Source organism: Haliotis rufescens, unplaced genomic scaffold, assembly GCF_023055435.1.
Source record: "Haliotis rufescens isolate VD_foot unplaced genomic scaffold, xgHalRufe1.0.p SCAF_64, whole genome shotgun sequence".
Lineage (NCBI taxonomy): Eukaryota > Metazoa > Mollusca > Gastropoda > Lepetellida > Haliotidae > Haliotis > Haliotis rufescens.
The window spans coordinates 1,736,579-1,808,667 of NW_025964355.1; the positions used below are offsets into that span (position 1 = coordinate 1,736,579).

At 39.8% G+C, this 72,089-nt stretch overlaps 1 protein-coding gene across 1 annotated transcript; it reads left to right on the forward strand.

The window, feature by feature from the left end:
- Positions 1 to 671: 671 nt before the first annotated feature.
- Positions 672 to 29,479, forward strand: LOC124129180. Its single transcript, XM_048387090.1, has 6 exons — positions 672 to 806; positions 16,443 to 16,539; positions 19,879 to 20,047; positions 23,685 to 23,806; positions 24,321 to 24,452; positions 27,404 to 29,479. Exons 2-6 carry the CDS (start codon positions 16,476 to 16,478, stop codon positions 28,234 to 28,236), a joined length of 1,320 nt encoding a protein of 439 aa, XP_048243047.1. The 5' UTR covers positions 672 to 806; positions 16,443 to 16,475; the 3' UTR covers positions 28,237 to 29,479.
- Positions 29,480 to 72,089: the final 42,610 nt, after the last annotated feature.

Below are 72,089 nucleotides of genomic sequence, written 5' to 3' on the forward strand. Positions count from 1 at the left end.
TTAGAGGTAATGCGTCAAATGTCACCGCCAGGGGAGACATGGGTTGGAAATCATGTGTCACTAAGCAACGCACTGCACACCCGTTGCACAGTCGTGTACAACGGGTACTCAACCCGTGTGCAACCCGTTGAGCACCCGTGTCACATGCGTGTTACGCGCGTTCTCAACGCGTGTTAGGGGAATGAACTTTTAGGCAGTACTGTATCCAGAAAGTCTAGAGTGAATGTGGACACGCCGGAAAATATTACACGAGACTATTCACCATGGTTTCTAAGCTCTTAACACCATTGGCTTGAGTGTTAACAGGGGTCGCAGCGAAACAATTTTTCAGTGTATTCCAGTGTGCATATACCTCAAAGATATCATGTGATATCAACAACAAAAGATGTTAAGCAATTCCGCCTACGTGAGGCTTAGAATTTATCAATCAACCGTCGTAAGAGCAGGCATTCTCTCTAACATGGTATTGGTGATGTTGCTGTATTGGCGATGTTGCTGATACACAAGTATCTTGTAAAGCTTTAGATATTACACATTCAGTGTCAGCATCATTCATCTTTGTATCGACTTGTCAGCATAGACGGATACATAATCATCCTTATATAGCCAGAAAGTTTCGATCGATGTGACATGTTCATCGTCAGAATTTAACATCAACATTGGACTCCCTGCAGACACAGGAGTAAGCAAACGATTGTATGGAGTAGTTTGGACTCCAGTTTACAGGGACAGCACGATAGTTTTAGCTGGACGAGTCAGAGACTAGAAGAGGTGACTACGAGCAAACGTTAAGGTAAAACGCTAAGGTAAGGCCATCATTATTTTCTGTAAAGCACATTGATTGACTTTTGTTCGAAGATATTTAAGAATTGACGTTCACTTTGTGTGAGTTTATTGGAGTATGAACTTTCATAGAGGGAGGGCCACCTGTATGAACGTCGGAGCATGCATAGTGAAAGTCAGTTCTTACAGTTTTTATATCACTATTTTTACCTCAAAGAACTTAGATCTATACACAATTCTACTTACACGTACTGACAGTCATACACCACCCAGCTCTGACGCGGGATATAATAGTTCATCAAAACGTGCTCAGAGAGAACAACTTTTGTAGTTCAGGGGCCCGAAGTTAGCAGCGGGTTCGTTATTCGTTATTCGTTTCTCGAATAGCGAAAAACAAGCCAGCACCGGGTTAGTTATTCAAAGGCTGTATATTAAACAACTACAGTAATGGTGGTCAAACACACTGAAACTCATTTAATATATATATGACAGCAGATTCGTCTTACATCGTCCAAAAGCTTTTTAGTTATTCAGTACTTTTGAATAACGAAAAACAAACCAGCACCAGAAGTTTAACCTATGGCTGTTACAAGTGTGAGTCATCACTGATCAATTGACCGATCACTGAAAGGTGATTGTAGAGATATGTCAAACAGATGCTAAGGAAATTCATATATTGCTGTAGACTGTCACTATAGTCTAGACACGGTTCTAGTCGATACTACGGTAGTTTAAATGTGCTTTTCTTTGTTTTTTGTTCTCTAAGATGAGTTGTAGCGAGGATATCCTTGAACGGACATGCAATCAAACCCTCTAACTTATCCCAATGTATGCCAAAAAGCTAAGTTCAAGATTAAAGGGTATAAATGATGAGAAACACTTCCCATGCCAGGGAATTTCCAGGGGTTCCCCCAAGAATGTGGAAGTAGTCCATCAGTGTTTACGTCATTTCATGGACACGGTCTCGTGAAAAACGTTTGAACGTCAAATTGTGTCGGTTCATACACTTATGAACGTCTATATCGCGGTCATGTGAGCGACCTTTCGTCCAAATTAAACTTCAAATTAATAAAATATTGAGATTTACTTGTTCATTCCTATATTATGTTTCGGAAGTAGATAAATCGACAAAACACTTTCTACATCCAATAGAAATATCTGCATAAAGCAGAGTCGATTTACGATTCCGGCTATATCATGAACATGTGTTTGTGAAACACTTTCAAATAGTAATGATACCAGGTGTTCGCGTAAAGGTGAGCGTAAATAAACATACAAAAAAGGAGTTTCAGGTCAGGAAAGTCTTCACTGATAGAGTTTATAATGAGAACACTTTTTAAATCTCCTCCAAACAGGCAGAAACTCATGAACTGTCTCCCTACATTTACTTCTCCACCATCCCCTCTCGCAAGATTTATTTAAGTACATTTGTTTTTCTTCTCTGTTTCAGGACATATTTGTATGTTGTTTTTTATTTTCCTTTCTTCACTCTGGTTGATTCTAAATATCAATGATATTTTACACGGCCTAGATGTATGCGTCAGTTTCCCCCACAATTCAGATCTTTTTGTATAGAAATATCCAATTTGTAGGTTAACCAACAGATACGTGTTCAGTTGATGACATTGGGTGGATATATTATTAAAACATATGAATAAGTTAAAAAAACCATTCGTGTCCACGAAGACCGCTCTTTGGCCTTGTGTTTAGGTTCATACAAAACGTATATATTGATCGGTACTTGATACATTAATCAATATGTACAGTGTGCCCTAGACAATAAGCAGTGCCTGATGTTGTTTACTGTCAATGATGAATACTAAATAAATATTATCTTTGTTTCTTAAATGCCGTCCGTTTACCTAAGCACTCCCTGACGTTAATATTATCATACTACTTCAGTTATATACATGTATATCCTGCGCGGTGTGTCCAGAATACGGAACATCAACCTCGTTCAACGATCGCAAAACTTGTCGACAGCTAATCACAAAGGATTAAGAAGTTAAACATAATTTTCAAAAACAAAATAACATATATTGCAGGTTTGAAAATTGTCACGCGTTGTCAAAATGTGTTTCAACATTATTACTTCCAGAAAAAGCAGGTATTAAAAATATATTCTGTTGAGAATATTCAACATGCAATACAAAAACATAAACAAACCTAACCAATGCATGTATTGAACTGAGGTACATAATATTTAAGGGGGAAGTCGGAAGTTCAGTGTAGAATTATGATGTAGAAAGCGTAATTCTGTAAGTTGTGACGAAGTTGATGACACAGTTAGAAAACTATATTGAACGTTTAAGCTGCTCACTAAATACTTAGACCTGGTCCATATATGTATGGGAAACTAGTGCCACGTTTAAGCTGCTCACTAAATACTTAGACCTGGTCCATATATGTATGGGAAACTAGTGCCACGTTTAAGCTGCTCACTAAATACTTAGACCTGGTCCATATATGTATGGGAAACTAGTCCCACGTTTAAGCTGCCCACTAAATACTTAGACCTGTTCCATATATGTATGGGAAACTAGTCCCACGTTTAAGCTGCCCACTAAATACTTAGACCTGGTCCATATATGTATGGGAAACTAGTGCCACGTTTAAGCTGCTCACTAAATACTTAGACCTGGTCCATATATGTATGGGAAACTAGTCCCACGTTTAAGCTGCTCACGAAATACTTAGACCTGGTCCATATATGTATGGGAAACTAGTCCCACGTTTAAGCTGCCCACTAAATACTTAGACCTGTTCCATATATGTATGGGAAACTAGTGCCACGTTTAAGCTGCTCATTAAATACTTAGACCTGGTCCATATATGTATGGGAAACTAGTCCCACGTTTAAGCTGCTCACGAAATACTTAGACCTGGTCCATATATGTATGGGAAACTAGTGTCACGTTTAAGCTGCTCACTAAATACTTAGACCTGGTCCATATATGCATGGGAAACTAGTCCCACGTTTAAGCTGCTCACTAAATACCTAGACCTGGTCCATATATGTATGGGAAACTAGTGACACGTTTAAGCTGCCCACTAAATACTTAGAACTGGTCCATATATGTATGGGAAACCAGTGCCACGTTTAAACTGCTCACTAAATACTTAGACCCGGTCCATATATGTATGGGAAACTAGTGCCACGTTTAAGCTGCTCACTAAATACTTAGACCTGGTCCATATATGTATGGGAAACTAGTCCCACGTTTAAGCTGCTCACTAAATACTTAGACCTGGTCCATATATGTATGGGAAACTAGTCCCACGTTTAAGCTGCTCACTAAATACCTAGACCTGGTCCATATATGTATGGGAAACTAGTGACACGTTTAAGCTGCCCACTAAATACTTAGACCTGGTCCATATATGTATGGGAAACTAGTCCCACGTTTAAGCTGCTCACTAAATACTTAGACCTGGTCCATATATGTATGGGAAACTAGTGCCACGTTTAAGCTGCCCACTAAATACTTAGACCTGGTCCATATATGTATGGGAAACTAGTGCCACGTTAAAGCTGCCCACTAAATACTTAGACCTGGTCCATATATGTATGGGAAACTAGTCCACGTTTAAGCTGCTCACTAAATACTTAGACCTGGTATATATATGTATGGGAAACTAGTGCCACGTTTAAGCTGCTCACTAAATACTTAGAACTGGTCCATATATGCATTGGAAACTAGTGCCACGTTAAAGCTGCCCACTGAATACTTAGACCTGGTCCATATATGCACTAGTGCCACAGCACTGTAGCCCATCAGGTTATGTAGCAAACAGTTTTACATGCCAGCAAAGACAGACACTAACACAAGTTGCTGTCAACATTGCTGTTCCTATACCATCTGTATAAATATTGAAGATCCAACCATTAACAAACATGAAACAAAGAACTAAGTTTCTATATCTGCAATAATGACGGTACTATAATTGTTTTAAATCACAACTACTATATTTACATTACACAAAACATTGAGGCTGATATACTTTCAAAAGAGAAAAATCAATAATGTTTTTATTAAAAATGTTTAATTTTTAAACATTACATGCCAACACCCTCAGTCTGGTAATGTCAGAGGAGCAGATGTTTACTGAGCAAGTGACTCAGTAATGTTCATACATAATCAATCTGTTTTCAGTGTGGCTAACGTGGCAACTGTATTGAAAAAAGACCCGTGAAGATCCGGTGTAGAATAGGTCTTCAGCAACCCATACTTACTGTAAAAAGCGACTGTGCTTGTCGTAAGAGGGACTCACGGGATCGGGTGGTCAGACTCGCTGACTTGGTTGATGCATGTCATCGTATCCCAATTGCGTGGATCGATGCGCTTGATGTCAATCACTGGATTGTCTAGTCCAGACTCGATTATTTACAGACCGCCGTCATATAGCTGGAATATTGCTGAGTGCGGCATTTAACAACAACAAACAAAACTAAAACTAGTATGTGGCCATAAAAAAATATAACTAAACAGAACAATACATTGTAAATACAGGCTATAGATCACCAGCAATTGAAGGTAGATCGCCATACTAGTGATTATGGGGACTTACAGTAACTTTGCTACCTGCATGGACCCCAGCAGGATTTACATCATCCATCAAGCCGCTGGCGATAGAATGCAAGTTTAGCCATCAATTAAAACTAACAAATATACCACGATTAAAATCGTGGTAGGACTAAATTTACTTTGAATGATCTTAAACCTACGTACCCTCTAAGGGGGGGACAATAATTTTACAGTAACTTAACCACCTTCATGGATACTGCCACTAATAATCTCAGTTGCAATTGCTAATTTTAAAACATTCATATTTTATAACACGTATCAATCAAAATTTCTCAAACAGCTCTGTTTCCGTTAAAATACCAATGATTAAATGAGAACTAAAAGATCCTTTATAGGTGATGATTTGAAATATGTATCCCTTGTGATGGAAAAATCAATACAGCCAAGCAGGACATGCTTGATTGTGATTCATTCATCACAAGGGACACAAAATAGAGGATCCTCTTCTTTCAATAAATATTTTTGTGTATACCTGCTATGGCCAATACGACATCGTCGTATTAAGACCTCTTCAAATCTGGACTGACAACCAAAGTAGGTGTTGCCAATAGTTGGTTATATTTCTTGTAATTTATTGATACCTACTTGGATGTCCCATTTCTTTTGCATCAGATCTCGGATGTAACATCTAATTGCAGGTTTGATGTCGCTGTATTTGATAAGAAGTGGCGTCACTGATTTGTTGAGTGCTGCTTTTGCAGCAACAGCGGCCATTGTGTTCCCAGTGATTCCGACATGACTGGGTATCCCAAAAAAAGGATGTCGTATTGGCCAATAGCAAGATCATTAAACAATTCAATAATTTCTATTAAAAGTGGATGTGTGGAAGTCATGTTTAAATAGCCTGAAGGCAAGAAAGAGAATCTGAAAAATTATGAACTGTTTATGTTTAGTTTGGCTGTTGATATACTGTAAATCTTAATTTAACGCGAGCGTGAATTAAATGCGAAAAATGCGAGTGGTCTTTGCTCGCATTATTAAACAACGCATTTATATCAACAATAAGACATTTTGGATAGCAGAAATACCAACTCAGACATACGCTGAAAACAAACAACTATGTATTCCAGATCACTGTTTATTGAGCAGTACTTGTAACAAGTATATAAACAATGCCATTCAAACACTGGTTACATCCTGTGAATTGTCACTGCTGGGGTCAAGACAAGAGTTGTACACACTTAGGTCATCACTGATCACACTTGCAAGTCCAGACAGACGCCACCCACGCAATACGGCGTCTTTGTTCTTTGCGACTGCGCCGACACGAGCCAGCGCGCATGTATAGTTTTAGCGGAAGTATTCTAATCAGTGTTAATGAGCGGTGCTACTTGGCGTGTGATTGGATTAATGTAAGGTTGGATGAGGGTGAGGACATTTTCTTTAGATATAAATCCACTGATGCTTGAGAGGAGAGGGGAGTGGTGTTTTGGGGAGGCGAGTTGGTTTGTTGTTTTTACTGGGTGAGTTGTGTTTAGGAGGCGGAGGAGGTTGCGGTGGTTATTTGTTGTTGGTTTTAGTAGTAGGGTTTGGGAAATGGATTAATTATTAAAGATTTATTTTGTTGCTGGAAGGCTGGGATTAGGTGAGACAAGTGGAAAGCGGGGATTAGGAGATATTTAGTCGAAGGAGTGGAGGTATGTGAGTGGTGGGCGTGGGTGTAGGAAAGTAGGAGTAGGAGTAGGAAAGAGCGTGAGTTGTGTTAAGGAGAAGGGGGGGATTAGGTGTTTTTTGTTTTTAGGAGTTGGGTCAAAGGGTGTGTTTGAGTGGTGGGCGTGGGTAGTGAGTAGAAATGAGTGCGAGCAGTGTTAGGGAGATGGGGGAGGATAAGGTGTTGGTTATTTATAAGAGTTGAGTATTGTTGTTTTTAAGGATTTAGGGGTTTTGTGATTAATTCGGTGAGAGTGATGTATGTGAATAAGGATGAAAGGATAACGTGATAATTACCGATGATGGAGTTTCCTTGGCTGGCTATCAGGCAATGCTCTGTGCTGGCTTGGGAAGTGTTGCTCGCTTAGAGTACAAACTGCAACTGTGTGGAAGTAAGCTTACTTACTTACTTACTTTGGAGATTTAACGTGCGCTTTCCGACTGATCCGTATTTCGGAAGTAAGCTGATAGATCAGGTACATATATACCAATGCAATAATAACAACAATAACAGTTCAACAATTGAGCAGACATCTAATTTCCTTTAATTAAACCAATACTAAGAACTCACCAATTTGTAACAATTACAAACAATGTGAGAAGCGATGATAGGTTTCTTTACACCTTAATTATTAAATATGATTTATTTACTAAACAAGATTTACTTGCACATTCAAAACAACTAAGGATTAACATAATGACCAAGTCAAACAAGAGTTGTGAGAAGTTGTCATAGGTTGTAAAAACTTACTTTGAACCTCTATGCCGCTTGGATTAGATTAGAGCTTGGATTAGTTAGCAGCCTGAGATGGACAATACCCATTCATATAATAGGGGTGAGGCAATTAAGCATTTGAATTATTGTAGGCGAAATGAGGGCAAGCCAATATCGGTGTCCTCCCAATAGTTAGACAGCTTATAACAACACTTTAAACGGTTGAGTGCACACTCATCATTTTTTGGTAATGTACACCTTACATTTAATAACTTTAACAGTTTTATCCCAGACGGAGCAAGTGTCCACAAGCATCTAAATACTCAATAGCAGACTTGTCACCATGCTGCAGCTGATCTTTGAGGCGTTCCAGGCGGTTCTCTGTCTCTCTGTAGATTCTCTTGCGGCAGCATGGTGCATCACCTTAGTCCTTTCACTGAACTCGACCTTCTGGATGACTTCAATGAATCGGTAGATGTTAGGGTGAACATGTGGCAGTAGGTATATAGTCCAGTCGGCTGTGGAATCCCTCAAGGTTGTTGTTGGTTCTGGGTCCATCAGTTTCGATGTTTAGTACTTTAATCTAATTAGGACTGATCCATTACACCTGTAGGTATAATCCCTCTTTGCCTAAGTAAAATTGTCTAACAATTGGGACGTCTAACTAATGGGATATAACCCCAATATCCCAAAGAATAACAAACTACCTAAATGAACACCAAATTAAAAATCTTAAACAAAACTGCAAACAATTAAATATCTTCACCCCTAAACTTAAAATACCCAAAATAGACACAACACTAGCTAGCCAAATAAATGAACAAACCGACCTAAACATAGCTAAAACCACCACACTAGAATACATACACGAAAATTGGCCAAATTGGTGTCACATTTACACGGACGGATCTTCAGATCCGACCTCCAAACACACAGGTTTCGGAGTCCATACCACACAACCAGTTATATCCACACAATCTTACCGACTCCCAAACAACCAATCAATATTCACGGCAGAACTAATGGGCATGGCCTCAGCCCTCCATAATCAAGAATCCAAAAACCACAAGAAATCCTAATACTTACCGACTCCCTAAGTGGACTGCAAGCCCTCCAAAACAAAAATACCCAAAACCGACCTAAATTAATAAATCAAATACTTAAAGCTCCAACGACCTAACCAAGGCAGGCAAACAAATAACATTCTTATGGATCCCCGCCTACGTAGGAATATACGGAAATGAAAACGCCGATAAAGCAGCTAAACTATCCCTCAAAATCCCAGAAATAAGCTTAAACTTACCCATCTCAAAATCAGAAATAAAAAGTGTAAACAAGCAAAAAATCACCAAAAAATGGCATAACCTACATCTAAACTCAAATAGCCAAATCAAAAACGTACTCAGGAAACCACTAAACAAACCAAAAATTCTCCATCCATCAAAAAAAATCGACAGAGTAATCTCTAAACTCCAAACAGGATACACCAACCTAACTAACCACCTAAAAAAACAAAACACACACTACAGGTAACTGCCCACACTGCAAACAACTAGAAACCCCAGAACACGCACTCTTCCACTGCACACACTACCTAACACATCGAACCGCATTACAAACCACCCTCAATCTAAAGAAGGCTCTCACTCTAGAAGCAATACTAAACCCACAAAATAAACTAGAAAACTTCAAGGCCCTAGGCGTATTCTTAATCAAAACGGAACTAATAAAACGCATCTAAAAACAAAATAATCTACCAAATCAAAATCACATAAACAAACAAACATCCACCATACCCAGCTCCCTTAGTTCTCCTCCCCAAACCCATCGGCATCTGTTCCAAATCTCAAAATTCCCAAATTCTATATAAGCAACCCCTAAAGCCCCCTCTTTGGTTGCACACACCACTTTTGCCCCTTTCGGAAACATATTAAATGGCCTGGCCGGGGCCGTGTGCGAAATACGCATCAGTCGGAAAGCCCACGTTAAATCTCCAAAGTAAGTATGTAAGTGAGAAGGGGGGTGTCGCATTCATATTGAGTCGCATTATTGACTAGGGGCCAGCGGTCGCATTCTTTTGGAGACGCATTAATTTCACGATTTACAGTATTTAGTGCTGTTAATATAGCAATTGCTTCTGCTGTGAAAATAGCACACGTATCTGGCAATCTGGTTGAGATAGTTCTGGATCCAATGACGGTGGCGCTGGCAACAGCGTCACCATCCTTGGATACATCTGTAAATATAAATTTGTAAGTATCATACGTGCTTTTGCATTCATTATATTGCTGTTGATGAATTAGTTGATTTGTGTCAAATTTCCTGGGTTTAGTTAATGTCAGGTCCACCTCTGGTTCCACTAACTGCCATGGTGGAGAAGAGTAACACCGAGTGGGGGCTTTATTTTCTAGATTGAATTGAGGAGAAGAAACATCAGATTGTATTCTTGTTCCAAGTGGTGGAATAAGAGATGACTTTTCATTGGACAGTTTTTTGTAAAGCGGATTAAAACACAGTCGTGTGCTGAATTGGATTTAGTAGAACGTAATTTACAGATATACTGCAAGGATAATTTGATGCGACGTTGTTGAAGGGATGGCTCATCAGCCTCCACATATAAACTGTGAATAGGTGAAGTTCGGAAAGCTCCAAGACAAAGCCTAAGGCTTGGTGATGAATGATATCTAAAAAAATTAAATTGCTTCTACAAGCCCCACCATAGATGATGGAGCCATAATCAAGTTTAGATTGGATAAGAGCTCTGTATAGTTGGAGGAGTTGTTTTTTTATCTCCTCCCAACTTAGAATTAGTGACAACCTTTAACAAATCTAGGGTCTTCAGACATTTATTCTTTAAATATTTAATGTGGGGCAGAAAGGACAAATAGTTATCAAATATTATGCCTAAAATTTTGCATTGAGGTGGTGGTGATGATGATGATGATGATGATGATGATGATGATTGTGTACTGGTGGTAATGAGGGTGATGGTGATGATGGTGGTGATGATGATGATTGTGTACTGGTGGTAATGAGGGTGATGGTGATGATGATGATGATGATGATGATGATTGTGTACTGGTGGTAATGAGGGTGATGGTGATGATGGTGGTTGTGGTGATGATGATGGTGGTTGTGGTGATGATGGTTGTGGTGATGATGATGATGATGATGATGGTGATGATGATGATGATGATGATGATGATGATGATGATTTTGTACTGGTGGTAATGAGGGTGATGGTGATGATGGTGGTTGTGGTGATGATGGTGGTTGTGGTGATGATGATGGTTGTGGTGATGATGATGGTGTTGTGATGATGATAATGGTGTTGTGATGGTGATGATGGTGGTTGTGGTGGTTGTGGTGATGATGGTTGTTGTGGTGATGATGATGGTTGTGGTGATGAAATTGCTTTTTGTACAACTTTAATAGGAGTTTTATCTAATATTAGTTCTTGGTCTTTGTGAGGTTTATATTCTCTACAAAAAATCAATACAGTTTGTTTTCAATCAATCAATCAGTTTATTCGGTAATAAGGCCTCAGGCCCACGTACATATATATACAAATTAGTTTCACATCAAGTGCTGCATGAAATAATATTTACAGGTAAGAAGAACGAAGACAGATAGCATTTTTAACATAATTGGCTAAGTTCTCAAGACAGTTTACATCAGAAGAGTTTAACATTCTAACCAGTGTGTCTTTACGATTATTACCAGTAATGAAGTCTAAATATGGGAAATATTTTGAGCGAATATCTTCATAAATGGGGCAAACAAGAATGAAATGAATTTCATTTTCAACTGCCCTTAACTTGCACAATGGACAAAACCGGAGTGTCTTATCGATGCCATCCCTCCTTCCTGTGTTATGCATAATTCCCAGTTCTCCAATACGTTAAAGGGTTAGCATACGTCGCTTTTCTTTTGATAATACATTTAATAGATACGGTTCAAGTGATAATGATGTCTTAAATAATGAATACAGTTCTAATTTCGAGCATCCAGACAATTCAGAATACCATGTTTGTGCATGACAGTCCTTAACCCTCAGTCTAAACTCACTTATAAAATATTCAGGATCACCAGCACCTTGAAATTCCCACACATGTCCGAAGCCATGAGAATATAACATATTCTTAATAGCCGAAACCCATGTATTCCTACCAACGGCATCAAACCTAACTAACATATCGTAAATTGTTTTAGAATTTGAGTACATAAATCCATACTCTAAAGACCATTTATTAATTTATTTATACATAGCTGCAGTTGCCTTTCAATAGTATTCATGCTTTTGCCACGATAAGAAATGTTTAAATCATCCACAAACATCGATCCATTAATCGAATCATTTAAAACTTAATATAGACTGTTTATCTTAATACTAAACAAAATGACAGACAATATACTGCCTTGTGGGACACCCTGGTCCTGATTATTATGAGGAGACAGGGTAGAACCCCCGCGGACTTGAAATTGCCTGTCAGTTAAAAACTAGGATATGAATTGAGGCAAACGGCCTCGCAATCCCAAAGCATGTAAATCTTTTTTAAATACCATGTTTCCATGTAGTGTCATAAGCTTTTTCTAGATCGAAAAAGATAGACACCTCATGTTGTTTATTTATTATTGCAATTTTAACAAATGATTCTAAGCGAGCCAAATGATCGATGATTCTTCTGGGTTTTTTTCCGAAAACCACATTATATGTTAGTAATTAGATTGTTCGTTTCTAAGTACCAAACTGGTCGATTAAATATCATGCGTTCCAAGGTTTTGCAAACGCAGCTTGTCAATGATATTGGTCGATAATGTGAAGGGTCTGTATGATCTTGTCCAGGTTTGGGTTTTGGGATAACTACAGCATCACGCCATGAAGGAGGATATTTCCCAGACGTCCAAATTTGATCAAAATAGTCAATAATGTTACTTACGATGATTCTGGTAAGTGTTTCAGGATAATGATTGTTATCAGCTCCTGTAGCAGTATCGTCAACTTGTTAAGGGGCTGTATTGAATACATGAATAGACGTATGTCGTGCTTCAGCATTTATAATTTTAAATTTATTCAAATTATGTACCATAGGATGACGACGGAAATATACTGAACAATAAAAGTTCCTGTGACATTGAATAAGATTTAATGCAGTTATGTGTTTGACCAAATCTGAAACAATTTCGGTTTGCAACAGATAAAAGACTCCTGTAAGTGTTCAAATGGTTCAATTTGCCATATTGATTCAGAAAATGCGTGATTTCATAAAAAAAAACCATGAACATGCCAAAATGTCAATTTACAAGTCAATAGCGTGCGTTTCCATCTCCGGTTGCGATGCAAGCAACACATCTTCGTCTCATGGAATGGACCAGGCGTCGCACAAAGTCCTGTGGGATGTCTGTCCATATATGCTGGAGCATGTTTGGAAGTTGCTGGAGTGTCTGTGGAACACGTGGTTGACGTCGAAGGCGTTGTCGAAGGCGTTGTCATGTTGAATGGTAATGCCTTGGTCATGACGACGCAAAAACGGAAGAACAACAGGGCCGATGACCTCGTCGCGGTAGCGCTGTCCATTGAGATTTCCCTCTATCACTATCAAACGGGTCCTCTGTCTTGCTGTAATCGCTTTATTTAAAAAAATGTATTCCGCGAGAGAAGTTTCAGCGCTTGTGATCAACTGCGAGAGTTGGCTTCTTTCCCGGGAATACCTCTGCCTTCTGGCTTCAAACGACTGAAGTATGTATTTGTATTTAATCTAGGTTGACTTAAGAATTGAACGTCAGTTTGGATGGGTTCATTGAGCGCTGGTTAAACTTTCATGTGAACCTCCTCGCAAGTTCGGAGGTTCACATGAAAGTTTAAACAGCGCTTTTAAATCCTACACACTTCACAGAGGTTCATCATCAATTATAGGTTTTATGTCGACTTTATATTCCTATGTATGTATGTATGTATGTATGTATGTATGTATGTATGTATGTATGTATGTATGTATGTATGTATGTATGTATAGGTATAGGTATATATATGAGATGTACATGTAGCAGGACGTGGAGTCATCCCACAGATGACATCCTTATCTTGTCAGCTTGCTGACGGGGTTAACCTCTTTGGTCATGTGGACAAGGCGTCCGACCTCGGATCAGAAGGTCCGTGGTTCGAATCTCATCACGGGACTCGGAAATTTTATGGCCGCTACATTGGCGCCCAACGTGGGGCTGAGCACGTTCATATTAAATTTGAGCAAAATAAGCCTCAGTACCCTACTATGCGGCCCGGGACGTGCCTTCTGTTGACGGGGGAGTATGTAGCAGGGCGTGGAGTCATCCCACAGATGACATCCTTATCTTGTCAGCTTGCTGACGGGGTTAACCTCTTTGGTCAAGTGGACAAGGCGTCCGACCTCGGATCAGAAGGTCCGTGGTTCGAATCCCATCACGGGACTCGGAAATTTTATGGCCGCTACATACAGTAAAGATTTATAGGAATGTATGTTGACTATAAATTATGTATATATGGTGGCTCGCTCGTTTCTGCCCGCGTTTGAAATCTACTTCCGCTTGGGGTTGGTAACATTTTCCCAGTTCGCGAAATAAACTGTCGATATTTCGGTAAGTAAGGGACATTCATCGAATGTAGATGACTTGTACACGTGTAGAAATGTGTTATCGATCAATCTACGTCCAGAAATGCGCTTGTCAATAAGCGTATAATAGATTAAATCGCCATGGATATCGAATGTAAACAAACCGGCAAGATGGCGAGTGACGCTCCTTTTCTCTACTTACATATGGGGGATATATATTTTTATTTACTGACCAATAACGAGTTCCTGTGATTTGAAAGTCCAGGAAAAGAGTGTCCCAACTGAAGTGACAGCTTTTCAAACTTGATGAAATTCATTTCAGAACACGCACAATTAAGGAAATCATACACGATCCACTATTTCTGGGACACAAATGTCTAAGTTCTGTCACTATTTGGCTTTAGATCCGTGAAATCGTGAAATTAATAGGTCACACCATGCAGATTCCTCGTTTCAAAATATCCCGCTTGTCTGCAGCCTAAAAAGCGGCTGTAAAGTCATACTCAGTCACATTGGTAATCATAAGGATGTACCAGCAGGCCCTACCAATCCCAGAATGTCTACCTGTTAATGTTGAACCACATCATACGTCGGGGTTGTCATCTTGCTTCATTCTATAACTACGGAGAATGTAAGCACAGATTGTCAGCCATTGACAACTGTGAGGTGTGAGTAACCGTGATGTAGGTCAAGTTCTGCCACATCCAAGTTCGGGATGGAGAGGCATTTATTTTGATTTTATGATTGTTTACTGGGGGTAATTGCTAACTAACTAATAACACTTACACATGTTAAATGTATACTGGAATGTTAATTTATAAAGTTTGATGTAGAAATATATTCGTTTAGCATTTTAAAACCTTTTTCTATTACCTGTCACCCCTACAATAGAAATGATGGCATGTTCGATTTCAAAGAAATGACCTCTCTCTCAAAATTACGAGAAATGACAGTCAGTCCACAGTGTACAACAGTTTGGAAAAAATTAAAACATCTCTTATTGTCATGTGTTATTTGTCAACGTCTTTTGAAACACTATGTGTTTTGAACACTTATTATGAACTACTCACGACTATGGTGTTTTTAATCTTGAACTTTAGTAATAATTGTTACATATATAACTACTTGTGACCACTTTTCTGAAAGTTTTAAGACCTGTGCACCTGTGTTATTACGCGTTGCGCGAGGTTCAAAATTATAATAAAGAGGTATCTATTCTACAGTGGGACATTAAATTTAAAAACACAGTAGGTTTATCTCCTAAATCAAAAATGTCTTATTTTCCTTATACTGGTTATCTCATAACGAATTACCACGTAGACACGAAAAACATGTATCTGTATATCTATTTGTGTACACGAAAAACATGTATTTGTATATCTGTTTATGTGCAGTCGTACGGTCGGTTCTACTGGCTTAACTTTTTACGTGTCAGATTAGAAATAATACCTAGAAATAAATTATACATATTAAATAAGTCTTTTTACTGGGACTGACAATGTGACCTTATGACACCACAGACCTGTGAAGATTACGGGGTAGAATAGGTCTTCAGCAACCCATGCTTGCCGTAAAAGGCGACTATGCTTGTCGTAAAAGGCGACTTGGTTGATGCATGTCATCGGTCCCAATTGCGTGGATCGATGCTCATGATGTCAATCACTGGATTGTCTGGTCCAGACTCGATTATTTACAGACCGCCGTCATATAGCTGGAATATTGCTTAGTGCGGCGTTAAACAACAAACCATCCATCCTTATGACACCAGACAGTATTTTTTATTTAAAAGGCAAAATTATGTTTCCCCGTATTTTTTAAATGAAGTACTTTTCTCAAAACCATCCCAAGAATGATCCGTCCTTTAGGGCTACCAAATGCTTTGCTTCCTCTGAGGAATACATGCTGTAGGTGACAGTTTTACAAATAGCATACATACGCAAAAACAAACAGCATTCAAACCTTGTGTAAAATAAGGGTGGAGGCAATATTCCTGCAAAGCTCAGCTTAAGGTAAACACGTCTGTTAAAAATCCAAATATGGTAATATCTACCATATGATCAGATTAACATTTATAATATATGACAGTTGCATTAGTAAATTGTGTTAATTATATTTCAGTAGAGTATTGACATCAGTTTTCATTCGCGGAATATGGAACTGTACTTGTACGTGATGCTGGTCCTACTTTGGCCTCTCTGCACACATCAAGAAGGAGGTAAGATACCGAGTTCATAAACCCCAGTCATAAATCTGCAGTCAGGGTCTCCAAGGCAGTATGCTGTTGTCTCAAAAACACCCTTCAGGCAGCTCTGAAACCAAATAACATTGGATTTTGCCTTTCCCTTGTATCTAGCATTGAGACGTGGAGAGGGGGTTGGGAGGCATGTTGCATGTGCATCAACCTGTCCAGGCCTGCACACTGGAGAAATAACCTCAGCATCCCCTGAGAGTGAGTGAGTGAGTAAGTGAGTAAAATGTAACGTCACATCGGCAGTATCTCAGCCATATCGTGGCGAAACATTTATAATAATTATATCGAGATTGTATAAAAATCTGTCAACGATTGATAGTATAATAACTAGTTTCGATTTTAAAACTTGTTTAGAATGTTTATAAGAATACATTATCATTCAACAATACAGTATAAAAATGGGCTATAGATCACCAGCAACCAAAGTTAGGCCACCTTACTAGGGACCGTGGGGACTTACGAATCTTCTGCTACCTGCACGATTCCCCAGGATTTACACCATCCCTTTAGCTGCTGACGATGATACGGATCCCCTCAGAGTGACTAGACAATCCAGGAAGCAGGAGTCTGCCAGTGAATGGTGGTCACCCGATGGTGGAAGGGGGTAACGTATTGGTCTCTGAGAAGCCTGACCCACGGACTGTTAACTTTGTACCAGCTAAGACCGGAAGAAAGAAACCAAAGAAGCCAGCTCTCAGGTTGGGATGCTGGAATGTCAGCACCATGACAAACGGATTGTCAGTGGACCTCCTGGAGATGAGTGATGTACACAAGACCACTGTCATCAAAACCGAACTCTGAAGACTGCAAGTGGAAATCATCTCACCTACATGTACCTACATGAGCTGATCAAACCAAACCATGCCATCGGCTTTGCTGTCAAGGACTCTTTGTTTAGAATGAGAGAGATTCTGACAAGAATAGAATGGAGTCTTCTGACTCTTCCGACTCGTCACATTCAATGGGCCTCATTAGGGTGTACGTTTTTACCCTTTTCCGTTTCTACCGTTTCCACACGATGGACGAGTTCCAATTTAACAGCCAGCTCCAGAACAATCATGAAAAGCTGCTACAGCTGAGTAACTTCAGGAAAGAGTGGGTACTGACCACGAATCCTGGCGCTTCTGTCAAGATGAATGAAGATAGATGGCTTCTCAAGCTGTGCACACACCACTACCTGTGCAGCACCTGTCTTCTGAAGACACCTTTGGCAAGAAGCATGATTGCCTCAACGCCCAGTCCTGCAAGCTCATCCCTGTCACTCAGGAAAGGGCGTAGCACGAATAGAAATCCAACGCTGAGTTCTGCAATTGGCAAAATGAGCGGTGACAAAGGCAAGCAGATGGCGATATGGGTTGCGCACTTCTCAGCGCTACTCAAGCGAAAACAACGGAGGAGGAGGAGGAGAAAAAGGCTGTTTTTCAGGTAAGTGCTCAGAATAGATAGGATCCTTCCCGGGACTGTCAACTGAGGAAAAGGGTTCTTGCTAAGCCACCTGTATGAACTTCTGAGTCAGTGTTGGGAAGAGGGTGTGGTACCCCAGAAATTGAGCTCTTTGCTCATGTGGTTCTACAGAAAGTTGCTGATATGGTGTGCCGAGAATAGCTCCTCAATATGATCCAGTCACTCCACACTGACATGAAAGTCGCCATGCAGTTTGACAGTTGTTTCTGGGGCTTTTGGCATCAGTAGTGGAGTAAACCAAGGCGGTGTACTACCTTGTTTCACATACTCTTCCATACAGTCATGCTGAAGCAAGCTTTGAACCTTCAACTTTCAGAGTCTAACTTCACACAGTATCGGATGGATATTGTAAAATTTGGCTCACCTGAAGGCAGTCTTTTTATGCAGATAACTCAGCTCAACAAAGACAAGGAAAACATAATGAATCACAGCAAGCCACATGCAGTGGTTTCCATCAAAGTGAACCAGTTTACCTACCGCGGCCCCACCATAACAGACAACCCGTCTTTGGATACTGAGATCAACAGGTGGAACATCATAGCGTCCACCCTAACCCCACACCAGACTGATCAAGAGAGTGAGGGAGAACAGCAAGCTGACAACCCACGCCTGCGTCGTAAGCACATTGCTGGAGCACCCAGTTCTCGAGACAAGGACTGAAAGCTATTTCTGGTTACTTCTCCGTTACTTTAGTTCAAACTATAATGACGTTTAGTACATGTGAATTTATCAGTAGGATTGAACGCAAGTTCCGTTTTTAGGGATGCTTTAAATGGTGAGTTCTGCATTGAAAGCCTGAACATCTTATGGGCATTCGGGGCATGGGTTGCCCAGTCGTCTAAGGCTGTGCAGAATTGCGTTCCTTGGACACATCAGAAACCTATGATTGTGGGTTCGAACCCCGGTTCGCCCCGATTATGTTTCTAGGTTGGTAAGCACCATACCCGTGCTCGTGGGTTTCACCGAAGTGGTAAACGTCTAAGACCTGCATCACTTCGCGCTTTCCTCCCACACGTAGCTGACACGCCGTGATATAACTGGAATACTGTTAAAAGCGGCGTTAAACCCAACTCACTCACTCACTCTTATGGCCATTACTCGGCTCTTGTTTTTCAAAATGTAATGACATTTTGTATGTGGGTGGTAAGTAGAGGGGCTGAATATATGTGTTCCGTTGTGTGAAATGTTTTAAATGTCCTACCTTGATTTGACTATGACCTCAAAATGCATATCTGGTTCTGTAAACTTCTCACCTGGACACGCTGAAATAAACAGACCTTTGTGGTGTGTGTTTCTCCATGGTGACATCATATGGTATTTTAATCTGCTGATCCAAGTATGCTGTTGAAACCCATCCAATAGCCTTGTGATGATGCTGGGCGCTATATTGAAAACCCTGGCTACAGCTGATCGGGATTCCCCTGCCTCCAAGCGGCCTATGACGTTGTTTCTTTGCTCTTTTGTTAATCTTGGCATGTTGTGGAACTGTCACAGTTTCATTGACGCAGATGCCCTGCACTATCGTTCATAGTGCTGCTGCACGTGAAATACGTGCAGCTCCATGGCCCTCTTGTTAATGCACTGGGTGATTTTTTTCCTGAATCGTACGTGTTTCCCGACTTATGGTTTGCATGTCCTTCTTGTGATCATTTTGATCCCGGAAATTTGCCAATGACAATATAACACATTTAACCTCTTCATTTTGCAGCTCTTGGTCTGCTAATGTTGCTTGGCCAAAAATATCCGTATTGCGTTTTATTTTTAAGAGTAAATTATGACACAAAGATTACAATTGTGCACTAGAATGTCACAAATATAACACGTTTCTGTTTTACGCAGGCTGTCCGCCAGAATTTCTACCGTTGCTTGGCCACTGTTACAAGATGTTGGCAGGTGCCTACACTGGAGTTGATGCCGTAAGCCAGTGCCAGAGTCTTGGTGCACAGATCACTTCATCCAAAACTGAGGCTGAAAACGCCCTCTTGCTTGACCTTAGATCCAACGCATCGTAAGGCTTTTCTTTTTTCTAGATTATTCAATAATTGTGTTCAATAATCTGTTCATTTATATGTATTTGTTTATATTTCTTTTTGCAAAACACTATAAACAAGTATATATATATATGTGTCATGATACATGATCTTGTTATTTTAGAAAAATAAATATGAACACGTGTTAATACCGATATAATTAATGAGGCACTGAGTAATATTTTTCAGAATAAAATATAAACACGTACTTGTACATGTATCAATTATCCAATTTGTCGGATAAAAAGGTGTCTTTTCAATAGGCCTACAATCTGTTTGCCTTGAGTACAAACGGTTGCAGATGGACCCACTTAATGATACAACAGTCCAATATGGAAACAATGAAGTCGGTGCTGTGTATATTATTACATTTGGCAAAAGTGATATATTTACGAATAATGTGGCAAAGTATGTATGGGTAAAATAAAATAGTTTTCTATATATATAGTCAAATTGAAAACTTCACATTTTTAAAAGTAATCCCATATATGATATACAACGGACAAATGTATCAGAGAAGGTAATTTTTAATCATTAATGTCCAAAGAAGGATTTTAATTAACGGTGGTAACCATAATTTGTTCCAAGCACCTATGTTATTCGGTAATAACATCAACAGTTTAAATCATAAGTCCCAAGCACGAGAATCTGATGGCACACAAGTTCAGTGGCGTGCATGGCCACCATGTGCGTTAACAACTGCCACACAACGCATCCGCATGGACCTTGTGATGCTTGCGAACTCATGATTGGGAAGACGACGCCATTGTTGCTGCAAAATGGTGCCAAGATCTTGCAAATTCTGTGGTTGGTTCTGGAGAGTGCGCAGACGTCTGCCAAGAGCATCCATGACGTGTTTGATGGGATTGAGGTCGGGAGACCTTGACGGCCAGTCCATGACGTTGACTCCCGCATTCTGAAGGAAATTCCTTGTCAAAATTGCTGTGTTGGGTCTGGCATTGACGTGTTGGAAGATCAAACCGGGTCCATGTGCTGCCATAAAAGGCAGAAGTTCTTGTGCCAGTACCTGGTCGCGGTAAGCAGCAGCGTTGAGGTTGCCACGGATGACAAGAAGCCTGGAACGTGCATTGCCACAGAAAGCACCCCACACCATGACACTTCCGCCTCGAAATCTGTCAACTTCCTGTACACAACACAGGGCGTAACGTTCATGACATCGCCTCCACACCCTCGCCCTACCATCAGCAAATCGAAGATTAAATCGGGATTCATCACTGAAGACAACTTGATTTCAATTCCTCTGAGTCCATCGTAAGTGTCGCTGTGCCCACAATTGAAGTTGACGTCTGTGTAATTGAGTCAGAATCGGCCGCTAGTATGGCCGCCGTGCTTGAAGGTGAGCAGTTCTCAGACGGTTTCCAACAGTTTGCGCACTCCTACCCCTAAACAGTTAATTTCTGGTTGATGTAGCCGTCAAAAATCGGTTACGGAGGTGACGTAAGACAATCTGACGATCCTCTGCATGTGACGTCACACGTGGTCGACCTGGCCGAGGACGAACAGCGGTGGTACCCGTTTGCTGTAGACGCGTCTGTAAATAATAAACAGTCCGTCGACTACAACCCATCGTCCTTGCGACTTCAGCTACGGACGTTCCCGTCTGCAACATGCCGATGGCACGTTCACGTTGCACATTTGAAAGGCGTGGCATGACAAATGGCCGTAAAAACTTTTGTTTTCTTGTGTTTTTCTTTTTTTGTTAATGACTGCCAACAAGTATGGCTGAAAACACGTGCGGTATTATGGCCACGTGACCAGTTGCACGTGAAAAAACACTTATGCCACTATAATGCTGTGCACATGATTTTGATTGATTCACCTGCACAAAAACAGGTGTTATCTGAAGACAATACGTGGCCATTACTGTTTAAAAACACAATAAGGGCCCACAATGATAACTGGTCAAAATGTTAAAATTTTAGGATTGTGAAGTTTTAAATTTGGTTCAGTATATATTTTAGACATTCGACGGTAAAGCGAATTAAAGGAATAAATGAGTTACTATGTTTAGGGGACGATTTGACTTTGACTCCAAAAGACCGTTGTCAACTATCTGACTCATTGGTTATATTTCTTCTATGCACAATATAATATAGTAGTGAAACACTGGGAGCTGTTTAATGAAATGTGTACATTGTGTAAGTATGCTCGTCAAAATACGAATGGTAACATGCTGTTTTTAATGGAGAGAATTTCTTAGGTTGACAGATTTGAAAGGGACAGGTTAGAAATGTCACAAATCACAAAAATGCGTCTACGGATATAATACATTTTATGCCATGACATCTTGGACTGATGGTGTGATTAGGATAATTAAAAGCGGTCCGGTTTGCCAGGCACAAAAATAAATTCACTGAAGAGTGAAACGTGCCCACAAACGCACCCACCCTATGTCAACTCAATTAAATGCAACAGTGTACGAGGAAGTAGTGTTTGTTGGTTACCTCACTTCAATATTGGCCATAAAATGTGGGGCCAATATTGTGACAGTAGTCCCGGTGAAGCACCAATGCCAGAAACACGACACGTCAGTGCCTTAGATGAGGGAATGGCAGTAGGATGGCTCTAGGGTGGTATATCCATTATAGAAGGCCTCTGCAGAAGTACCCCCAGCAGGGTGTAAGATTGACCTCGTGCAGGTAGGCTTCTTGTAACATCTAGAGCAGTGCGATCGTTATGTTGTCCTAAAGGCCTTGCGAGAGTGTCAATGTGGCAAGTAATCTTCAGTGATGAGTCATGCTGCTGTCTGTTGTTTAATGATGGTCGGGAGACGCCCTGGTGAATGGTATCAAAATGCTACTGTAAGTGAGAGAGAGGTTTGGTGGTGGATCCCTTATGATCAAGAGATGATTTAGTCATCAGACTCCCCTCTGCCATTTTAAAGGCAATCTAACAGTGTAAGTAAGCTACAGGGATTAAAGTATCTGCTTCTTGCGTTACCAGCTCTGAACGTCATTGCACCAGTAGGCAATGCATGACGTCCCAAAGCTAAAGTATTTGCTGCCTTTCTGCTGTATATAGGCATCCAACGCCCGATCTTGTACCTACTGAACGTATATTGAACTATCCTAATCAAGCAATGCTGTTCCACTTTCTCTGCAGAAAATCTACAGGCATTAATGCGAACTCAGTGCAGGCAATGCATTCAGCAAAGAGGTGTTCATAGAGATTATTAACACTAGTCGATGACCCTTATGTGTTCATTGCCTACACCCATGCTCTTGTCACATTCATTCCCTAATTTTCCTTGTATGCAAATTTGTATTCTAAATAAATAGCTGTTTCGTTTTCAGTTTTATCTCCTGTAAACCCATAGATCTACTATTTTTGCGCAGTATATATCCAACTGGATCCTCGTCTGTACTTTACCTGTATTTCCCCCTCCATAATTGTTATCTCCTTGTAATAATTCATGCTAAGCCATAATGATGCTAAGCCAAGTAAGCAGGAAAAGACCTATCTCTGTAACAACTCGGTACAAAATCAAACACAAAGCCTCCCTTGGGTCTTCACGTAGGATTCTATTAACAATGGCTTATATTAAACTGTTTTATGACGTTTGTCTAATTATTGAATTTTCGTTTACAATGCAAGGAGAGGTGGAGAAAGGTTGTGGCTCGGCCTGAATGACTCCGCTGTGGGTAATGAATGGCGCTGGATGGATGACAACTCCTTGGTGGATACCTATCCCACTTCGCATCACTGGAGAAGCACAAGTAAATATACATCAACGTCAGGGAATGATCTCGATCTGCCTCAAGTGATATGAACTGGTTCTTTCCAGAGTTCCTAAGCTTCCTACATACTATTCATTTTATCGCCAGTTCTTTAAAATAGGCTTATTTTATTTAGATATGCACAATATGTATGTATAGAAAGGTCAACTCAGTCTTTTTGATCATGACACCATGAACAATTTTTTATGGAAACAGTAGGAGAACAAGGATAAACAATACAGGAACCGGTAAACACTGATTAAAGTTGTCACAAACGACCCTAAATATGTAACACATTTACTGACAACAATTGCTTAGTTTTCTTTAAAACCAAAATAATAGAGACTATTCGCGTCAATTAATATCTTGAATATAAATTTCCCAAAATTTCTATTTACAGCTACACAAACCAGTCCAATTCAAATTCGTCCTCCAGCTCCTAGTGTCATCTTAAGCTGAAGTTCCCCTGGTTAACAACCTTGAATAAAAAATTACCCAAGATTCCTATTTTCAGCTAAATCAGAAGTTCCGCCGTACAACAACCTTCAGTGTGCATGGATAATAGGAGATAACAAGCAGCGCTTGTGGAGTCACACCAAGTGCAGTAATCATCGAGCCATTACAGTTTGCAAGATATATCTTGCTGGTGAGTCGTTTGAAGCATTTTTCAGCGTAGCTCAGGTCATTTGGCAGTCCACCCAAGCGTGAATCAAATCCCACATACAATACTCTGTCCACAAGGTTAAGTTATTTGATGTATACCATCCTGACATTAATGATAACTGAGTTGTTTATTACAATGACTCAGTTCCACACAATCCCAATTTCTAGACACACATTAAACTCCTCTTTGTATGTGTACTCACTCCCCTCCTTTCCTCAAGCAGACATGTTGTTTGCTTTCTTTTTTCCGCTCCAGTGCGACAGTGAGTAAATTCCAGTAGTATTAAAGCTGTTGTACTGTATTCTATTGTATTCCTTACTATTTCATCAACTACGTCAGTAAATCGATGAAAACGTCAGAAGGGTCCTATTAAGGCAGCCATGAAATAGTGTTGTTATGGTCAATAACCACAGGCTACGGGTTGTGAGTAAGATACCGGTTTATTCCGTATTTTTGGAAGAAGACACATTGTAATAAAAAAACTATACACAATATATATAACATAACACCTGGATAACATGTCATCAAAAGGAACAAAGTACATAAATGTGCCTCTCTATAATCTCAGACAGGTATACAACAGTACACAGGTGACTTTACATGATAATATGTTAACAACAAAATATCTGTTTACATAAAGACAATTCTAATAGTGAGTTGGGTTTAACCGCTTTTAACAGCGTGTCAGCTTAATGTGGGAGGAAAGCCTGAAGTTATGCAGGCGAAACCCACGAGCACGGGTATGGTGCTGACAAACCTAGAAGCATAATCGGGGCGAACCGGGACTCGAACCCACAATCATAGGTTTGCGTCATAGGTTTCGGACGCAACTCTGCACAGCGAATCGCGGCGCCTAAACGATTAGGCCACCCGTGCCCCCTCACAAGTGTAATAACACACGGCATAGTAATGAAACAGACTATAGACACTGTACAGACATCTACCTTGTGGGTGATACTAGAGCGTGTCCACGCACCCAGCAGCTTGACAGTAAAAGAACAATACACTTATCAGATGTATTCCTCGTCAACTAGATAGCATTTAGAGGGCATATATTTGACCGTCATCTCACATTCTTACCACTCATCAAATTTTTCACTTGTTAAAAGTCGTTTCAAATTCCGAGTAGGGAGGGGATCAGACAACCCTCCTTCACTTGTAAAGATCGCTGACACGCTCTAAACTCGAATATGGTTCCATTGTCTATGGTGGAGCCTGCAATAGCAACAGACATGTTGGTCACTATACACCACCAAGGCCTTAGGCTCTGTTTTGGAAATTTTAGAACCTCTCCTCGGACAGTTTGTATGTGACAAATTTATAACCCTTCCCTCGAACAACGCCGCATTAAACTATCACTGAAATACATCCATAGATTGCATTCAAATCAGTCAAATCCAGCATGCAAATGTGTTTTCAACCCTCTGTATGAAAACTTGTTTCAAAATTTGCCAAACCTGGTAAAAAGCTATCTCAACAGCTTTGACTTATAATAAACAACAAAATGAATGTAAAAATGTAATCATCTGACATGTGTCAAATCACCCTTTTATCCTAGACATTTTAGAACTTTACAATGATCTTTATAATGGCCAATGTGACATTGTCTTTTTTCGGTTGCCAAGTCATGAAGGCATAACATGTAACTCAAACAGAGGGGGCACGGGTGACCCAGTCGTCTAAGGCGCCGCGATTCGCTGTGCAGAGTTGCGTCCCTTGGGCACGCCAGAAACCTATGATTGTGGGTTCGAATCCCGGTTCGCCCCAATTATGTTTCTAGGTTTGTCAGAACCATAGCGGTGCTCGTGGGTTTCACCGAAGTGGTAAACGTCTGAGACCTGCATCACTTCGGGCTTTCCTCCCACATCAAGCTGACACGCCGTGATATAACTGGAATACTGTTAAAAGCGGCGTTAAACCAAAATCACTCACTCACTCACTAACTTAAACAGTTATATCCACTCCTTATCCCGTGCAGCAATTTGAAACCAACCCTCAGGAGGTATGCTCGGGATCTCATGCAAAAAAGGTGGGACGCCCAGGTTGGAATCAATAAACTTCATGTATTCAAACCAACAATCGGTCAAAACTACGTACTTGGGTTGTCAGTCAAGACATGATGAGGTCGTTTGGGACGATGTCGAATTGGCCAGAGCGGGTTTACCCATGAATATCTGCTTATAATTTAGACAGATGAGGACGAACCTCCTACGGGTATCCCTTGTGATGGAAGGCTCACCGTCAAACAAATATTGCTTGACTGTGTGGACTTTGCAATTGCAATTGATTCACGTTATCAAACAGTCTAAATCTGAAATATCTCTTTTTCCGTGTAAAAGGGCATCTCGACTGAAGTTACTTGAAATAATTTGGTCTGTATCATAATTTTTAAATATGTATGTGAATAACTAATGGCTTGTTTGTAAATTTGGTGTGATGCTTTTATCAACAAAGATTATGGAAGGCTATACCCAGGAGGTTAAAGTACTGAAACATGATTGTCCGCCTGTGTGATACGTATTTCCTAATCGATGTAACTATCATCAACCAGTGTTTCAAACCAACTCATCGCTAAGTACTTTTTAATATTGGCTAGTGTTGTGCACAACCACCGTAGCTAAAGTTATGACATAAATCCTGCTAGACTATCGTGCAGGATACCGAGGCACCGTAAGTCCATGATCTCCAGAGGGGTGGCCTAGCTTTGGTACTGGTGGCTTATGGCCCGTGTTTTATAGTTATGAATAATATTATTAAGCCCAACTATGTTTGACAAACTTGTTAAAAATATAACTTCTATTCATGAGCCAACTGCATATATATCAACGTGTTCACATCACTATATGGCCGATAAAATGCCGAAGCGACGTTAAATTTTGAAATAATTGATAAGATGTCACTAATTATTACTTCATCGGCTCTTTTGTATTCAGCAAATACAGATTCAATGATCGACAAGACAACTTCTATGAAGAATGAACTTTCAACAGTACAAGACATGCTGACTATGGGTTTGTCAATGCCAACAAGTACAGTCCACTATGAGTCTGCATCGTCTTCCAAACTAGAGGGAATATTGTCAAGTCATATAAGCAGTAGACCAACGCAGTTGTTCATGTTCACGGCTACAACAACATTACAGTCTCCATTATTTGTAGAAGAGGATGACGTGTCAAGTGACAAACTCACTACGTTCATGTCATTGGCAACACCATCTCAAACAATAACCAACAACCCAGTGACCACGCCATCTCAACTCTCAGCAACAACATCAACTGTATTCACGGTGCCTGTTCCATCCTCTGCTCTAGATCTGGCTGCTGATGTGTCAACGTCAACTGAGCCAGTACTGATACGGACAGAAACATCCCAGCTGTCTACGCTTTCACATCCAACTAGGCATACGCAAGTGTCCATTCAAACGCTAAGTCAAACATTTATGGATGCACACATGCAAACACAAATAAAAGCGACTCATACCCAAGCTTCCGTTACTATAATAACATCTACATCTACAGCATCTCAGAATTGTCTGTGCCATTGCAAGACTATACCCCTGCCAGAGGTATTGGTAAGCTTGCAGGAGAAGTATTCGGCATTGGTTCTGGAAACGTCTGCATTGTCTTCGTATGTGAGAAAGAAAATGAGTATTCCCGACTATCGAGTTTCATCAAACTGTATCGGGGTGAGTGGACTTCTTGTCTGTTTTGTGCCACTTTTGATTGTATTTTTCGCAGATCTAATGACGTGTTTAAAAGGAAGATAAGACGACAAACCACAACGATAAATGGCGACTATGCTTGTAAGTAAGAGGCGACTAATGGGATCAGGTGGTCAGGCTCGCTGATTTGGTTGATGCATGTCATCGATGCTCATGCTATCGATCACTTAATTGTCTGGGCCAGACTCGATTATTTACAGACCGCCATCATATAGCTGAATAATGCTGAGTGTGGTGTTAAACAACAAACCAACAGACCGTCTTCTTATACAAGTGGTATCATATTTAGCTTTTTTGAAAACTAACGTTATATTGTTTGTGTACTGAAATATATACAGCTATGACAATATACTGCAAAACACTTCTCAACAAAGACCAGACTAGCTTGATGCAATCGTAACAAGTATTGTTGTTGACAAAAGAAGTGTTAAAGTAACTACATCCTCCCAAAATCATAAGAAGTCTCTGCTACAAGCAGAGGCTATTATACGATTCCCAAAATATAACAATCTTGTGTTTAAGAATCACTGGCTTAAACGTTGTCACCCTTATCACATAACGTTTGAGCAGAAGATGTATGGATATTTCGACAAAAGACCATGGTCGTTTATACATGAACAGTATGAAATGTAGACACCATAGACTGCAGCAGCTGAAATATTGATCAGCATAGATGGAAAGTTGATTATTGGAAAGTGGAAGTCCTGTGGATAGTATTTTGCCACTCTGATTAATGAATAAATCTGAATATGTAGCAGGCGAGGCACTTTCATTGGTCTCTTTTACTTCTAACTCTGTTTGGTAAATCAAAAATTGTATATTTGGCCCATTTTGAATGATGTCAGATCAAACATGTTTTGACATAATTGAACTTGGTTCTTTTCTGAGACTGAAGAGATTAAAAACAATCATTTGAGTTTCTGAGAATCCACAATATATCAATTACAATTGTATCGAAAACTTTCTGTGACATTAAAGAAAGCCCTCCTTGAATGTATTAAAGATTATTGTTAATCACTGAGGTAATAGAGAATGATTATTCTTCGTTGTTGTTGTTGTTGTTGTTGTTGATGTTGTTGACGTTTTATATTTATATGAATTCATGCTTTGTCTGTGATGCTGCATTGACAAATATGTACATTTATTCGGGCTTGTCAAATGTGTAAAAATGTATATGATTTCAACATTGTATATGAATACCAGCAATATCAAAGCTGTACACATTCATCAGCATACCCGTGAAGATCCGGGGTAGAATAGGTCTTCAGCAACCCAAGCTTTCCGTAAAGGCGACTATGCTTGTCGTAAGAGGCGACTAACGGGGATTTTTGGTGGTCAGACTCGATGACTTGTTTGATGCATGTCATTGATCCCAATTGCATGGATAGATGCTCATGATGTCAATCACTGGATTGTCTAGTCCAGATTCGATTATTTACAGACCGCCGTCACATAGCTGGAATATTGCTGAGTGCGGCGTTAAACAACAAACATTCTTCAGCATATTGTTGGTACATAGCTTGATGTGTTTACATTAGTTGATTAGGTTGTTTGTTTTTCTTTCTTCTCAACATCTTGATGAACTTTTTATACTAAAAGAGTCTAAAGCTGCTATGCATGACTGGGCATGGTGGATTTAGCATGTATTAACAAAGTGACTGGATGCACACATATAAAGTGTTCTTTTTTACATTTGTGTCCTTATTCTGCATGAAAAGAACAATTCAATAATGAAAGGATAAATTATTCATTCAAACAAGAAAGAGACAGCAAACCGCCATTCATTGTATTTCTTTACATTATTGTTTTGGTTATTATCAAATATATCAATCTTACTAAGAAAAACTAGTTTGCAAATAAAAGATGATACATGTTAAGGTGTTTTTTTCTGTCATAAAGAAATAGTTCTTTTCCACCATATTTAAGCGAGTACTGCTAAAGGGCTTATAAATAACTACAGCTAAACGTAAACACAATTCATTTTTGAAGTAGTTCGCATGATCATAGGCCAACATGGGATTCTTTGAGATAGGCACCAGTCTCGTCTCGTCAGGGAATGATACAAGTCTGTTAGGAACGATTCCGTTGTACCATACATGTACGTCTCTGGGGACATATTACAACCTGAAATTCATTCATGGTTCACGTGGCGTAAATTGCAAACGAGCTTGCCCTAAATAATAATGAATTTACCAGGATATGTTATTGGATGTTATGTCACCTAAGGCCCGCAAATCGCTGTGCAGTATCGTTGCTTTGAATCCTAGATTTTCATGTTTTTGTTTTGTATTTGTCAGTACCATGCCCATTGTGATATGATGAACTGAAATAGCGAGTGTCCAACGTGGCGTTGAAAGCTTTCAGAGAAATAAATAAACATTTGTCCCCAAAAGTCCTGCAGGTATTCTGGGGATCGAGGGCACAGATTTGCCTAAGAGTCCACAGCTGTATGTTCCTTCAACTACTCTGTTCAAGACGCTCGAACCTACAATGCAGAGTTCTCTGTAAGCACCACACATATCGCTAAAATGGATGCAATTGCTGGATCGGAATTATACTGTGATGAAACACCGATGTCTTGCGTACATGTTGGTTATTTGGTTACACAGCACTTACAATCATGTACATGCGCACACAGCAGCACTCTGGTCAAGAATAATGTCTACTGGTCCTTCCCCTAGCGACCCGTGAAGATCCGGGAGGGAATAGGTCTCCAGCAACCCATGCTTGCCGTAAAAGGCGACTATGCTTGTGGTAAAAGGCGACTTAATGGGATCGGGTGGTCAGGCTCGCTGACTTGGTTGATGCATGTCATCGATCCCAATTGCGTGGATCTATGCTCATGATATCAATCACTGGATTGTCTGGTCCAGAGTCGATTATTTACAGACCGCCGTCATATAGCTGGAATATTGCTGAGTGCGGCGTTAAACAACCAACCAACCAACCATCTAACCTTCCCCTGGCCCAAGACATCACTTACGATCACACAGAACATAACTTACCAGCAAACACGTCACCTTGACGATAACGAACACAATCACCCACTGGCCTGGGAGCCGTCATCCTGAATTAAATCTTACTCCTGAGAGGTTATTTCGTTCTTTATTACAACAAATTTTAAAATTATCATAAAACGGCAAACAAGTATGTGGAAAATGATTCCCGCTATCAGTAGCGTTGCCATAATTATGACGTCTCAGCTAGTCCAGTAAACAAACATGGCGTCCGTCTGTATTCGTACAGCTGATTGAATTTGCACTTCACGAGTCACTTCATGACATGGAACGTGATTTAGATAGACACACTTATATGAAAGGGTTATCAAGCACTGAAGTGAAGTTTAATTTTATTACAGTCTGGGCTCATTGGTGGAATATTGTGGAATTTCACACCACCATCTCGTGTGACCTGACCAAGTCACGTGGACGTTTTATGCGATGTGCGGAACACGGAGAGTTGAAATTCCCACTCTTTGTACATTGTCGGGCAGTTTATTGAATGTTGTCATGTAAGGTCAAACAGACTTGTGGATAGCATTTTGTCACTCTGAATCTAAATGCATAGATCTAAATATGAAGCAGAAGAGGCGGTTTCACCTGTGTCTTTTATTAATAGTGCAGGTGGGTATGGGTAGATCAAGGGAATGGAATTGACTACATGGCCATTACTATACGATATCAAATCATTGATTGTGGGTTCGAATCCCGGTTCGCCCCGATTATGTTTCTAGGTTTGTCAGCACCATACCCGTGCTCGTGGGTTTCACCGAAGTGGTAAACGTCTAAGACCTGCATCACTTTTGGATTTTCCTTTCCACATTAAGCTGACACGCCGTGATATAACTGGAATAATGTTAAAAGCAGCGTAAACCCAACTCACTCACCCCGATTCGTATGAATACAAAAAAGAAACATAAGCGAGGAGGGCGAGCGCAAGGAAGTCAAGCATCTCACATTTACACTAGAAATCCTTTGTAGCAAATCGTCAGTTATCGTCAGTAATCCTGAAAACATTTCAAATTTTAAAAAAACCCCTTAAAATGCAAGTTCCATTAGTAGCTAGAACTTGCATAATTAGATAGATCATACCATTGTTAAAGAATCTATCGTACTCCAAACATTGAAAGCGGCGCGTAAATAAGGTTAATTTGCACTTTATAATCCTATCAATCAGTTTCTAAGACTGAAACGAAAATGCATAGAGAGTGGAAACGATATACCCAGAGGCTCTATGTGTCGTCACTGTTGGAAGGGAAATACACGCTAGATCGTACTCCATGCCGACCCGCCGTTTGCGGTTAAATTCGGTTGCAACTGTACAGAGTACAGTACTTAAACGCATACTTAATCACAAATGCATGACCAAACATATTTTTGAAAAAAGAACCAGGTGAAATCGTCCCCCTAAAGAAAAACTTGTGTCAAAACGGGTTCCCGGTGTTTGACTGAAGCGCTGAGCTATTTTAATGGTCAAGCTGGCGACCTACATGTACTTCCGCATCATATTTTTCAATTGCATCATAGGGGTTTCTCTGTCTGCTCATCTGTTTGATTATTATAATAATTACACCTTTAGTTACTAAATTACGGTGCATTAATCCCTGACAGGCATTTCAATGCCCAACACAACATATCATATGTACGTATACTGAACCGCAAAAGAAACGTCACCATGAATAGATATATGAGAGACCTCATTTGTCCAAACACTGTAAACATACTTTGAGACATATAAAAAACTTGAAACTTGGCAAAACTGACCATTAAGATTGAAATTAAAGTGTCAAATGTTCTTAAAGTGAAACTTAACACTATATAGTAGTCTATGAGAAAATGGCATCACATGTCAGTATCTCGTGTATCGCCATGGGCATTGATGACTGCCGTGCAACGCCGATACATGGAATGGATGAGGTGGTTGATGAAGGCCATAGGCACTTGAGCCCACGCTCTCAGGGACCCTCTGGCTACTTGCCGGGCGGTTTGTCCAGTTTGCACTACGAGATCGGTCATCTGTAGTGTTGGTGGTCTGGTACCATTGCTGGAGCCTGTATATGGTCCTTTCTTGGACCATTGGCATTGGCTACTTGCCGGGAGGTTTGTCCAGCTTGCAATCGTCCAAAGGCTTGGTGTCGCTGATTCTTGTCAATCTTGGCACGTGGTACCAGTTCAATAACGAATGAACGTTATCCGATCTGGTTGGATGTTTATAGGGCAAGAAATGGGGTAACGCATGTGCATTTCAATTTGCACGGAACTCACGTGCATCGGGTTACCATGGCCGTTGCCGTGATGCGTTTGGGCGATCGGTTTTATTGTCATCTGCTTTGTTTTTTATCAAAAAAATTTCATTTTTCCGGACAAGGTAATGTTAAATTTTAGAAACTTGGAAAAAAATACCCAGATATTTAAATGACAACTTTTCATGCAATGTTACTTGGGTGACGTTTCTTTTGCGGTTCAGTATATATACAACAGAGAGGGGACAGTGAGATAATACAAATACACACACACACAGAGGACAATAAGGAAGCAGAAAATAAACAGGTCTTCTATGGATTAATTGATATATTAGGCAATACGACTCAGACCCTGCTATATGTAATGTGATTGTGGGCATATTTCTACAAAGGCCTCAGGACAACTGCCTGTGAATCAGTTGTAACGTCCGAACAGGCACGTGATCTGTTCAGATTTAGACACAGTGACACTAGGCTCATTTGATAGGAAGAGAGGTCCATAGTGAAGCACCTGTATGAGAGAAGCATCAAGCACAGAAGTTTGAGTTTCGGTACAGACAAGTCATTTCTGGGTGTTTCTTTGTGTTGGAGAAACAGTTCTTGCAGATAGGCTAGGTTAGGTTAGGTTTGTTGTTTAACGCCGCACTCAGCAATATTCCAACTATATGACGGCGGTCTGTAAATAATCGAGTCTGGACCAGACAATCCAGCGATCGATATCATGAGCATCGATCAATGCAATTGGGATCGATGACATGCTGATAAGCAGGACCAGAGTCATGGAGAGACAACAGAGAGGATGTCGAAATCAACGTTCTCGCGGATTCTTAGCCATTGTCATGATTTTAAGATGGTGGTTTGTTTGTTTGTTTAACGCCGCGTTCAGCAATATTCCAGCTATAGGACGGTGGTCTGTAAATAATCGAGTCTGGACCAAACAGTCCAGTGTTTGACATCATGAGCATCGATCCAAGCAATTGGGATCAATGACATGCATCAAACAAGTCAGCGAGCCTGACCATAGTATTACGATCCCGTTAGTCACCTTTTACGGACAGCGTGGATTGCAAGACCCATTCTATCCCCGATCTTCACGGGTCGGTTAGTGCTGTAAAACAGGCGAGCCCACGTTTCTAAATTGCTTGGTTTCATTAGGTTGACTTAAAGGGCCACCATAAACAAATACTCTAAGAGCCAGCTTCTAATAGTCCATCCTACAAGAAACAAATTTATGGAACAAAAAATAATGTCATCATAAGAATCATACACCGTAAGATTCTGATACCCCAGTCCTGTAATCCAGAAGATGCTTACACAGACAAGAATATATTTTATAAGAAGTATAAATACATGATCCCAAGGCAATGGTCAAATAAAAGGCAATATATCGATTATAGCAAAAACAACCCCAAAACAAACAATCAGACGGAACGTATGTGGTGAGTCTCACTACCAACGAGATACACACCAAACTTTAATACAAATTGAATAGAAATGGCTCAACTATAGCCAAATGGCCTTAAATAATTCAGGTATCATTTTTTATGGTTACAAGCATGTGACGCTTCATCGTGACTGGTCGAGTGGTTTCTGGGCAGATGATGTTTGTTTGTGACAGATGTCACCAGTGGGAAAGGGTACGCTCACTTTTTCGCGAACACCATTAGTGAGTCATTCATAGACACACAATGGAGAGGGTTTTGTCGCTTTTGTTTACAGAGCAAGAAAATGTTTATTTGTTTGTGTGTTGTTTAATGCCGCACTCAGCAATATTCCAGCTATATGACGGCGGTATGTAAGTAATCGAGTCTGGACAATCCAGTGTTTGATATCATGAGCACCTATCTACGAATTTGGGATTCGATGACATGCATCAGCCAAGTCAACGAGCCTGACCATCCGATCCCTATAGTCACCTCTTACGACAAGCATAGTCGCCTTTTACGACACGCATGAGTTGCTGAAGAACTATTCGACCCCGGATTTTCAGATGGAATGTGTTCATGTCACAGGATCATTATTGAAATGATCCATTTTTATATAACTGGGCGGTGCTTAACTAACTTCCATATGTATAGGTGGATATAAGCAAGACCTCTGAGTCTTTAGTATTTGTAGTTTACTCTACACTGTATTTGTGTGTTTCATGTAGACGTTCCTTACCTTGCCACGCACCCTCCATAATCTAGTGATAGAGCTTCAACCAGGAGAGCGGAAGATCGAGTCAGGCCACACCAAACTAGGAATAGAATGTGCTTTTTGTTGGCCCGTCTGCTGCTTGGCATTACCGGGAATCAAATCCACAAGCTTAGATTTCTGGCGTGCCAAGGGGACACAACGCACAGCTAATTCCTGAGCCTAAGACGACTGTGCCACCTATGCCACCTCTGCTACAAGAACACACACACACACACACACACACACACACACACACACACATGCATGCACATCGCTATGTAAGTGTAAACATTATTGAACGTGTAATTACCTCAAGCTAACATTATCTAACTTTTTCAGTTGGCAAGTATTTGGACATTATACATACGTCAAAAACTGAATCCGCCCCTTTATTTTAGTTCTTTGCTTACAATGGGGATGTCGTGTTGTAGACGAGACTGCTGAGGTAACATTGTTGATGCTGACGGTGGTAGAAGAAGGAGGAACATGACCTCTCTGACATGCATCTTATTGCACAGTGTGGGAGACTCACGGACTATGTCAACAGACCATGCTGCAGCAGGTTCACGCCTACGCTTGACGCCAATAGATGCAACATTTGTTTACGATGAACACGTCCTTGAATCTTTTATAATTCATTTCTTGTTTGCAAGCCTTTCCCCACTGATGATTGTTGTTGGACTGAAACTTTCACAACACACTCCTCTTAAATGACAAAATGTTTAGTTGAATCAATATTTTACATTTCCGTTTTAGTGTAACATCCCATCCATATTTCAATGTGACAAACCCTTATACCGAAGGACGCATTTTTAACGCATAAAAGAGGAAACATGACGATGAAAGGTAACAGGAACAATTATTAGCTGTAATGCGTGTTCTAACTGATAGAAATATTTATGGGACAGATAAAAGCCTCTAATTGACCTCATGTTTCGTATTGTTTCTTCCTTCAGCCGGTTTAAAGCATTTTAATAACACTCATTTTACTGCAATGAACACAAACGGTAATATTTATCGAATGTGTTTGTTTGATTGTTAAGTTGTTGTTTAACGCCGCACTCAGCAATGTTCCAGCTATATGATGGCGGTGTGTAAGTAATCGAGTTTGGACCAGACACTCCAGTGGCTGATATCATGAGCACCGATCTACACATTTGGGATTCAATCAATCAACGAGCCTGACCACCCATTCCCGTTAGTCGCCTCTTACGACAAACATAGTCGCCTTTTACGGCAAGCATGGGTTGCTGAAGACCTATTCTACTCCGGATCTTCACGGGGCCTTATGGAATGTGTACATGTCACAGGATCATTATTGAAATGATCCATTTTTATGTAACTGGGTGGTGCTTAACTAACTTCCATATGTATAGGTGGATATAAGCAACACCTCTGAGTCTTTGTTGTTTGTAGTTTACTCAACATTGAATTTGCGTGTTTCAAGTAGACGTTCAGATAAAAAGCCTCTAATTGACAATTCTATGGCCTCATGTTTCGTATTGTTTCCTTCTTCGGCCGGTTTGAAGCATCTAATATCACTCATGATAACGCAATGATTTCGTCCACTATCTGTCCACGTCGTTGTCCAGATAATCACTCATTATTTTTTTTCAAAACTATCTGTCAAGAAATTATAAACTGATGACAAAAACATAATGTAAATAATCAGTCTTGTTCATTTGCCGAAAAAGATTCCATTTGGCGTTAAAGTCAAACTAGTGAAAAAAATATGTGCAAGGCAATCTGAATTAATTATCATCTTTTCTTCATAATAGTTCAACATTGCAGAACACATACACTGCCATTAGCTGCCATTAGTCTAGTTCGAATGAGGGGACACGGGTGGCCCAGTCGTCTAAAGCGCCGCGATTCGCTGTGCAGAGTTGAGCACGCCAGAAACCTATAATTGTGGGTTCGAATCCCGGTTCGCCCCGATTATGTTTCTAGGTTTGTCAGCACCATACCCGTGCTCGTGGGTTTGACCGAACTGGTAAACGTCTGAGACCTGCATCACTTAGGGCTTTCCTCCCACATTAAGCTGACACGCCGTGATATAACTGGAATACTGTTAAAAGCGGCGTTAAACCCAACTCACTCACTCACTCACTAGTTCGAATGAAACGAATAGATAACAGCCATACTGTTCTTTCACTTTAGTCAGCCCTCACAATGTCTGAAAACCCACATCGGAGACCTCTCAGACAGAACAATAACGTAGTCGATAATGCAGAACAAAACACTTTGTTTTTCGGCCGAAAAGATTCTGCACAATAATACACAAGATACTCAAATTGCTGATTCAGTGCGATCTCTTCACCTAATGCATCTTTGAATTCTTTATGTTCCTATCTGGCTTACAATAGATAAACTTTATCACTTCACGTTTACACACTATTCCTTAAAGAGCTTTTAGGATCCTCAGGGATCCATATTTTCATACTTTATTACGATCAATATTTTCTCTCAAAATAAAACATTTCCCAAGGGAAATATGATGAAATGTTACATGTACAGAACGAATCGTGCTTTATTTAGACAAACCTACCCACGTGCAATGTTCGTGGACTTCAATCAATTGCGTCATGAATAATCGAAGGGGGTGTCAAAAGTGATCTATAAAAAAGACACAGGGGTGTGTGTGTAAAGGTTGTTGACGCAATTTGAAGTTCGTTTGTATCTACAATCTGTCCAAGCCAACTGTCATTTAAAGTCTGTCTCTCCAGTATGAACTCCTTGATGGACAATACAAGGTCAGCTAACGTAGAAAAACTCGTACCAAATTTGATGGATAAGACAAAATATATAGTTCACTTATGGAATGTCCAGTTATATCTATCATTAAGCATGAAACTAAAGAAAATACACAGCGTTCCAAAGTTTGATCACTGACCTTGGACAGAGCCCTATTTTAGGCTGACAACATATTTAAGAAAGATAGCTTCTAGCGATTTTGAAAATAACTTATATAAGCCTATGAATAATTCAGTATTTGGCAAAACTATTGAGAATCTAAGGAAGCGTGTTGATGTTAAATTGGTCAGATCTAATGAGGAAGAAAGACTTAGGAAACGCATAGCTAGTCCAGCTTTTAATAGAAGTAAGATATTTGATAACAACTTACATTTCGGCATTACATATAAAATTCATTGGTACATTGGTATGAGTATTCTTGACTTCTGAAAACACCTAATGCATGGCTTTTATTACAATGAACTTATGAGGCAATACGGTGATAGATGCGAGGTTTAAAAGACCGATACATATTCTTTGTTAATGGAAATACAAACCGAGGATGTGTATAAAGATATGGCAGAAAAATAGATATGGATGAAACGAGCGATTACCCAAAAGATAATCCATTGCACAGCGCAGTAAATAAAAAGGTGTTAGGTAAGATGAAGGATGAATGTGCTGGAACTCCTATTGTGGAGTATGTTGGATTACGACCTAAGATGTATTCTATAAAGAAGTCTGGTAATGAGGAGATAAGAAAAGCTAAAGGCGTTTAGAAGTATGTGGTAAAAAAGCATATCAAACACAAACAGTATAAAGAAACCTTATTCAATGGTAGAACATTCAAACACGAGATGAATACTTAAAGAAGTGACAATCACCTGATATATGGATTGATTAAACAAGACATCATTATCCCCCGTGGATACAAAGAGATGGATTGATAAGGATGGTGTAACTACCTATGCTTATGGTTACTTAGGGAGGTAATACTGTATCGCTGGGAACGATTAGCAACTCTTCTCGTACAAATCCCCTGCCTGGACCATTTTTAAGATAAAATAGAAAATGCTCTCCTTCTTTCATAACCAATCGACTAAGGTTAAGAGACCAAATCGGATTAGTTGCACGATGTTGGCCTCCTTCGAGTTCACCGGGCTGGTTTAATTATCTTACGCTTACTCTATCTGGAAGGTTTTGTTCTTTGCCTCTCCGTGGAGCTGAAGATTCGGAAGTCACAGATTTCATTTTAACCGCATCGGATGGGTTCTTCCCGATGTTGTTACTTCATTATTTAGCGCTGATACAACAGTGAATCTGGAATCTGGCCTAGGTGGCAGAACTGTCACTCCCTATACTACAAGACCAGTTATGCTGAGAACAATTGAACATTAGGCCATAAATACGAATAGTGTTTGCAATATTGACTATTGGTGATAGTTTTAACACTTCCAACGATGGGACTCCTAAACTGCCCAACCTACACCATCATAATATAAATACATGTATACCACCACTAAGCATTACTAAGGATAATAACTGAGCTTCTGAAAATCGCCCTACTCCTTTGCACTTTTTAAATTTGAATGTGTGTGGAATACGGAAGCGATAAGAATACCCCGAATTCATGGATCTAATTGATAACAATGACATACTAGGCTTCCAAAAAAGCAAAACTGATATACTGTGTGATATCCATATTGAGGGTTTGCATGTCTAGCTCCAACATAGGAGCAGTGCTTTAAGCGTTCAGGTGTCGGTTTTGCAATAAAAGAAACATATGCTAAATATGCCCACCCCATTGGGGTAAATATGTGAGTATATTCTCTGGATATATATAATGAGCAAGAACTGTATTTAGGAGTGGTATATTCTCCACCCTAAAACTCTAATTACTTTAATGAAGATGGATACTATAAAAAGGAAAAATCCATATTGCACACTCTATCCTTGAGTGATTATGTTGTAGTGATGGGCGATTTCAACGCTAAAACTAGTAAACCTGTGTGACTAGTGACACATACTTGAAGAATTGAATATAGAGATACATGATTTGAGATCTGAACTCGAACCTGAAGCAGCAGTACTCGATGATCTTTCTCTTCCAAGGGTTACGTCGAATAAGAACTTATTTATATGCAACGGGCGTATAGGACAAGATCAAATGGTTCGGAACACTACGTGTCTAGAGAAGAGTGGGGTCGATTATGTAATCATCGAAAATGTGTCTTTCTTTATTTAAAGATTTTGGAATCAAAAGTTACAGCTCATTGCTTTCTGATGTACACTGCCCAAAAAGGTTTTCTCCGGATCAATCAAAATGTACAGAAGGTCAGAACCGCACTACAAAAACAATGAAAAATAAGACGGGTTGTGAACCTAAGCAAAAAGATTTGAGAATACCAAAAGCCAGATATATTTTGGTAATATCGATAGAGACCAGATTGATTGTCTTGACAAATTAGCAAGGTCATCGCGTTTGGGAGTCGCTGACTCAAGCACCATGAATGAGATTGCAAACGAAATCGCACATGTCTTTGTCTATGGTGCACGTGCAACATTCGGGGTGAGACCGGCGTGATGCGGACGCTCCCACTAAGAGAAAGCAAAAACCTTGGTTTTGTCACAAATGTAAAAAAACAAAGGAACTACTTCCGTTAAGAATTTTAAGAAAATGCCATTGAAATTAGAAAGCTTTTCCGAAAGCAATCTTATGCAAATAAGAAATGCTTAGACAAACATATCAAGAAACATAGAAACGATTTATGCAATTTATTTAGAGCCAATCGTAAACATAGTCCACGTGAACTTTGGAACGCTTTTTAACAAGAATAAGAGTAAGGTAGATAACACTGAGCCTGATATCGAAACATTTTATGAATACTATAAAGATATAAATAAAGACATGAAGACAGACACAATTATTGATGAAGAATATCCAAATACTACTTTGTACGATGGTGAAATGCTCAATAATGATATCACGTAAAAAGCCTGAAAAATAACAAAGCTTTTGGTACAGATCTGACTGTTAAAGGGGATGAAGTTAATTCCTTAGAGTTATTAGCACCCGTTTATGTTGGTTACTTTAATGCCGTATTCACTACCGGAAACATACCAGATGCATGGCTAACCAGTATGATCAAGCAAGTATTCAAAAAGAAAGGTAACCACCTGACCCGAACTCGTACAGACCAACCACAATTTTGAGTTGCTTGGGGAAACTTTTTACGAGTATACTAAATACACGATTGTCATCTTTTACTGATAACAACAACACCCTGTCTCCCGCGCAAGCCGGATTTAGGAAAAACTTCTCAAGAGTAGAACACATGTTTATCATCAACATGTTCATGCAGAGCCTTAAGTATAGGAAACAAAAGTTGTATTGTGCTTTTATAGATTTCACCAAGGCTGTTGACAAAGTGTGGAGAATAGGTCTTTGGGACAAACTGTTGAAAAGTGGCGTCAGAGGTAAATTTCTCATTCTAATTAAAACCTTGTACAGCAGTACTACATCGTGTGTTGTGTAAACAATGAATTTTTTTTTAGATTTTATTAGAGTTAGACAAAGAGACAATTTATCCCCATTACTATTTTCACTGTACATAAATGACCTATTGGAACATAACTGTCATGGTGTAAATGTTGATTATTATCTTGGTCATGACACAAACCTAATTTTACAATTTATGAATTTACTGTATGCTGATGATACAGTCTTATTAAGTAGATGTCCCGCCGATTTACAGAGAAACCCTGACTCGTTTAGAATATACTGCACTAAATGGAAACTAGATGTTAACATTTCAAAAACAGAAATTATTATATACTGAACCGCAAAATTAACGTGACCCAACTAACATTGCATTAAAAGTTGTAATTAAAATATCTGGGTACTTTTCGTCAAAGTTTCTAAAATTAAACATTACCTTGTCCGGAAAAATGAAATTTGATGATAAAAAAACAAAGCAGATGACAATAAAACCGATCGCACGTGAGTTCCGTGCAAATTGAAATGCACATATATATCCTATAAACATCCACCCAGATCGGATAACATTCATTCGTTATCGACTTGCTACCACATGCCAAGATTGACAAGAAATCAGCGACACCAAGTCCTTGGACGATTGCAAGCTAGACAAACCGCCCGGCAGGTAGCCAATGCCAATGGTCCAAGTAAGGACCATATACAGGCTCCAGCAATGGTACCAGACCACCAACACTACAGATGACCGATCTCGTAGTGAAAGACCAAGGGTCACCACCCGACGTCAGGATCGTCAGATTGCGCGACAGCATCTTCAAGATCGCTTTGTTACTGTTGTGAAAACTGCTCGACAGACCATGGGGACACACAAGCGATACATTAGTGCGGACACCGTGCGTCGACGATTGACGAGCAGACACCTCCAATGTCACTGGCCACACCAAGGACCCATTCTGACACCACGTCATCGCCGGGACCGTCTTCAGTGGGCAACACTGCACCAACATTGGCGCCACCAGCAGTGAAGAAGAGTCCCCTTCTCAGAGGAGATCCGTTACTGCCGATGGCAGAGAGGGATTCTGGCGACGCTGTGGGGAACGTTATTCGGATGCTTGCGCTGTTGAGAGAGACTCGTTGGGTGGTCCGAGCATCATGGTGTGGGGTGGAATTGGTCTTCCAGACCATCGGTCCAGGGAGAGGCAATGGAGTCACAGCAGCTCGGTACATTGATCAAGTCTGGAGACCACCTCATTTGGCACGTCGCCGCAACCACGCGTTTCAGCATGATAACGCCCGTGCACACACTGCGAGAGCAAGAAGAGACTTCCTCCAGCAGAATGGCAACAGAACAATCTAGTGGCCTGTCCTCAGTCCCGATTTAAATCACATTGAGCACCTGTGGGACGAGATTCAAAGACGGCTGAATGACGTCCGACCAAGGCCGACAACTGCAGCTGAACTGCGTCAGGCGTTCCTCAGTGTGGGCTCAAGTGCCTATGGCCTTCATCAACCGCCTCATCCATTCCATGTATCGACGTTGCATGGCAGTCATCAATGCACATGGCGGACACACGAGATACTGACATGTGATGCCATTTTCTCGTAGACTACTATATAGTGTTGTGTTTCACTTTAAGAACATTTGACACTTTAAATTTCAATCTTGATGATCAGTTTTGCCAAGTTTCATCTTTTTTTTATATGTCTCAAAGCTCAACGAAGTAAACTCCAGTTCATGTGTCGTGGAAAACACATCGAGATAGTGGATAGCTATGTAGACCTTCACATAACTTTCCATAGAAATCACAGAATGATAAACGCAATTAAATCTATTGCCTCAAATACCAAAAAAGCCATGTTCTGTCCCCTGAAGAGAACACGAAATATTAATTTACCTCTCGATTGCCTTATCTCGGCTTTTGATTCTATGGTATCACCTATCTTGTTATATGGTAAAAAATACGATGATACGAAAAATTAAAAAATTATGGAGGGTGTTCATTTAATTTTTTTTTAATTTGCTGCTGGATTAAGAGCATCAAATCCAAATTTTATGGTTGATGGCGAATTCGGCTGGGAACCTCTACGCATAACTATCTCAAAACGTGTAATTAAACTCTGGCATAACATCGCAACACCTATGTGTGATAAGAAACTTCCACAAATGAGATATCACTTTGTTAAACGGAGTCATGATGTAAGTCATCCATCGCTAGAATGGATTAAAACTATATTAAATAACTGCGAACTAACACACATATTCTATAACCCTATTACCTGTAATACCACATGGCTGGTTGCTAAGGTAGGCGAGGTACTACAGGATCAATGCCTACAAGAATGGTTATGCAATATGGCATTGAGCAGTAAAGGTTACTTTTATCATCAGTATCTGACAGAAAAGCCAAAATTTGAAAGATACCTTTTTTGTGACAAAAAAATATGTATATTCAAATCTTAAAATTCAGAACATGTAACTATAATTTACCAATTTAAACCGGCCGTTGGAATAATGTAAAGAAAGAGGATCGTGTATGTGAACTGTTCAACTCTCCTTCAGTTGCAGGCGAATTTCATGATCTGTTTAGATACCAGGCTCTGTCAAAACATAGACTTGTATGCTTACCAATTGCTTACCAAAATAAATGGTCTAATTTGTATACATTTAAGAGGTCATTGTCCGGTCAAAACAATAGCGATCTTAAGAACACTCAAGATTTATTGACGAAATATTTTAAGCAGTACGAAAACACAAAACAGAAACGATATAACATATCCATGCATGACATACTGTCATCTTATTAATCACATATTAATACTTTATATGTACATGCATATTCTTTTGTACTCTTTTGTACCACCGCCGGTGGTTTGGAGAGAATAAACTGTTCTGTTAACCTGCGGCATAGTATCGCAGTGGGCTAATGCTATACAATCGGCATTAGCCGCACATGCACACACACACACGTGCATGCACGTCGCGTTCAAGATTATTGCACTTATGCAGCGACGTGCATGCACAAGCGGAAAATCTTGAACGCGACGTTTAACCCCATTTTCACGTCACCTTTCCAGCTTCAATGCACTTATTCGGCGACATTGACGAGCTGCCGAGTGAACATGCCAACATTCGCTATCTAATCAATTCTCTCCCTTTAGGCAGCGGGAAATATGTTAGACATTTTACGCCCTTACAATTACAGACATGTTGACGAAGTGTTTACGAATTAGAAACACAGTGTCCTTATATACACAAATGTGTAGACAAAGAGGTACTACATAAAATCCATTGTTCTTATTACTAGGTACTGTTGTACCAAGTGGTAATTAGAAATCCGTTTTCCTCATAATCACAAACATCTGGACAAAGTGGCAAATCGTTCCAGGTTATCGTTGGACCTGAAAATAAAACTAAGATACATAGAAAACACAAAACACAGATGAGTTTTTAAAGATCAAATCAACTAGTTTATAATGGCTTAAACTTTATGAAGATTAATACTTCAATGAACCCACACAAAGTGAAAGTCAATTTCTTATTATCTTTTATACCTCTATGTTTCACCTTGAAGTGTGTAGGCCTAGATCTAAGCCCAATTATATTTAGTATGTAGGACTTCATGTTTACACTTGACATCTATACAACAACCAGCTGTATCACGGAATAACATAGGTCAACAAAACAGAGGTGACATGGGTGTATGTATGTTCAACAAGAATATCTATTGTAGTTTGTTTAGAACAAAGTTATTCAATATCATCATGACTCAGTAAGACAGTCACCATGGCCGTTTCACTGTGTTAATTTTTCCATCACAAGGGATCAATATTTCTAATCATCCTTTATTAAGGATCTTTTTCATGATATTAGACCCGTGAAGATCCGGGGTAAAATAGGTCTTCAGCAACCCATGCTTGTCGTAAAAGGCGCCAAACAGGATTGGGTGGTGAGGCTCGCTGACTTGGTTGATGCATGTCATCGTATCCCAATTGCGTAGATCGATGTTCATGATGGCAATCACTGGATTGTCTGGTCAAGACTTGGAATATGTACAGACCGCCGTCATTAAGCTGGAATATTGCTGAGTTCACGGATCGTATGTATGAATGAAAAAGGGTTGTTTGAAAGCTCTAATGCATTGGATAAACAGGTACATACACCAATCGCCTAGTGGTACATTTATACCTCCAGCGTGGAAGAGCATTAAACATACCTTAATTATTTGTAATAACATGATCTGCTGCGAGGTATCACAGATAGCAAAAAATGTTTACGGACTGTTCGAGTATATCTATAAATCAATTAGTTTGTGTAGTTACTTTTACTGTCAAAATGAACCTGCATATGTGTTGCATAAACGCTGTGGACGTTTAGGCATAACTAGATCATATAGTATGTGGAATTGTATACCTTACGACTTCACATGGGAATTTCACACATTGCCCAGTAGTTATTGTTACAATTTCCCACATGCCAGGCAATAGGTCTTTCATCAAGGACATCATAGTTTACAACGCACTTCAACGATGAAATCGAAATTGGTTGACCTGGAAACCAAGAGGTATATTCCAAACGTGATTTGTCGGTCCACATAAAGCCTTTTCTACTACGTCGCAATCCCGTCCAGATATTTCCTGTTGGAAAATATAACATTGAACATATGTAAATGTAAGACAAAATATTAGGACAAACGAGATCAGGATTTAAATAAAATGCAAGTCCCAAATGATACCTATGTAGCAGGGAATGGAGTCATCCCAAAGATGACATCCTTACCTTGTCAGCTTGGTGACGGGGTTAACCTCTTTGGTCATGTGGACAAGGCGTCCGACCTCGGATCAGAAGGTCCGTGGTTCGGATCCCATCACGGGACTCGGAAATGTTATGGTCGCTACATTGGCGCCCAACGTGGGGCTGAGCACGTTCATATTAGATTTGAGCAAAATAAGCCTCAGTACCCTACTATGCGGCCCGGTACGTGCCTTCTGTTGACGGGGGAGTATGTAGCAGGGCGTGGAGTCATCCCAAAGATGACATCAGCTGGCTGACGGGGTTAACCTCTTTGGTCATGTGGACAAGGCGTCCGACCTCGGATCAGAAGGTTCGAATCCCATCACGGGACTCGGAAATTTTAAGGCCACTGCACCTTCATTCACGAAAAGCTGTTTCCAAAGTGGATTAGGCTGGGTGATATGGACGTTGTATTTGGTGGGATGTGGGAAACGGAGACATTGTACGAAGAGGAAACACTGCCATCTAGATATACATCAGACACACTTCAATCAAACTTGCTTGGGGGGACAATTTGCCTCAGACTAGGCACTGGACGCTAGACATATTCCAGCACCTCCAGCTTTTTTGACAAAAAGTGGTTTTACATGGTTACAAAATGCAAGGCCTTAGTACATCGTTCAAGATATTTGAAATGGTAGACAGGTCAGGGACATTTCAAATTTAATGTGTCTGTTACACAAATGATGCCGGATGCAATTCTCAATTTTGACTTGGACCATATTTTCCCGTTTGGTACTATCAGGCAAACAGGTATCGCTGCATGTGCTTATGACTGGTGCCACTGCTGGGCAGGATTCGCTCATCCTTTTCGCGATCACCTGGAATCATCAATTGATTGTGAGTCATAAACACATACAAAATTCGGAATCGTAAAATGAAGGCCGGCATCATAGAGCTGAGATATTGCGGCCTCAAACAGCAAGCAAACGAGCGAACATCTGGTATCATCACTATTTGATACTGATCAATAAACAACATGCTTCTCGTATAGTTGAAATCGAATGATTGACTCTGCTATTTGAGATATTTGATGATGATGGAAGGGATTTGTAGCTTTGACTTGCAGTGATCACACCAAACGGTATCCTATCCTACATTTGTGTTAGAGACAGGATATTTTTAGTCAAATATTCTGTAAAAGGAGAAGTTGCAACGAAAAACAACTAGTAAAATTAACACATTTTTGCACAACATTCAGCATGTCGAGGAAACTATTTATTATTATTATTATTATTTTTTAGTCTGGTATACTTCAAAACCATCCCTGACAAACCCATCAACTGACACCCCCCCCCCCCCCCCCTCCCCATACACACACACACACACACACACACACACACACACACACACACACACACACACACACACACACATACACATTCATTCACCACTGAAGTCAGAGTAATCTACCTATAAAATGGAACATCATAGACACGTCTTGATTGGTGTATTACTAAATAAATCTGTTATATATAAAGCATAGTGTATTTCCTATTCTTATCTCACCTGTGGTTTTGACAAAGTATGTCATTGCTGCTTGTTTCTGTGGAGTATCTATCTTGACTACTTCTCTTCTCCTTGCAGACAGTTTTAGCACGCTCCCACGATACCTTAGGCCCCGACAAGAAACACAGGGCAGCTCCTCGCGAGAAAGTGAAGCCAAAAAGACAGGCAGCTTATGTAAATAAAAACAACGGTCAAATGAGCACATAATATTATGAACCCATTAAAAATACATATTCAAGTATAGTTTCCATCAATACTGAGAATACATTGATAAATATGTGTCTTCATCTTCAAACATATTCATAGTGTTGATCTTGTTATACGTACATCTTATAAGGAGGAGAAATATATTTACTCAATTTCAGCAAAATTTGGATCACACATCTGCGTCAATCGAAATCAGTGCCATTAATGATGCCTTGAATCTTCCAGCTTCTGATAGTTCAACTTTCTAAACCTTATGGTTCTTCAGCACGTATAAGACTTTAGGGGAAATTGCTAGCTTTAGTTTTAATAAACAAATAAAAATAACATTCGAATGATCTAAACATATTATAATGTAAACAAGCGTATAGTTGACAAAGTCATCTATATCCCCCGCCGAGTTTAACACGTTATGGTCCCAAACCAGGTAACTGACCCAACATTTCTCTTAGCCCATGTCAAAATAGCTGCAATGGAAATTCTAAAATAAACATTTCTAAAACTCCTTAATATCAAATGGCACTAGTTCAGTATGCGCTTTATATATAGACATGCAATGTTTGGCAAGGAAACATTTAACAGTTGATTTGTTATACTACTTAAGTAAACCAATCCTATATTAAAACTTAAATCAAACTTGTTGTCATGGAAACATAAACAATAAAAAATTCTAAAAGTTCTATATATCAAAAGGCACCAGTTCAGTATGTGCCTGGTAGACATGCAAAGTTTTGTAACAAAGTATTTAGCGTTTTTTGAGTTACACTCTGGAAACGAACACCACCCCTGTAGAACCTAAGTCCAACTTATTGCCATGGAAACGTGAAAAATAAAAATTTCTAAAATTCCTAAATAGCAAGAGGTACCAGTCCAGTATGTGTCTGGTAAACATGCACAGTTTTTGTTGGAAAGTATTAAATGGGTTTTGAGTTATGCTCCGGAATCAAACTCTACCCTATAGAACCTAAGTCCAACTTGTTGCAATGGAAACGTAAAAAATAAAAAATTATAAAATTCCTAAATAGCAAAAGGCACCAGTTCAGTATGTGCCTAGTAGACATGCAGAGTTTTGTAAGAAATTATTAACAGTTTTTGAGTTATGCTCCGGAAACGAACACCACCCTTATAGAACCTAAGTCCAACTTGTTGCCATGGAAACGTAAAATATAAAAATTTATAAAACTCCTAAATAGCAAAAGGCACCAGTTCAGTATGTGTCTGGTAAACATGCAAAGTTTTGTAAGAAATTATTTAACGGTTTTTGAGTTAGGGCGGGGGATAATAACTGAATATTGGCCAAAAGTAAGACTAACAACAAAGTTGCATATTCATGTATGAACAGATCCAATATGATACCCCAAATTCCAAAGCATGGTTTATAAATAGTTTTCGTGAGTAAGTGAGTGAGTGAGTTGGGTTTAACGCCGCTTTTAACAGTATTCCAGTTATATCGCGGCGTGTCAGCTTAATGTGGTAGGACAGCTCGAAGTAATGCAGGTCTTTGACGTTTACCAGTTCGGTGAAACCCACGAGCACGGGTATGGTGCTGACAAACCTAGAAACACAGTTTTCATGAAGCTGGGAGTTTGATGCTTTGACATACCGTCAATTATTATTTGTAGTTTATTCTACATTGTATTTGTGTGTTTCAAGTAGACGTTTCTAATAGTCCATTGTTTAGTGACCGAGTGTCTGCCTGGAAAACGGAAGGTCGACACATGCACATCGCTATTATAAGTGACTATTTGAACGTGACATTTTAACTCCATTTCACTTCACATTTAATGCTTAATCGGCAATAGTTCTTAAATTATGCGAACGTCGGAAATTAAATCCGCCCCTAGATTCTAGTTCGTTACTTACAATGTCTCCACGTGTAGTACGTCATTCCTGTATATGTCCCAATCCTCGATGATGTCGTGTTGTAGACAAGGCTGCTGAGGTAACATTGTTGATGCTGACGGTGATAGAAGAAGGAGGAACATGACCTCTCTGACATGCATCTTGTTGCACAGTGTGGGATACTCACGGACTGTCTCGACAACAGACCATGCTGCAGCAGGTTCACGACTACGCTTGACGCCAATAGATGCAACATTTGTTTACGATGAACACGTTCAGATGTTCTTTTACGATTCGTTGATTGCTTACAAACCTTTCCCCAATGATGGCTGTTATTGGACTGGGCTTAAACTGCCTCGGGACACTCCTTTTAAATGTCAAAATGCTCAGTTAGATCCATGTTATAATTCTATTTCAGGGCAACATCCGATCCCTCATCACTAGCTTTCCTAATCCACATTCCAATAGGATTAACCTTCATATAGAAGGACGTGGTCTCCAACGCATTCACAACTATATTAAAGGGAAAGTGACTATAAAAGGTTAAAAGCAACGATATTTTTATCTATAATGTGTGTTCTAATCTCTAGAAATAATGATGGGTAAAAAAAAAAAAAAAAATTTATATGATATTTTCATGGCCTCATGATTCATACAGTTTCTTTCATCAGCCGGGATAAAGCTCTTCAGGAATATTTAAAACACTCATTTTCCAACAATCATTTGGTCCACTTTCCGTCAATGACATTGTCCACGTTATGACATCCATTATCTAGACTATCTGCGAAGAAATTAGAACTGATATCAAACAAAACACGTCAACGGCGGAGAATAACCAGCCGAAACAGATTGCAATGGCCGTAAAAGGTAAATCAGTACCACAAATAAAATTTATCGGAATTGAAATATCTTTATATCTCCAGCTAAACACTAGCTTCATATTAACCCTTTTTCTTCAAATGCTTTCGCTGATCTCATTTCTCCTTTCATAATACCGCCGTGATATTGCTGGAATATTGCTTAAAGCGGCGTAAAACCATACTCACTTACTCTTCCATAATAACTCTGCAATATTCGCCACAGCTTCTTCTTTTTCCAGTTGAAACGGAGGCTGAATCTGCACTTGCAAAGAAGTTTCTATCATATGATGCTAAATAGGTGCATCATTGATTGTCCAGCATATTATAATAAATACCTTACGTCCACTCGCCACCGTCGCTTCGTACAGGAAATGTTTGTTTGAGTGTTGCTTAACGCCGCACTGAGCAATATTTCAGCTGTATGATAACAGCCTATGAATAATTAAGTGTAGACCAGTCAATCCATATATATTGCTGGAATATTGCTGAGTGCGGCGTTAAACAACAAACAAACTAATTATAACAATGGGCAATTAGTTTCCAGTGAGTGACTGAACAGACAAGCAAACTGATTCATAACAATATCTAAATGTACAAACAAATAATTTAATAAAGAGCAGAGAATTATTAAAGTCATATTTATCAGTCGTTAGGGCAAACTGATGGTCAAATATTTCGCGCACACATAATCAGCTCGTCTCTCAGACAGCTGTTCATATGAATTAATTGAGTAATTACACCTCCAGCTTCTTACTGGTACTTACTTTGATGTATCGGGTGGTCATGTTTCGTGACTTAGTTGACAGCGTGGCAACGTTCCAACTGATAATTGCTCGTTAGACCCGTGAAGATTGTGGGAAGAATAGGCATTCAGCAGTTGCGTGGATCGATGCTCATGATGTCAATCACTGGATTGGCAGTGCGGCGTTAAACAACAAACAAAACGATTCATTGCTTTTGATACTGATCACTGGATTGTCTGGTCCAGATTCGATTGCTCACAGAACGCCGTTGTTTGGCAGGAGTATTGCTGAGTTCAGCGTCAGGCATCAAACGTATACTTATATAAACTAAGCGGCAAAAGGAAGTATAGGTTGGCAATTTGCAATTTTCCTATAAACAGCGATAACTGGTGGAAAGTGGGTATTGGGAATATGACTGCCCAGGAACAGGTACCAAAAAACACCTCACCCGAATGCGCCACCTTTGACGGCGCTCGTGCGGTGACAAAACAAATGGTGAAACAGGTTTCCCGCCTATTGCATAAACTGCACGTGCATGGTAGCTGTATAAATGCGTTCGTCTGCAGGGTATAACCACACGTGATGAAAGCAGGTCCACAGGTGACACAGGTCCAAATTGCCAGAAGGTTTGGTTGTTTACCACTGACAGTAGCCAGGCTGATTCAACCGTACAGGCAGACAGGGAGGCGCAGAACAGGCCTATAACCGGTCGACCCCGAGTGACAACACCACTGGAAGACGGTCAGATACGGTTCATTCACCTGCGAAAAAGATTCGTAACGACGACGGCGACGGCAGCATAGCGTTGGGACATCCCAGTAGCCAACGCACAGTACTACGACGACTTCGTTCTGCTGGAATCCGTGCGTACCGTCCTTTCTGAGGAATGGTACTGACTGCTCAACATCGACGCCTGAGACTGCGATGGGCGAGGCAGGTTCGACGCTGGCAAGTGATAAATTGGCGTCGAGTGCTGTTTACTGATGAAAGTCGGTTTAACTTGTTTCGAAATGACGGCAGAGAACGAGTTTATCGACGCAGAGGGGAACGCTTGGCTCCGGCATGTATTCGAGAGGTCCATGCATTCGGCGGGGGAGGTGTCATGGTGTGGGGCGGTATTTGTGGAGATCAGAAGACTTATTTGGTGATTATACACGGAAACCTGAACGCTGTACAGTACAGAGACCAAGTGTTGCAGCCAGTTGCGCTTCCGTTCTTACAAAACCAACAGTATGGGACAGTGTTTCAACACGACAATACCAGGCCCCATACTGCAAGACTGACTCGGAACTTTCTAAACCAGCAGAACGTTGACGTTTTGCCCTGGCCTGCCCACTCACCCGATTTGAATCATATTAAACATCTTTGGGACCATCTTGAAAGACAGACTAGAGCCTCCCGTCAACAGACAAGAATTGCAGCAGGCCCTGAGAGACGTGTGGCAACGGATTCCATTCCATGTCATCAGAAGACTGACGTCATCGATGAGGCGGCGTATCACAGCATGCATTGAGGCAGCTGGAGGTCATACACGCTATTGAAGGCAGTTGTGTCGACAATAATCTTGTATTGTGTCTAACAATTTTTTGGGTGACATTTCAGACAATTTTTGAAAATGAAATCGTTTACCCCACCATTGTTTACCTTGAGCTTACAGTACCTGCGATTGCACAATTTCATTCAAACTGTGGTTGATCAATCATTTGTTACCCCTCCCTAGATTATATTATAATTCACAACAAAACCTCTTGTTATTTTTTTATCGACCATGAAACTCGACCTATACTTAAGAATTGACTTTCACTTTGTGTGAGTTTATTCGAGTATGAACCTTCATAGAGGACCAAACTGTATGAACGTCGGAGCCTGCTTGTTTCAGAATGTACTGCCCGCTCGTGAACGATGTTGCAGCTGCTGGCGTCCTATGTGGAAGTTAGGAAATTGTTGTAACATTTGTTTATCAGATACACTGTGCTCATTCTTCTTTATCAGAGACAACCTCAACAATGTTATCAGATCAACCTTGTCTACATCACGACATCGTCGCTGATGGAACATGTTGAGGGGGTGGAGTACTATAACTGGAAAAGATAGAACAAACAATGATAATAATGTTTACACCAACAAGAATTTTCCAATTTTACAAGAACACGACTGCTCGTGAAACAAAGTTTCTAAAGTGCAACTTTAGTGTCTGAAGTGTCTGTTTAATGGTCAAAAGCAAATATTCGGCGTATCCCCTCTAATCATAATACTCTAATCATAAATATATCCTTACGTCGCCGGATAAAATTAATGTATATGTACGCGAGTCACTGACCGTGTCCCATGTTCTGTAATACCTCTCTCTACTAGGTCAATCGGGGAGACAGGGGCCAGATCATCGACAGAAGCGGACGGATTGTACAGCTAGGCGTGTAAGTGACAGAGCGGGTCTCCGCACCCGGAAACATTAGCCACTCGGTCCTGGTGTGCGTTCTGTCACTGATTAGCTCCATCCACCTTTACGACCTCAATCTCCATCAACAATAAGTATGTCTCCTGTCGTCTTAAACCTCACCCCTGAGTTTTGTTTTCCGTCATCACACTGAGCTACCATCCGAAGGCACAACGTACGCTCTTGGACAAAAGCAACTCCACCTTCTCCAACCAGGGAGAGGCTGAGCAAAATAGACTCGGACCAAACTCAAGTGCAAATGGTTTATGTAGAATTTGAACTTGGTGTGTTTTTAACAAATGACTACAACACTCAAAGATTACAGATGTAATTCTTAACTGCTCGCATATAACAAATGTTTAGCATGTTTATACATGATATACCGCATAATTGCCCCTCGGGAATTTCGTTGACATACGATTGGGTGACACTGAAGGGCAAGGTCATGTCATGTTGGAATTTGACAAGTAAAGAAACTATACTGAACAACAAAAGTTCCTGTGATATTGAATAAGATTTAACACAAAGTTATGTTTTTTACCAAATCTGAAACAATTTCGGTTTGCAATAGATAAAAGACTCCTGTAAGGGTTTAATATTTAAATGGTTTAATTTGCCATACTGATAATGCGTGATTTCATAAAAAAATGAACATGCCAAAATGTCAATTTACAAATCAATAGCGTGTGTTTCCACCTCCGGTTGCGATGCAAGCAACACATCTCATGGAATAGACCAGGCGTCGCACTAAGTGATGTGGGATATCTGTCCATATCCGCCTCATCACACATGTGCTCGATTGGTAAGAGATCAGGGGAGCGAGCCGGCGAGGGATGACATTCACGTTCTTTTGTTGAAGAGAAGCCTGAACAAGTCGAGCAGTATAAGACCGGGCGTTGTCATGTTGAAAGGTAATGCCTGGGCCATGACGAAGCAAAAACGGTTGAACAACAGGGCCGATGATCTCATCATGGTAGCCCTGTCCATTTAGTTTTCACACTACCACTATGAAACAGGTCTCTGTCTCGCTGTAATCCCACACCATACCACAACGCTGCCGCCCCCGAACCGATCTTCTTCCATGACACAATGATTGACGTAACGTTCACCTCGACGTCGATACACTCGAATCCGCCATCGCTGTGGCTGAGGTGAAAACGAGACTCGTCAGTGAATAGAACTTGTCCCCACTGCATGGCCGTCCAGCGTAGACGCTGTCTGTACCACTGTATACGTGCTTGACGGTGGTTTTTGGTTTTCTGGCAGGTCTTCTGGCGCCAATTTCGCTCATCTGAGGCGACGACGTACGGTTTGTGAAGATATTCGTCGAAGGCCAGAGATGCTTTTTGCAGTCACTGTTGCTGGGTGGAATCGATTTCGTAGGTGTGTTATTCGAATCCACTTGTCTAGTCGATTATTGGTTATTCGTTGCCTGCCACTCCAAGGATGGTCTCTGACTGCATTCGTCTGTTGCCAACGTTGACATAAACACCAAATGGTGTTTCTGTGGACGTTAAGTTGTATTGAAGCATCACGTTGACTCGATCCTGCTTTAAGAATACCAATGGCTCGCAGACGCTCATTTTCGGACAGGCATGGCATTTCGTAATGTTGAATAATTGCGTAATTTTGTTGTTTTTCTCAGTGGTTTTGGTCAGCACGATGCTAAACAATGCATATGGAATCCCGTTAACGCACATGTTTTTATAGGGTAGTGAAATTCATGGGGCTTGCCCACTTTTGCATGGAACGCATGCTTTTCTATAGCAGTTGCGTTTTTGTGACTTGATTCCAAACATGTACTTCAATATTGAAAACTAAACTTTACTTGTTTGAAAAATACACTAAAAAATTGTTGTCACAGGAACTTTTGTTGTTGAGTATATTTACCACGTATGGTGAAGACATGTTGTACGGTTTTCACCATCTGCTCCGGAAACGAGCACTACCGCCATTTCAATTCACGCTTGTTGCCATGGAAAGGTGTGAGTAAGGTGTGATCACACTTTGTAAAGGTCATGGCATTTTATGATAGTACTTGTAAGACTGAGCATGCAATATTTAACTTGGTTTTGAAATTGCGTATGTACATCTACTGGAAGCTACACTTTTACCTGGTGATGACATGCGCCACGTATTTCTAAAACTGGCAGTATCCAGATCAACGAAGAGCAATACTCCAATTAATACCCATAGACTGTCTATCAATATTTAATTATAGGCAACTAACAAAACAACTACATACACAGGGTTATATTTGCATTTCCGATATCGTCTGGGATATCAGGTTCTCGGAGTAACAATACCCTGACCGACGAGGTGAACGATAAGTGTGCGTAAATATTTAAAAAGAATTGGGAAAAGGTTGTCATTCTTGTGGCAGAGATGTTTTTTGTACAGTCTGAAGCAAAAATATTTCTTTCAAGCTGTTTCTTTTTTCTTACATTTTATCCCCATCCCCGACAGTAAATCAAAAGATCTTCGTATGAGTTGGCTCAGTTTACACTAATTCGAAATCAACATTCGATCTAAAACATGTAGTACGATTACGAATCCGACCAAACACGTGACTGTAACAGATACCATTATCAAATAAAAGGATGTGGCGTAATATGCATTCCTTAACTCATCCCATAATGCAACGTGCTTGTCATCAATGCTGGTAGTACTAGTGGTCGTTATTGGACTTAGGACTTGAGCCGAAAGGAGGCATATTTGCGCCCAAAACATCACTTGGATTTCAACTGCTGAATAGTGTGAGGTAATATTGAATATGTTACTTGGAAATAATTTGAAGACGTGAGAATAGCTGCAATAAACTAGTCACAGTATCAATGCATTTGAAAATATTGACAAAGAAATTATCAGAAGATGAAATAAAACTACAGGAGAGCAGCTGATTGAGTGAACTTCAAACAATAAAATAGCAGATGATTCGATTACAGAAATGTAAAACAGTTAAATTCATACTACATCTACATTGAAGTTAAATACAATTTATCAGTTAGGTGAAGAAGTCCAGCGTCGCTCAGTGTTGCCAGGTCTCTTTCATACTGCATTTCTGAGGTTTTGCCTAAAGCTGCAGTGAGCAGAGCATTCTAAACTAAAGTGTTTCATAGTCTCATGTATCTGATCACAATGACTGCAACATAGAGAGATATCTACTATACTTTGAAAAGTCCCGGACCTCAGTGACCTGGTCTGAGTCGCGTGAGAATAACCTCGTGGTATCTGTTCAATCTGCAAATCGTCATATATCGGGTACAAACAACGACCCGAGCAACGAAATGTACCCTTCTGACAAAATTCGTCACAAGATTTTCCGAAAGATTGAGTTATTTCCTTTGGACGTGGCTTATATTCTAACAAAGAACATATTTTCTTTATTAAACCTGAATTGGCAATGACCTGGCATTTAGTCCCATTTACTTCAATATGGGCTAACCTTTATTCAGGTGTCGTAAACATAACAGAAAAGAGTAAAATAATGCCTGTCCTGAACACTTGAATTATAATTAATTAATTATAATAATAGATGTTGATAACTGTTGAGATAAAGCACCACACATAGTGAAACACCGAACATACCATAGATAAAACCCTTTGGCAGTACAAGGTATTTTTTTTCATTTACCGACTTGACAAAACATACAAAGAAGGAAGAACCCTCAAAACACCCTCAAAGTATCATCAATGGAGAGGTAACGTTCATGTCCATCTGAGCACCAGTCTCTCGTAGTTTTAGCAAGGCTGGAGGACGTCTCGAAAGCTATTGACTCCCGGGGGCACCTGTAATCAGTAAATAATCTTTTCCATTTCTTTGATGTAGCTCCTAAACTGCTGACAAAGAGGGCTTTACACTGCAAGGTTTATACTTTCCCAATTAAATCTCTTCTCTAATTTCAGCTTCTACTGTCATACACTTCTGTTGCTGTAGAACTGTTGTAATTATTTCCATATGCATCTCTTATTTTCACATTATCATCCAGCCAGAGGATGGTCTCTGACTGCATTCGTCTGTTGCGAACGTTGACATAAACACCAAATGGTGTTTCTGTGGACGTTAAATTGTCTTGCAACATCACGTTGACTCGATCCTGCTTCAAGAATACCAATGGCTCGCAGACGCTCATTTTCGGACAGGCGTGACATTTCGTAATGTTGAATAATTGCGTAATTTTGTTGTTTTTCTGAGTGGTTGTTGTCAGCACGATGCTACACAATGCATATGGAATATACCCATTCTTGGGTAGTGAAATGCATGGGGATTGCATAAAAGTCAACTTTTGCATGGAATGCATGCTTTTATGTAGCAGTTGCGTTTTTGTGACTTGATTCCATACATGTACTACAATATAGAAAACCAAACATTACTTGTTTGAAAAATACACTAAAATATTGGTGTCACAGGAACTTTTGTTGTTGAGTATATGAATGAAGAAATAACATCTTCCTCTAAAGATGTCATTTACCTTTGTCAGAATGTTTCATGACTCATTGAAAGAACGCTACAACGTAACTTTATCAGTTTACGAAACGTTATGTCATCAGGTCACCAATTCACAACGTTGTTTTAGACATTTTACATATTTTATTAAACCCACGTGCATTGGTACTGTTAGTCCCCAGCATGGTGATTCAATTGCTGGCGATCTATAGCCCCTTTTTATAATGTGTTGCTATGTACAGTGCTATCGATTTTATGTTTCAGTACTGGTATCCTTTTCTGTCTAGTTGTTTGACTGTCATTCGTTGGCATGATTTTATATAAGTCTCAATGTATTTTTTATGTTAAACCCTTGATAATCACGATATGGCCGAAATATTGCCGATGTGACTTAAAAATTTAACTCACTAACTAACTCACGAGCATGGTTTGGTGCTTGTCACAGCAAGGTTTCTCTATTAATGACATACTTTATTACAATAACATGATGTGTGTAATAGATACCAAGTTCACAGAGGAACGTATAGAGACAGAAATTAATAATTTATGCTGCAAAAAACGCGATAGATTGGATTCATGTAGGCCACGATGGCAGTTTGTCTACAAGTTATCGTCATTTCTTGTTTCATCTTACTAGTTACCTCACAAATTGATATCGGTCGGTGGAAAAGAGATCGAAACGTGAAGACGTTTTCGTCAAAAGGAGAAACAGTTCTTACTCACAGCAGAATTACCTGTGCTATGATTTGTGAATACAGCAATCATGATAGTTTTGTTTTCGGCGACGACAAGAAATGTCAAACGCTACGAGGTGAGGAGAATGGCCTGGATTTACACAAAGCGGGATACTATGAACATTGGGTTCGATCTGTCCCCAAAACGCAAGGTAATGCTCTGTCACATTCAGAGGTTCAGGACAAATTGTTAAAAATCATCAAAGCAAATGCCATCTTAAGTTTACTGAGAAATGAATATGTGAAATGCTGGACATCTACGTAAAAGTTGGGGGAAAGACATTTAGGCGAGAAGTAGTCATCCCCCTGGGCACCAATTGTGCTCTCCTTCTTGAGGGTCTGTTTCTTTATGCATATGATTCGGACTTTCTGTTCGGATTGGCAAAGTCAAAACAAAATAATTTGGCAAAGAAGTTTCACTATAGTACCAGGCATATCAAAGATCTAATATCGTTCACTAATAATCAAATACCCAATTCCCTTCCAGTGATTTACCCACCATAACTAGAAATAAAAGAGACCAGGGAGATCACCTAATGCTTTTCATATTTAGATCTATGCATAAAGATTCAGAGTGACAAAACACTCTCCACAAGACTGTGTGACAAGAGGGATGACTTCAACTTCCCAATAGTCAACTTTCCCTTCAGACAAGCAATATTATAGCAGCCCACGCCTTCAGTGGTTACATTTCACAACTTTTAAGATACAATCGAGAATGCTCTTTCTACCAAGATTTCAAAGAGCGTCATACGACTCTTGATCAGAAGTTGTTTGGTCAAGGTTAAACATTCAAGGCATCAGTAAAGTTTTCAAAAGGTTTTAAGGTAGGCATGTGGAGGACACTTCCAAATTTGACGCATGTGACACAAATGATGTCTGATGCAATTCCCGTTCCCGTGTCTTTTCAAGTGATCAATTCACTTGTCTTTGCATGTGTTTGTGACGGGTGCCACCGGTGGGGCAGGATACGCTCACCATTTCGCGAACACCTGGTATCAGTACTTTTTAATATTGATTCATAAACACATGCTCATGATATAGTCGGAAACGTACAATCGACACTGCTTTATGCAGATATTTCTATTAGATATGGACAGGTTTTTGTCGCTTTATTTAATGGAATCATAAACAGTATATTGGCAGCAATACTTCATTATGTTTACATTTAATAAATGCTTTTACAAATTCTTTATCGTATTACAATATTACAGATTCAAAGGATGATACGCTTTTCTTGTTCAGTGAAGAATATTTGTATTGGTATAACATTTCAACTGGTGAGAGAATCGCAAAGGCCGGACCTACTGATGCCGTAACAGACTCCATATTTGACACAAAGAGAAGACTACTCTACTGGGTAGAGACCAGAGGACCACTGAAATATGCAGAGCTGTCTTTGGGCAAAATTGGTCGAGCAAGACGCATTCTTCGTAGGTGTATCACATTTTTTTATGTTTTAAAGGCAGGCTATCGTAAACTGTAAACTCCTAAATGTAAACTTTGAATGGCTATTGTCATTAAAGATGTTCATTTATGTATGCACCTCGAAACCACCTACGTTTTTCGACAGTGTATGTCTAACACACATGGCATCACTTCCAGTCTGAATGATAATGGAAAAACAAAGCCATCTGGAAGATGAGGCTCTTGACAAACGAAACCGCAGATAATGATGACAATGTTCAATATTCTAATTGCGTGAAAAACACAATGGGAACGTTAAATGGGAACGACAATAATTATGGATCTGCAAAGTTGTACTCTCAGGTACAAATGAGCATTGCTGTCTGAAAACGTTAATTGTAAAACCTCAGCAGCAATTGTAACAGCCACGTGCCCGGAAACAAGCATTTCTGAGAACAAACGCTATCGACACTCTGCCTTTGCTCGCCATAAGTCCAGATTTGAATCCGTTTGAATACATTGGATCCACCAAGGCAGAATTTGGCAGTTTAAGCAGCTTAATTCCATGGGCAGTGGCAGCAATTATCTCTTGCACGTTTTCGGACAGCAATGGTCATTTTGGTGCATAGGGGGTGCTTAATTAATGTCCATCTGTATATTTATATGATGCATTTCAAAATCCTGTTACCCTGTTCTGAATTTGTTTTATTGATTAACGAAGGTAAACCTGTCGGAGGTTTCTGCATGGATTTTGACAATAAAGAGATATTCTTTTCGAACCGTTTTCCAAATGAATATGGTGACTTCGTCCGATACAGCAGGAAGACAAAAGAACAGAAGATCTTAGTGAGAAACAGAGGTCTCTTTAAGATGTGGTGTTGCACCATTGATCCTTTAAAACAGTAAGTGACAAAAGTGTTTCGTGGCATGATGATCTTGTAATGAAATCGCGTATCCTTTTCATAAAATGTGACAGTGTTGCTGTACATAACAACAAAATCATCAACTATTGACTATCGATATTACTACAGGAACTTGAACATTATCATTAACATTGTAGAATCACCCCACAAAGGTATTGGAAGGCAACGATTTATGTAACAATGTGGCAACATTTACGCTTTCTGTAGTCAATGATACAAAAAATGTCAACATTTTTAAGAAAAGGCAAATTCTCTCACTCTCTTTTCGTTTTTATCAATATCAGTTATATATTCCAGTACATCAACCCTTCAAAGATTGAATGGACAGAAAGTAAACATTACAAACGTGTAAGATTAGAACAATTATGCTTTTAATCGTCAATTATGCATTTAATCGTCAAAGATTTCTTGTAGGTATATTTTCTATGGTGAAAGTCAGGCAGGAATCTACCGAAAGGGCAGAAGGAAATCATCATATGGTGAACGTGTAAGGTGTACGTTTTAACCGTTAATAATTCCTTACAGGTATATTTTCTATGGTGAAAGTTCAAGAGGAATCACACGGATAGATTACGATGGTGGCGATTCCAAATTCCTCCTACGGACATCGGTAAATGCCATTTTCTTTAATCCAGATGGTAAGTTCGTTGTTCACAGAATATTTTTGACATTTTACACTATTCAACTGGTATTCATTTATTTACAGATCGACAGTCAATCAAGTTACAGATAACCCCTACAATGATCAAAACTGTGGTGAAGTAGCTGTTATATACAGAAGCACTCACCTGCTTATGTAAAAAAATATACTGAACAATAAAAGTTCCTGTGACACCAATATTTTAGTGTATTTTTCAAACAAGTAAAGTTTGGTTTTCAATATTGTAGTACAGACGAATGCAGTCAGAGACCATCCTCGGTGTGGCAGGCCACGCATAACCAATAATCGACAAGACAACTGGATTCGAACAACACAACTCCGAAATCGATTCCATCCAGCAACAGTGACTGCAAAAAGCATCCCTGGCCTTCGACGAATATCTTCACAAACCGTACGTCGTCGCCTCAGATGTGCAGGTTTTTTCGCCAGAAGACCCACCAGACGTCCCATTTTGACAGGAAACCACCGTCAAGCACGTCTATAGTGGTGCAGACAGCGTCTACGCTGGACAAGTTCTATTCACTGACGAGCCTCGTTTTCACCTCAGCCGCAGCGATGGACGGATTCGAATGTAGCGACGTCGAAGTGAACGTTACGTCAATCTTTGTGTCATGGAAGAAGATCGGTTCGGGGGCGGCAGCGTTATGGTATGGTGTGGGAGTACAGCAAGACAGAGGATCCGTTTGATAGTGATAGATGGAAATCTCAATGGACAGCGCTAATGCGACGAGATCATCGGCCCTGTTGTTCTACTGTTTTTGCGTCGTCATGGCCCAGGCATTACCTTACATCATGACAACGCCCGGCCTCATATTGCTCGACTTGCTCAGGATTCTCTTCAACAAAACAACGTGAATGTCATCCCTTGGCCGACCCGCTCCCCTGATCTCTCACCAATCGAGCAAATGTTGGATGAGATGGATCGGCGCCCTCGACGTCAACCACGTGTTCCACAGACACTCCTGAAACTTCGAAACATGCTCCAGCAGATATGGACAGGTATCCCACAGGACTTTATGCGAAGCCTGGTCCATTCAATGAGCGAAGATGTGTTGCTTGCATCGCAACCAGAGATGGACACACACGCTATTGATTTGTAAATTGACATTTTGGCATGTTCATGTTTTTTTTGTATGATATCACGCATAGTCTGAAGTCAGTATGGCCTATTAAACCATTACACTTACAGGAGTCTTTCATCTGTTTCAAACCGAAATTGTTTCAGATTTGGTAAAAAACATAACTTTGCATTAAATCTAATTCAATGTCACAGGAACGTTTGTTGTTCAGTATATTAATGTCGACTCTGATATACCATCTGTGATTCAAGTCCTGATTATATATATATATATATATCCATATTTGCAGTGAGTATTATTGATGATATCTTGACAGTGTATATTTCATAGCTTTTACAAATGTGTCAACATTTTGTCTGAGTTCACCACACGATGAATGCTGTATTTGCATTTCCAACAGATCTGAACCTCTTCTGGATAAGTCAATATGCTGCTTCAGATGATTCAGACGACGATGATGACCTATCTAGAATAAATTATCGGAATGCATATGGAACGTCGGATCCAAAACGAATGGATGTGTTCATGCAGGACTGTTACAGCATATTTATTCATCGAAACATCATATACTACAAAACAGGCACAAACAGGTAAATACCAATGCCGAGTGCGAAATAGCCAGAGGCTGAAGCGCTCGTTAAATCTCCCAACTATTGATTGAAATACCAATGCAGCCACACAGGGCTGGGTGTCCAATAATTCAATATCACCTAATGGATTACTTTATTATATTTCAATCAGAAACTGCAGGTAGCAAAAGTCCCCATGGTCCCCAGCGTGGTGATCTACCTTCAGTTGGTGGCGATCTATAGCCCGTTTTTATATTATGTTGTTGAATGGTAATTCATTTCTACATGCTTTCAAACTAGTTTTACATAAATTTGTGATATTCTAGTTGTCATACTGTCCTTCGATGACAGAATTTTATATAGTTAAAATATATATTATTAATCTCATATTTTGGCCGAAATATTGCCGATGTGACGTTAAACATAAACTCACTCACTCACTTCAATCAGAACAGATCCACATCTTTTTTTATGGAATATATTTGACTCATTACATCTTCTTAAGATTGTCTGGCACCCGTGACCAATGTTTCGCTCCTGATAATAATAAGGGAATTGTTATTCATTTGATTTTATGTTACGACAGTCATTGGCCTATTACTCTTTGTCAGTCAATAGCGATATTCTTTTTGAAATAATCTTTTCAAGATGTGCAGTCTCTTACAACCTGGTCATGAAAATATGTCACCCAAATTAAGATACCTGCTGTAATTATACATTCATCTTAATTCTGATTTATGCTGAACTTAGAGAGATTGTGACACCAAAAACGACCTTCACACATATATACCCTGGATAAAATACAGTACCCTCCAAAAGATATCTTATTAAATTTCAGAGGTGTTGGTGTCGTGAAATTAGACGGAACTCCGCTACCTGGCATTGGACAAAGGGAAGTTGAAGCGGAAGATGAGCCATATATTTTCCTTTTCAAATAAATAAATAATAATTACCTTCAGTTATCACCTTCGTGTTAATCACGATTTTTTGCAAATTAAATGTACATGTAGGCCCAAACGAACCAAATATTTTGTTGTACATAGAAACAGTTGTTTTTTCTCTGTTTTCTTGGTGTTTTCTACCTCGGATTAAACAAAGATCACAGAAATTGTTTGCTCGTCATAAGAGGTGACTATATAAATTTCATTTGCTTAGTTCTTTAACGTGGTTTATGTCATCGAAGACAAATGGCGGTGGACGTTGCTCATAATGTTAAACAATGGTTTCTACGGCCGAAACTTGGTGTTTCTCAGGCTGCATGGATAACGTTGGAAGGTTGTTGACTGTGGTGTTACACATCAGATGCATGAATAATGGAAATAGAGTGGTTATATGTGAGTGGAATATCAGAGGGTTGCACAAGCACAAGCAGGAGTTCATGGTGACCACATATCAGATACAATCAGGTAGTCCTTTTTTTTTGCCCTGTCGACCTGGCGCAAAACAGGATAACAACATGTATCATCTTTTACCATCGAACCCAGGACCTTCCGCTCTGCGGAGGCGGTCAGTGACTGACAGACATACTACATATCACAGTTTAACAATTCATAGTGCCACTGTGACAGTGTTTAATTTTCAAAACAAAAGATGCAGATTGGCCACTCCAATGGTTAGAATCACTTGGTGTGATAATATGTAATATTTCCATAAATACCATGTTGAAACATCAATTTATCACATGGTAAGCATTATTTGTCCCATCTTCAAATCTGGTGTGAAAGCTGACCCCAACAATTACAGAGGCATATCACTGATAGACTCTATGTGTAAGATATTCAATTCAATTTAAACAATCGGTTACGACAGTGGTGTGATCAAAATAATATTATTCATGAGACACAAACAGGGTTCAGATCAAATTATTCCACTGCTGATCATATATTTTCACTCCATGCAATGATCCAGAAATATGCCTGCAAAAAGAAAGGGAAATTCTACTGTTTGTTTGTTGATTTGCAAAAGCCTTTGATACTGTTAAACATGATGTATTACTGTCAAGCCTTAAAAATGTGGGTATGAATGGGAAAATCTTCAATATTCTTTAATCAATGTATTCACAGCTATCAGTCTGTGTAAGAACTTCAAATGGATTGTCTAGTTACTTCCATTGTAATGTTGGTACTCGTCAAGGGTGCATCTTGAGTCCCCAGATGTTTATTATTTTCATCAATCAACTTATTCGTATGATGGTAGAATATGGTGGACAAGGTGTACATATATCTCCTGATGCAAATCATCTATTTGCTCTCATGTTTGCTGATGATGTTTCTGCAGTCGCTACAGTTACAGAACAAGATAACTGGTTTGGAATTCTTTTGTGAATTAACTGGTATGAAAGTAAATTTGTAAAAGACTAAGGTTATGTTGTTTCGTAACAACGGCCCTGTTACGACGTAAATTGTAATAAAAAGGTAAATTGTAATACTTGCAGCAAATTGTAATAATTTTGACGTAAATTGTAATAACAACGTAAATTGTAAAAATATTTGACGTAAATTGTAATACGCAAATTGTAATAAAAATTGACGTAAATTGTAATAATCTCTACTTGCGTTAAAATGTATTAAATTCTTACGTAAATTGTAATAACCTTACTTGATCTTTGTCAGTTGAGCTTGCGTTTCACATGTACAATTCGAGAAATACTGTGTATGATGACAAACGTACAAAACTGTTAAGTTAGGGATGGTTGGTATAGGCTTTATCGTACAATCGTCATTACCGGGTGGTGTCAACATCGATGAATTTAAATGACTGAAAGATCCATCCTCGGGTTCAAAATGATGGGTTACACAACCGTATATTCGACAAATAACTTAATTGTGACCTATTGTTCAATACTCTTATGAGGCTATTCAAGATGTATTTTGCATGACTTGCTTCAACAGTACGTTGACCAGTTCGACACGACTGAATGAGTGATGACGAAGGGTACAAACACAGGCTGGTCAACCAGTGTGTCGATTTGCAGTGGAAACGTTGTACGAGTTGATAAGGAGTACATGATCCTTTCTTGAAACAAACGAGGGAATTTAATCATATTTATACAATTCATTTTATTTTCACGAAGAATTCAAATACAACAAATGAGTTGACAGATCCCGTGCATACACAAATAACATCCGGTATCTTCGGATAACTCTTGTACAGTTTCAAAGAGTATACGGATTATCATAAATTTCTTGCAATCAATTGCTGAAATATATCTGCTTGTATCCAAATAGAAAGGAATTGAAAATTTATAATGAAAATATGTTTGTCACTAAAGTAAATTTTCTCTTTGACCTTGAAACGTACTTGAAGATCATTAAACTCGACAATCGTTGGTGGATTGCTCCAAGAAACCTTGATACGAAATATAAACATACAATAATCTCCTGAAAACATAACCTCCTCTGAAAGATTAAGAGGATTAAAGTAATTTGGGCTAACATCAAGCACTGTAATAACATACTCTCTTAAAATTCCAATGAAATGACTGGTGACTTACCAAAAAGTCAAATTATATTTTGCTCCGATTTTTTTTTACCTAGTTCTAATTGCCTACCCTTATCACTTTTTTTTCTGAAATTGAGTTAAGACTTCTAAATTTGAGACTGCAATATATGTCTTCAGAGGGTATTTCATACACTATGTAACAACTGTTTTACCCCATTTCAAATTTGGTTTCATGCTGAATCGCTCTTTTCAACTACTGCTAACACAGTTTAAATGCAAGGAAAGCATCCCAAACCTATATTTTGATATATAAATACATTGTGTTGATAACCACGTTCTTCACCTACAGAAATAACACTCCAGTGAGTTTATATACATGTATATACAACAATGTTCGATATATCAAGTTTCAAAAAGTACCCCACCCCACACTAAGTCATACTTAATGACGATTGTACGATAAACCCTGTACCAACCCTGACAAGGATAGGCTCTAGTCATTTAACGCCTTTGACACTAAACTTATAAGGTTATTACAATTTACGTAAGAAGTTATTACATTTTACCGCAAAATGAGATTATTACAATTTACGTCAATTTTTATTACAATTTGCGTATTACAATTTACGTCAAATTTTATTACAATTTACGTTGTTATTACAATTTACGTCAAAATTATTACAATTTGCTGCAAGTATTACAATTTACCCTTTTATTACAGTTTACGTCGTAACAGGCCCACTGCGACACTATGAGACTTGGTCTCTTCACGGCCAGCAGCTTGAGGTGGTGTCATTTGATAGATATTTAGGTAAAGTATTTACACCCAGACTAGCTTGGACTAAAGTACAGTCCTGCCTTGCATCACAAGCAAATAAAGCCAGGATGGCAATACGCAGGTATCAAAAGAGAGTGGGTAATATTAATTGTACTGATCTTCTCAGGATTTTTGATGCAATGGTTACACCAATATTGTGTTATGGGTCAGAAATCTGGGGAACAACATATTGTAAACTACTGAAAATGTTCAGATAAGAATGTGGAAATATTTCCTGAAAGTTGGTAAGATACATGTCACGGCAGTTACGTACTGGTGTAGACTAATCACTCTAGATAGAAATAGGCTACCTGATTAATGTTATTTAATGTTAAAGTCTCTTGATGATGATGAGTCACTTGGGCTTCACATATCCTATTTCAATTTGGGTTTGGTTTTGTATGGATTAGCCAGGATGTTGGAAATATTTAAATAAAACTGGCATTCTACACTCTTCTCATAAATGTGCTAACTAGGTGTTACGTGTGTGTGTGTGTGTGTGTGTGTGTGTGTGTGTGTGTGTGTGTGTGTGTGTGTGTGTGTGTGTGTGTGTGTGTGTGTGTCTTAGTTAGTATGGATGCATAATAACTCTAAGAAAAGAAACCTTTATATGTCTGTATTTTGGGCCACTGAATAAATTGTGTATGACTAAAAACGTCTTCAAACAAACATCCATCATGTTAGGTGGCCCGGGGGTAGATCCGGTGGGTATTGTTTGCTATATTTCAAGCTTCTTTCAGTCGCATATCACGCAGTGCATATAATTGCTCCCACATATCTGAAAGATCACACAAGACAGTATGTTCCTGTAAGAATACTTCGGTCAAATCAACAATTCATGCTTCGGGTTCCAAAATCAAAGTTGAAGACCATCGGTCCCAGATCGTAAAGTGTTGCTGTCGCTTCTTTGTGGAACTCCCTCACTCTCACACTGAAACCAGCACCAACACTTCACTCCCCGAAATTTGGTGTAAAACACACATCTTCCATCGCTATTCCCATTGACTCTGCAAATCTGGATGATGAACACTTTCAGAGTAAACTGCATTTGCTAGTCTTGCAAATTATGAGCACTTTGAGCATGCCCGTGTGGTGTTGATCCATCTATCCATCTATCCATCATCCATCCATCCATCCATGAAACACATTGTATTCTAACATAGCATTTGACTCTATTATATCAGCAAAATTGTCTGACTAATAGCCTCTAATGAGTTTTGCATTTCCGATTGCCACAAAGTCTGAAAATGTTTCAGCTTAATAGCCACAGCAACTTTAAAGAAAACAGTGTCACACTCTAGCAAAAGTTCACATACAATAAGCAACAAATAATACAAGGCATAAACTTGAACCTAGCTAAGACACTTCATCTACAACTCTCTCTCCAAAAAGAAACGCAACACCAGTCTGAAAATGTGAGAAAACCCCAAGAAGAAAATATTGATTGTAAATACAATTTTTTCTGATATGCACATGTACACTGTTTATTAACGTAAGCGCCCAAACACACATATTTTCGTGCACAAGGGCATTTAATTGTTACTTTTATCATAGTGAGCAAAATTTTCCCGTGGCCCATGCCAAAAGCCTCATGCACGTGCAATTCATGAAAAGAGCAGTAGAAGAATGGGTTTATAAAAGCACGTGTTGATTAGCAATTCACTCTATCATTTTCACCGAAAGACAAGGTCGAATATGCCACGGTTGATTGCTGCAGATCGAAATATCGCCATTGGTCGTATTGAGGCCGGACAAAACTTTGGAAACGTTGCCCGCCACCTCAATGTTCATAAAACAACGATTTCCCGACTTTGGAGCCGATACACCCAGTTTCATGCAACTGAAGATCGCCCCAGAATTGGTAGGCCAAGGGTTACCACACCACCTCAGGATCGATTCATCCGGGTCACCCACCTACGTAATCGGCTAGCCACACCTACCGTCACTGCAACACAGGTGCCAGGTTTGAGAAGAGTGTCTGCACAAACAAATAGGAACTGTCTACGAGAGGCCGGTCTACGTGTAAGAAGACCACTTATTGGACCTGTTTTACGCCACTAACATCGACGCCAACGACTCAGATGGTGCACCAACGTTCGGATATGGACCCTCAGAAACTGGAGGCGCGTCTAGTTTAGTGACGAATCACGTTTTCTCTTACAACGCCGTGACGGAAGAGAGCGTGTCTATAGAAGAGGAAACGAACGTTTTGCCCCGAACTGTGTTCGGCAGGTCGACAGATTTGGAGGAGGGGGCGTCATGGTGTGGGGAGTCATGTCTTACAAACAAACATCAGACTTGGTGATCATTCGTGGCAATTTGACAGCACAGCGCTATATCAATGACGTCTTACAGCCACAAGGTGTGGGGAGCCATGTCTTACAACCAAAAATCAGACTTGGTGATCATTCGTGGCAATTTGACAGCCCAGCGCTATATTAATGCCGTCTTACAGCCATATCTTCTGCCGATTATCGACCAACAGAGGGAGCTCTATCAACACGACAACGCCCGGCCGCACACTGCTCATGCAACAGTGAATTTTCTCCGGAATTCTAACGTCAACGTGTTACCATGGCCCTCCCGATCACCAGACATCAACCCAATCGAACATCTTTGGGAATATCTGGACCGACGAGTACGTGCACGTACACCGCCGCCGCAGACGTTGGATGCACTAGCCGTTGCACTGCAGGAGGAGTGGAGAGCAATCCCTCAGGAAAGGATCCGGCGTCTGATATAATCCGTTCCTAGGAGGTGTAATGCTGTGGTCGCAGCTCGTGACGCTCACACGAGGTACTGAGAAAGACGCCTCCGTGCGTCAAGTCAATCTTAGTGAGAGAACTGTCGAAGTCTGGACTTGCATAACTGTACTGCCACCATGCCAAATTTCATATTGTTGTCTTCAATAATAAATGTGTTATAATAACTTGAATATTGAGATAAACATCTTGAAAATATAGGGGTTGCGCTTCTTTTTTGAGAGAGTGTATACAATCATACATGTATACTACATACAATACAATGACACCTACATACATATAATACATACATACATGCAGTTAAGAAATGATTTTTACTTTGAGTTCATTGGAGCATTAACCTTGCCGGAGTGAGAGCGAAAGTAGTTTGGTTTGTTTGTTGTTTAACGCCGCACTCAGCATTATTCCAGCTATTCGACGGCGGTCTGTAAATAGTCGTGTCTGGACCAGCGATTCAGTGATTGATATCATGAGCATCGATCCTCGCAATTGAGATATGCAATGACATACATCAACCAAGTCAGCAAGCCTGTGCAGCCGATCCCGTTTGCCGCCTCTTCCGACAAGCATAGTCACCACTTACAGCAAGCATGAGTTGCCGAAGACCTATTCTATTCCGGATCTTCAGGGGTCGCAAAAGTGAGTGAGTGAGTGAGTATTGTTTTATGACGATTTTAGCAATATTCCAGAAATGGACTTCACATATTGTACCCATGTGGGGAATCGAACCGGATCTTCGACGTGATGAGTGAAGGCTTTAACCACTAAGCTACACCATCGCTCCTGAAATTGTTGGAGATGGTATATAGCCGGCAGATTGTATATAGCCCTATGGCTCCTCAATTCCAACATTAAAACCTCACTTGTAATGGTATGAAAGGACAAATGCATATGTTGACATCGCCAGTAAACAATGGGGCTCCACAGGGTGGCCTAATGAATCCAAATAATGTTGAACTGCAACAAGGACTCTGCAATACTGAGACAATAATATGCAAACGAGACGCTATAGAAGCGACTGT

Bases quoted from the DNA above. Each gene is read 5' to 3' on its own strand.
- LOC124129180 (XM_048387090.1), top strand. From the start codon at position 16,476: ATGGAACTGTACTTGTACGTGATGCTGGTCCTACTTTGGCCTCTCTGC. The intron at 16,540-19,878 runs GTAAGATACCGA...TGTTTTACGCAG, and splicing joins CTGCACACATCAAGAAGGAG to GCTGTCCGCCAGAATTTCTA. The intron at 24,453-27,403 runs GTGAGTCGTTTG...TTTTGTATTCAG, and splicing joins TTGCAAGATATATCTTGCTG to CAAATACAGATTCAATGATC.